The sequence below is a fragment of the Glycine soja genome, chromosome 10 (assembly GCF_004193775.1).
Source record: "Glycine soja cultivar W05 chromosome 10, ASM419377v2, whole genome shotgun sequence".
In the NCBI taxonomy this organism is placed as follows: domain Eukaryota; kingdom Viridiplantae; phylum Streptophyta; class Magnoliopsida; order Fabales; family Fabaceae; genus Glycine; species Glycine soja.
The window spans coordinates 39734968-39806559 of NC_041011.1; the positions used below are offsets into that span (position 1 = coordinate 39734968).

General features: G+C 31.7%; 6 protein-coding genes across 13 annotated transcripts in view; 5 read left to right on the forward strand and 1 right to left on the reverse strand.

Moving 5' to 3' along the window:
- Nucleotides 1-2774: 2774 nt before the first annotated feature.
- LOC114371008 (high mobility group B protein 9-like) lies at nucleotides 2775-5209 on the reverse strand. The gene is made up of 4 exons (XM_028328409.1): nucleotides 5141-5209; nucleotides 4603-4678; nucleotides 3498-4390; nucleotides 2775-3379 (listed from the first exon to the last, which is right to left on the reverse strand). The coding sequence occupies exons 1-3, from the start codon at nucleotides 5206-5208 to the stop codon at nucleotides 4214-4216; spliced, it is 321 nt and encodes a 106-aa protein (XP_028184210.1). The 5' UTR covers nucleotide 5209; the 3' UTR covers nucleotides 2775-3379; nucleotides 3498-4213.
- Nucleotides 5210-12547: 7338 nt separating this feature from the next.
- Nucleotides 12548-15000, forward strand: LOC114371746 (putative pectinesterase 52). Its single transcript, XM_028329093.1, has 6 exons — nucleotides 12548-12556; nucleotides 13348-13508; nucleotides 13647-13806; nucleotides 14048-14263; nucleotides 14369-14595; nucleotides 14835-15000. The coding sequence occupies exons 1-6, from the start codon at nucleotides 12548-12550 to the stop codon at nucleotides 14998-15000; spliced, it is 939 nt and encodes a 312-aa protein (XP_028184894.1).
- A 4988-nt stretch (nucleotides 15001-19988) lies between these two features.
- Nucleotides 19989-25622, forward strand: LOC114372434 (solute carrier family 40 member 3, chloroplastic). Its single transcript, XM_028329985.1, has 13 exons — nucleotides 19989-20448; nucleotides 20574-20787; nucleotides 20866-20929; nucleotides 21702-21916; nucleotides 22004-22180; nucleotides 22289-22363; nucleotides 22532-22633; nucleotides 22718-22835; nucleotides 22920-23066; nucleotides 23633-23739; nucleotides 23901-24014; nucleotides 24506-24806; nucleotides 25272-25622. Exons 1-12 carry the CDS (start codon nucleotides 20312-20314, stop codon nucleotides 24797-24799), a joined length of 1764 nt encoding a protein of 587 aa, XP_028185786.1. The 5' UTR covers nucleotides 19989-20311; the 3' UTR covers nucleotides 24800-24806; nucleotides 25272-25622.
- Nucleotides 25623-29714: 4092 nt separating this feature from the next.
- On the forward strand, nucleotides 29715-34881 carry LOC114370472 (acyl-CoA-binding domain-containing protein 4-like). Of its 2 annotated transcripts, none has more exons than XM_028327833.1 (9): nucleotides 29715-30372; nucleotides 31242-31769; nucleotides 31906-31971; nucleotides 32502-32668; nucleotides 32931-33090; nucleotides 33193-33289; nucleotides 33557-33912; nucleotides 34016-34120; nucleotides 34380-34881. In XM_028327833.1, the coding sequence occupies exons 1-9, from the start codon at nucleotides 30241-30243 to the stop codon at nucleotides 34665-34667; spliced, it is 1899 nt and encodes a 632-aa protein (XP_028183634.1). In that variant the 5' UTR covers nucleotides 29715-30240; the 3' UTR covers nucleotides 34668-34881. The 2 variants fall into 2 exon arrangements, with proteins under 2 accessions (XP_028183634.1, XP_028183635.1); XM_028327834.1 differs by having other exon boundaries at nucleotides 29716-30372; nucleotides 32934-33090.
- Nucleotides 34882-59154: 24273 nt separating this feature from the next.
- On the forward strand, nucleotides 59155-64314 carry LOC114369148 (RNA polymerase II-associated protein 3-like). Of its 4 annotated transcripts, none has more exons than XM_028326332.1 (12): nucleotides 59155-59304; nucleotides 59400-59477; nucleotides 60191-60379; nucleotides 60517-60641; nucleotides 60846-60967; nucleotides 61057-61139; nucleotides 62072-62227; nucleotides 62366-62509; nucleotides 62959-63141; nucleotides 63302-63396; nucleotides 63486-63583; nucleotides 63873-64314. In XM_028326332.1, exons 1-12 carry the CDS (start codon nucleotides 59302-59304, stop codon nucleotides 63974-63976), a joined length of 1380 nt encoding a protein of 459 aa, XP_028182133.1. In that variant the 5' UTR covers nucleotides 59155-59301; the 3' UTR covers nucleotides 63977-64314. The 4 variants fall into 4 exon arrangements, with proteins under 4 accessions (XP_028182133.1, XP_028182134.1, XP_028182135.1 ...); XM_028326333.1 differs by having other exon boundaries at nucleotides 60206-60379; XM_028326334.1 differs by having other exon boundaries at nucleotides 59194-59304; nucleotides 59400-59481.
- A 3309-nt stretch (nucleotides 64315-67623) lies between these two features.
- LOC114371222 overlaps nucleotides 67624-71592 on the forward strand; it is a 9415-nt gene continuing 5446 nt past the window's right edge. For 2 of the 4 annotated variants that reach the window (XM_028328668.1, XM_028328669.1), the window contains exons 1-8: nucleotides 67624-67646; nucleotides 68648-68785; nucleotides 69458-69532; nucleotides 69659-69774; nucleotides 69958-70072; nucleotides 70683-70811; nucleotides 70998-71045; nucleotides 71474-71592. The exon at nucleotides 71474-71592 is cut by the window's right edge and continues 84 nt beyond it. In XM_028328668.1, the coding sequence (XP_028184469.1) occupies nucleotides 67644-67646; nucleotides 68648-68785; nucleotides 69458-69532; nucleotides 69659-69774; nucleotides 69958-70072; nucleotides 70683-70811; nucleotides 70998-71045; nucleotides 71474-71592 (743 nt within the window). In that variant the 5' untranslated portion in view covers nucleotides 67624-67643. Of the gene's footprint in view, nucleotides 67647-67752; nucleotides 68139-68647; nucleotides 68786-69457; nucleotides 69533-69658; nucleotides 69775-69957; nucleotides 70073-70682; nucleotides 70812-70997; nucleotides 71046-71473 lie in introns of those variants that run through there. The other 2 variants (XM_028328671.1, XM_028328670.1) reach the window with 2 other exon arrangements.

Here is a 71592-nt window from a genome sequence, read left to right on the forward strand (position 1 = left end):
CTTTTGGTGAAAATATTTTTAAATATAAATCAATTTACTCAAAGCCTCACACACTTTTGACTAAAACCAACTGTAAAAAATCAAGTTACTTTAAAATTAATTCTCAAATTGTAAATCAAACACATACTTAGTTGATAAGTAATCCAAATTGATAACTATCTTCTTTTATAAGAGGAAAGGGTCATGTTAGATTGTATGGCTATAAAATTTTGAGTATTTGTATATCTTATATAAATGATCACGATGGCCCATAACATAATGAATCCTGTGTGTTTATTTCTTTGCGAAAAGATAATCATGCTTCGAGAGGATTGTGAAAGTACAACCAACCCTTATTACAAAATTAGTAAACTTAATTTGTAAATAAGGAAACAAACTGAAATGATCTTTACTAGAAGCGGATCGTTTGATACAGATCCCAGAGTTTGGATCACGTCACTTCTAGCGGGAAAAATAAGTCGGGGTAGACATCACAAGAATTATGTTGATAAGTCCAAGATTGGTTCAACAAGGAACCCAGAGAAAAATTCTCACAAAATATTCACAAAATGCAAAAAGTCCCTTCTATTGAAAACGAGTTCAATATCTAAGGTCCAGAAGACACCCATTTTATTTAATTTAAAATTAAAACAAAAATAGAAAAAAAAATAGCATGAGCCTTTAAATTAGTTTGGACCTTCAGTAACAATCAAGATTTTTGGTAGTGTCTTTAGGCCTTCATCATTCTCCCCTTGAGCCATGTTAAGTATGACTGATATCATTTATTGGAAAATATTCTCTAACTGTTTGGTCCTATTCTTGATCATGGATCCTTCTATTTGAATAATTTTAGAATTCTCATCATAAACTCATAGCTCATTTTTTCACATGATGGATACCCAACCCAACTAGCAGATCCACATTTATATACTTCTAGAAGCTAGATCACAAGATGGGTACAGAGCTATTAACTATGGAAAACAATAGACTAGAAGAAGTACCGCAATTGAATTCAACTAGTTGAACACTAGAACAGCATAATTAATGTTTATAAGAAATTTTTTTACGTTGACTTGGTTCTTATCAATTATCATCATATTGGTTAGCCACTTCCTAGGAGACGTGCTATGCCACGGCCTCGTGTCCCCTCCCTTTTCCACCATTTGCATTTTTTAATTTTATTATCAGTGCAAGCTTAAGAGCTCTCTTTTGACCTCAGCAGGCTTAGTCAATCTTATCCTACCCACTAACCTTCATTAACAGACTAACAGAGACATGTCTTCAACATAGTTTGATGTTGTATTTGCACTTATGTTATTTTTTAAGCTCAATGAATTAGGTGTACTTGTATTGAAATTGAACTAAGACTCCTCGTTTGTTTATGTGAAAGATGTCAGGCTGGCAGGAATTGTGCATGTGGAATCAATTAGGAAGACTCACGAAGCCTTTTATGGTTACTGCTCTAGTGCTCTATCACAATAAACAAGCAAGGAGCAGTTCTTAACAATATTAATTATCTTAAGGTGACATACTCAATACAAGTACACCTTGTCCAAGTGTACTGTGCTTGTGCTAATAAATAAATAACAAGCATGGCTACTTTTACTTGTTTGTATCAGTTTTCATCGTTTTGATCAGAGATTGATGATTAATTTACATTATGGTTTGAACGTCTAAGGATTACTAGAATTTTATTATTAAATGCCTAATGAGAAAAATTAAATATTTGCAAAAACTTCTCTGCTGTTTTTCTTTCCTACCTCTGCCTTCTTGATGGGAATAGGTCCATAGGCGGACCTATATTACTTTGAGGGTGTGCATTTGCATTTCCTCATTTTTTAAAATTTATCAAATTTGTAAATAAAATCTTATATTTTTATATTTTATTTTATTTATATTTATATAATTGAACCCATTGAATTTATTTTTTATAATTTACACCCACTGATATAGGGTTTTGAATCCGCCACTGAATAGGTCTATGGTCATATTATACTGTAGTTAGAAGAATGTATAGGGGACTTTTTGGACAACTTTGAATAAAAGAATTAAGTAACTTTCCAGGACTCTTATGCAAAAAATTTATCTAGTACTGTTTCCAAACAGATATGACGAAAGTACATGGTAAAAATACTTAATTAATTGTTGAACCAACTTATAACTGAAGCAAGAATTACTATTAGTATAAAAAAAGTACCATTTTTGTTTCTCATGTATACCATTGTCATATTCCTTATTATCATAATTTCGTTGGACATTTGCTATCTAATGGAAAACCTCTCCTGAAATGACTCGTATGCACAATTCTCTTTAGTTAATATTTCTACACTTGCACTAGTTTGTTCCACCAACTCAAAATTCCCTTCACACTAACCATGATTCATGATTAAGGAGGGATATCAATTCTGCAATCTCTTCCATCTGAAATCAATGAAAACCAGTCCTCGAACAGCATAAAAGACGACGAACCAGATTGTTTTCAGTTTTTGAAATTAAATTTGTATTAAAATATATCTTATTCGGCTTGGTAAATTGCTAATTCAGATATTGAGATTATATAAATTGTGGTTACTGCAGCTTAATCATAAAGAATAGTTTTTTTTTTTTTTTGCATGCATTGCCTTCAGCAATATTTTGCTTTTTAAGATGCCAAAAGGTTCATCTTGGAAGTTAGTACCAGCAATATTTATTGGCCACGAAATGTAAAAAGTATGAGTATTTCTGTAAGTTTTATTGCTGGAATTTCTGTCCATAACTATAACCATATCCCCATGTGTTAGTTATCCGGAATGGCCTGAAATAAATGAGTCCCATTAGTTGTCTTTGTATCCCAACAAAAAGTTAGTTTGCAATAGGAACTACACCAACATAACTACATAAGTTTGTGTTACCATACAAGCCTTTGAAGCATATATGTACATACTTTTCTAATGTCAAGAGAAGATGCTATGATCCAACTATTCCAAGCCCGTTTCAGCTGTTTCAAAACCATATATACATATATACATATATACATAGCAGCTTGGACTGAGTTACTAAAAGGAGAGAACTTATGGATGCATAGTCATGGCCTCTGAGCAAAAAATAACTTACCTATAACTAGACTAGTGGAGTTACTCGGATTCCCTAATTGGGAAAATCCAGTGAACAAAAAAGCATTCCAGTCCATTAGATATGAAGGATCTGTTGGTGCTTTTTCGGTCATTTTAAGAGCTAACCCAACAGTGGCTTTGTTGAAAAGGGAGTTATCTGTCTCAGGTTGTGAAGTTACAAGATAATCACCACTCAGACTATGCCACTTCTCCTCCCTGATGGTATCTTGGGTGATTTGCTGTTTATTGTGGTCATTCATTGCTTCCTTAATTTCTTCCTTTTTCTTCTTGCTTTCCTCCACATATGGCTGCATGAAAATAATTAGAAGTGGCAAACTGCAGGCAAACCCCATAGTGGCAAAAGAAAAAGAACAAGGATATATCTTTCAAGAATAGATCATTGATGTTATGTCAACTTCTATATACCTGTTTCTCAATTTCAGACATATTCCTCCATGTATCAATAGCCAAACGTAGGATTTTCTGGCCATCTAAGGCCTGACTACAAGTTTTCAATCTAGCACATTCATGCTTGAGGAATATCTGATATGCAGTCTTTCGTCCCGGCGGAGAACCTCAGCGTTTCTTCATTTCTTTGACATTTGAGGGTGGAGGTAAAAGCACAGGCTGTTCCACATACCCAGTCCCTGCTAGTGCTAAGTTAGAATCCAAAATATTGCAAAAGCACCTCTAAAGTCTCAAAAGACCACTACTAAATTACTGAAGAAAACTGATGAATATTGTCTCAGGACTTGGAAAGTTTTTTGCCAAGTAACAAACTTGTCATGTGGCAAGAGTAGTCCTTGGAGATCTCTGTGACCTTCATACCATCTTTAATATCCATTATATAAGGTAAACTAGCTGTTGAATTCCGCTTCTTCTGAAGTGGACCTTTAAAAACAGTGGACCTTTAAAAAAAACCCTTTTTAAGATTAAATAGAACATTTTCTAAGACCAAAATATAGCAAAAACATCATATAATGAAGCTGCTGAATTGTCTTGTGTTATGTCCAAGAAGTAAATGTAAACTATATAAGTAGAAACTGCCAAGAAACACTCCCATATATCGAACTTGTGTGCGTGAAGTGCCAGACTGAATCTATATCTGCTTAAAATAACCAAAAAATAATAGATCTCTTGGGCTATCCTTTGGTGCTGTTAGATCCAGCTTGCTTTGCAGGACGCCTGTAGAAGTACAATTTCTCAAACTGGTAGAGAATATGTGCATACAGCTTTTCAACTTGAGCACATAACTTCATACTATTCCCTTCCAATTTCAGGGCAAAGACTACTTCACCCCATTTCTTTTCTCGACCAACCTGAAAATTGGAAACATTAAATAGAAAATTCATAACACTATATTAAAATTCAATATCTGAGACAAATTCTTGCAATGATACATAAAACTATTTTAGCCTCTCTTGATTATAGAACCATAACTGATTTGGATGAATATTGAATAAAGTTGACAAGCACATTAAAGCTGCAATACATGCAAAAAAACAGCTAAAATCGTGTGAGGTCAATGTACCGGGTGATATCCTCCTCTTCTGGTCACCTCCAAGTAAAACAGGTACAAGTCCAGCAATGTTTCTCTGACATTGAAACTGCCAAGCAGAATTGGAAAATAGAGCATTATTCATAACTTTCATGTTCACAACATCACCTTTACTGGAAGTTATCTATTATATAATATAACACAAGAATTTTGGATTGAATTAACCAACGCAAACGACCCATGTACTTAAAAATAAGAGAAAGGACAACTGTAAGACAAAACATTTAATAACGTATTATGTATACTTTGTTTGAGACTAATTATAAAATAATGTGGTGATTGTTTGTTCGTGTGAACAATCATGAAAAGTCAGAAGTCAAAACTGGTCAAACAGGAAGCTCGAAGACAAAAAAGACTCGACTTTTCCTTGCATGCAAATTATGAGCAACCAAACAGAACAACTAGAAAGTAATTAGAGAGTATTTCAGCACCCCATCATCACGTTAAGGATAAAAAAAAACAAGAGCTAGCTAGCTAGCAAGCATGTTGTTGCGTGATAAAGAAAACTCACATGAGACTCAGTCCAGAAGACTCCAACAACTCGGCGAGTTTCAAGTAGAAACTCTCAGGAGTCATCATCACCGAGAGAACTGTTGATGTGTAAACAGAAGTTAGTGGTAGTATTTAATAAATAGAAGTTATGTGGAGTGGTTATGTGGAGTAGTTTTACATATATTGTAACTGCAGTAGTTTAATTTGAAGATTAAGAAAAAGAGCATTCTCTCTGAAAACTTGTATTCCATTGTTTTCTTTTAACAATTGGTATCAGAGCTCCATTGTAGAGGCTTGATATTGAGTGCATGTGAGGAAAACAGTAAGCGTGTGAGGAAAACAGTGAGTGTGAGTCAAGAAAAAAATTGCAGTTTTTTTTTCTTTCAAGTAGAAGTTAAGAAGAATGACACAAGGTGGGAGTAGCAGTTTTGTGCAGCCTGCAATTCCAAGGTTTGATGGTCAGTATGATCATTGGGCAATGTTGATGGAGAATTTTCTGTGCTCCAAAGAATATTGGGATCTCATTGAGAATGAGATATTGATGGTGGCACATGGAATAGAGCCTACGGAGGCACAATTCAAATTGATCAAGGAGCAAAAGTTGAAAGACTTAAAGGTAAAGAATTATCTTTTCTAGACAATAGATCGTGAAGTCCTTGAAACAATCCTCAAGAGGGACACGACAAAAAATATATGGGATTCAATGAAGCAAAAATTTCAAGGTTCAACCAGGGTCAAAAGGGCTCAACTACAAAGCTTTACGCAAAGATTTTGAGATTCTTCAAATGAAGGAAGGAGAGACAATGAATGCATATTTTTCTCGTACTCTAACCATAGCCAACAAAATGAAGGCTCATGGTGAAAGTATGAGTGAAACAATCATTACTGCAAAGATTTTGAGATCAATGGTCTCTAAATTTGATTATGTGGTATGCTTAATTCAAGAATCCAACAAGTTAGACATGATGAGTATTGATGAGTTGCAAAGTAGTCTTCTTGTTCATGAGCAGAGGATGAGAAGTCGTGGAGAAGAAGAGCAAGTTCTGAAGATCTCCCACGAAGACAAAGCAGGTAAAGGTAGAGCTAATGGTTCATCCAGAGAAGGTCGAGGCAGAAGAAGGGGAAGACAATCATTCAATAAAGCTGCTATTGAATGTTTCAAATGTCACAAGTTAGGACACTATCAATATGAATGTCCTGATTGGGAGAAAAATGCCAATTATGTTGAATTAGAAAAGGAAAAAAATGAAGAATTGTTATTAATGTCTTATGTTGAACTGGAGCAAGACAAAATGGAAGAAGTGTGGTTCCTTGACTCTGGTTACAGTAATCATATGACTGGAAACAAGGAGTGGTTCTCAGAACTGGATGAAAGCTTTAGCCAAACTGTAAAACTTGGCAATAACACCAGAATGGTTGTTGTGGGAAAATGTATCATTCGTATGCAAGTGAATGGATTTACTCAGGCAATTTCTGGTGTCTATTATGTTCCTGAACTTAAGAGTAATCTATTGAGCATAGGGCAACTTCAAGAAAAAGGCTTGACTATTTTGATTCAACATGGGAAGTGTAGGGTATATCATTCTGCGAAAGGATTAATTATGCAGACAGATATTAGTGGAAATAAAATGTTTTCTTTGTTGGCTACCATGATACCAAAAGCTTCTTCATGTTTCCAAATTGTATCAGAAAATGAATCTCATCTTTGGCATTGTCGGTTTGGTCACTTAGACTATAGCGGATTGAGGACACTTTTTGATAAGAAGATGGTAAATGGGTTGCCTTCGGTCAAGATTCCAAAAAAGATATGCATAGAATGTTTAACTGGAAAGCAACACAAAGACTTTATGCCTAAGAAGAGTTTATGGAGAGCATCAAACAAGCTATAACTTGTGCATGCAGACATATGCGGGCCTATTAAACCAAAATCAAACAGCAACAAGAGGTACATCCTAAGTTTTATTGATGATTTCACTCGTAAAACTTGGATTTATTTCTTACATGAAAAATCAAAAGTTTTTTCCATGTTTAGAAATTTTAAAGCTTGTGTTAAAAGGAGATTGGTGCATATATTGCTTCTTTGAGAATAGATAGAGGTGGTGAATTTACCTCAAATAAGTTTGTAGAATTTTGCACAAATCAAGGCATTAGTAGACAATTGATTGCCGCCTATACTCCTCAACAAAACAGAGTTGCAGAGAGGAAAAATAGAACAATAATGAACATGGTGCGTTCTATGTTAATTGAGAAGTTGGTTCCTAAAATGTTTTGGCCCGAAGCTGTAAAATGGAGTGTGCATATCCTCAATAGATGTCCTACTGTGGCTGTGTAGAACAAAACCCCAAAAGAAGCATGGAGCGATGTGAAGCCAATGGTTGATTACTTTCGAGTTTTTGGGTGTGTAGCTCATGCACATGTCCCAGACCAAAAAAGAAGCAAATTAGATTAAAAAAGCAAGAAGTGTGTTTTCTTGGGAGTAAGTGATGAATCAAAGGCATACAGATTATATGATCCAGTTTGCAAAAAAATCATCATTAGCAAGGATGTGATTTTTCAAGAAGATGAATGCTGGAATTGGAGCAAAAGCAATGAAGAATGCAAATCAGATGCTTTAAAGTGGAACGATGATGATGATGAGAATAACATGGAAGAGGGAATATAAAATAATAAAGAAGAAAGTAACATTGAAAGAGAAGGTAGTGATGTTGATACAAGAAACTCAAGTGAAATTGGTGTTTCTTCTAGTGAATCAACTGAAACTGATTCACCAATTCTGAATGAAGGGAGGGTAAGAGGACCACCATCTTGAGCAATAGATTATGTAACAGGTGAAGGTTTGCCAGATGAAGATGGTCTAAATGCTATGATAATGCTCACTGAAGATGACCCACTTACATTTGAACAAGTTGTCAAGAGTAAGAAGTGGAGGGATGCAATGATGGCAGAGATTGAGTCAATAGAAAAGAACAAGACTTGGGAGCTAACTATTCTACCAAAAGGGGTGAAGCCAATTGGAGTTAAGTGGGTTTTCAAGACCAAACTTAATGAGAAAGGAGAGGTAGACAAGTACAAAGCAAGGCTAGTGGCGAAGGGGTATGCACAACAGTATGGAGTTGTTATACTGAAGTTTTTGCTCCAGTTTCCAGACTTGACACCATTCGATTAATACTTGCTTTGGCAGCACAAAACAAATGGGATGTTTTTCAGCTAGATGTAAAGAGTGCATTTCTTCACGGTGAACTCAATGAAGAAATCTTTGTGCAACAACCATTGGGATATGAGAAGAAAGGTGAAGAAGGAAAAGTTTACAAGCTAAGAAAGGCATTATACGACTTGAAGCAAGCACCAAGGGCATGGTATAGCAAGATAGAGGCTTACTTTGTTCGAGAAGGCTTTGAAAGGTGTTTATGTGAACACACACTGTTCACAAAGTCGAAGGAAGTAGGTAAAATTTTAATAATAAGTCTTTATGTTGATGATTTAATATATACTGGAAATGATAAAAGTATGTATGATGATTTTAAGGATTCCATGATGTTGGAATTTGACATGACTGATTTGGGGAGGATGAGATACTTTCTCGGAACTGAAGTAGTATAAAGTTTAGATGGGATTTTTGTGTGTCAAAGAAAGTATGCTCATGAAATTTTAGGAAGGTTTGGAATGGATAAAAGCAATTCAGTGAAGAATCCTATTGTTCCAGGCACGAAATTGTCAAAGGATGAAGTTGGAACCAAAGTTGATGAAACTTTGTTCAAACAGGTAGTTGGCAATCTGATGTACTTGACTGCAACTCGACCTGATTTGATGTATGGAGTGAGTCTTATTAGTAGATTCATGTCTTGCCCAACTGAATCTCATTGGCTTGCAGCAAAAAGAATATTAAGGTATTTGAAAGGTACAACTGAGCTTGGAATTTTCTACAAAAAAGGTGGTTGCACAAATTTGGTGGCTTACACCAACAATGATTTTGTTGGTGATTTGGATGATCGCAGGAGCACTTCTGGCTTTGCATTCTTACTTGGTTCTGGAGCAGTTTCATAGTCTTCTAAAAAACAGCCTGTAGTGGCATTGTCTACTACTGAGGCTGAGTACATAGCTGCTGCGTTTTGTGCCTGTGAGTGTGTTTGGCTGAGAAGAGTTTTAGAGAAACTTGGTCATAAGGAGGAAAATAGTACTTTGATTCAATGTGGCAATAATTCTACTATACAACTATCAAAGAATTCTGTTTTTCATGGCAAAAGCAAACATATTGATATAAGGTTTGATTTTCTTAGAGATTTGACCAGAGACAAAATTGTGGAGTTGAGTTACTGTAATTCTCAAGAACATGTTGCAGACATGATGACAAAGCCTCTCAAGTTAGAACAATTCTTGAAATTACGGAATATGCTGGAAATGGTTGATGCGTCGGTGATAAACTAAATGTTTGTTTTTCTTTTTCATATAGTTCAAGGGAGGAAGTTAGTGGTAATTTCTTGTAAATAGAAGTTAGTGGTAATTTCTTGTAAATAGAAGTTAGTGGTAGTTTCTTGTAAATAGAAGTTATGTGGAGTAGTTATATGGAGTAGTTATGTAGAGTAGTTTTACATATATTGTAACTGCAGTAGTATACATATTGTAACTGTAGTATTTTAATGTGAAGATTAAGAAAAAGAACATTCTCTCTGAAAACTTGTATGTCATTGTTCTCTTTTAACTAGAACATTGTTCTACATGGGACTCGCCAGCACTTGCATTGGTGATGGAGACATTAACAAGGTTCATGAGTTGGGTCTCCGATGGCGATGGAAGTATCATCTTCCTCTCCTCTTTGGTCTCCATGTTTGAGGAAAGGACATAGAGACCTTATGCCTTTAATGTGCGAACATTTGCGATAGCTGCACAGTGCACACAAGTACGTGACGTTCCTTGTCTTGTTTGGTCGATAATTTTTTTAAAATAAAATTAGTGTCTCGTTTTAAGTAGGGGTGTGAAAAAGACTATTTAGAATAAAATCAGGTTTCTACGTCGGTTTTAATTTAATTGATTTTTTACTTGAATTAGTTTTAAAAAAGTATATTATTTAATAAAATTAATTTGGTTAACTAAGTTGTTTTTACAAAATGATGAACTTATTTTCAACGAGATAAAAATATATTTTTAAAATAATCTAAAAATCAGTTTAAAATTGGTTTCAATTCTTAGAATCTATTTAAAATTAGTTCAAAATCAATTTTCTAAAATTAGTCTGATTGTGAATCAATTTTCTAAACCAATTCGATAATTTAGATGTAAAACTGAAATCAGTTTAGTTTAGAAGGAATCAAATGGATGTAGTTAACGACACATACACGGAATATATGGAAGAATAAACTTAGATCTCGCATAATATACTCTTGGATAAAAACAATAAACTTTAAATGGAATCTATTAAACTTTAGACTAAGAATTAATCTCTTAACAAAATATGAAAGATGCCATTGAAGAGCAAAAACTCTAACTGAGAGTGATATTCCTCCAAATCCAATGAAAGATACTTGCAGTAGTCTGTAGTATAGACAAAAAGTTTAGAAACAAACTTGTTTAAAAAAAATAATATAGAACATATGAAAAACTAAACATTAAAACAGTACACAAGAAATCTACTTATATTTATAAACATTATTAATATTAATGTACTTATTATACGATGTAGAAGACTTTTTTATTTATATTTAAAATATAAAAGAATAATGTGATACTAAATGAAACTAATATTTAAAGTAAACTATTTTAAATCACAGCAAAACTACACATGTTAAAAATTATCTTAGTTTTAAATTTAGATAATAATATATAAATTTATTTCATTAAGGATTTATCTAGTAAATTATTTTCTTTAAGAATTTCTATTTTTAAATTAATTCAAAATATTTAAAATAATTACATGCATCTACAGATAACAAAAATATAAAAATTAATTATAAAAAAATAATTTATTGAAATTAAAAAAAAATCATTGAGAGTGAAACCAATCAAATAAAAAAAACATAGTAATTTTATAACATTTTAACGTAACATTTTCCTATGTATTGAATACATTTTTTTTTTACCAAAACAATTAAGTATATTACCCTGCAATGCAAAGGCTTAACATGATAAAAAAAAATCAAATTTTAAAATAAAATATTTTAAATTAAATTTATATATTTTAAAATACCTAAAAATATAGAACTATACTTCACTTGCATTTATAAACTTATTTCACATTTTCTCGTGTCTTTTTATAAATTTTATACAAAATACTAGAACTAATACAATTTGTCATCTAACTGTTTACTTAAAAAAGAATGATGTTAGTGTTTATTATGTACAATTTTTTGTTTAAAATTACATTTACTTTCATTGCTTTATTTTTTTAGTGAATTACATGCTATCTATATATAAAATAAATAAGTAAATATAATTTATAAGTATATTGGAATAGAAGTGTAAAGATAAAATCTCACATTTAAAAAAATAAACAAATTAAATAATATATAAATAAGAAAGATCCACAAATGTATTAAGCTTTTTTGGATTGAAGGTAATATCATATTCACTTTATATGATATACTTATAACCCATTATAAATATCTTTATGATGTTTTATCCGCTCAAATGCACAACAATAAGCTATATGGTGTAACTTTAAATAAATAGGTTACAATGGCTTCACCACCATTTACATTGTCTATTTTATCGCCTAAAATCTTGAATATGTATATCATCATAATGATAGTGATTAAGAAAAGTTTTTTAACTACTGCATTATGTTACTTCCTTTAGATCCTCGGCTACAATTTTGCTCTATTCCATTTATTCTAAATTTACAATTTTTCTATTTTAAATCTTTATGCTTCAAAGGACTCATTTTAGTCCTCTGCATTTAAAAAAAAAATTGATTATGATCTTGTTGTCAAATTTCCGTTAATATCGTCAGTGTTTTAATTTTTTAAATAATTAATTTAACATATTAACAACTACAAAAAAACGTCACTATGTGTAAATTAAATTTTATAATTATAATTAATTGTACAAGAAAGGGACTACATTGTGATTAGGGGTTGGAATAGGTTAGGTTAGACTTTAAAAGGTCTGAGTCTAGTCTACGATTAATTTTTGAGCCTGATTTATAGTCTATCAAAAACTTTTATTTTGACTTGGCCTAGCCTTTTTAACCGCGCTTGTCCTGATAGCCTATTTAAAAGCTTTTTTCATATTAAATCTTTAATATTCTTAATTGTTTTTACCAAAAAGAAATAAACAACACAACTTCTATAATAGGCTAAACATAAAATGTTAATTACTTCTATCAAACAACTTGAAGGGACTACATTGTGATGGAGCTTATGGCGGACATACACAATAGAAACAAAGCTTTTTTTTTTTTTTCGACCAATTTAGCCCGGCTGACCAACTGGGCATGGACCAGGTTGGCCCGGTGAATCATAAAAAAAAATCAAAGATATAGTTGTCGCAACTCTCACCCTCTCAGGTATCTTTTTCTTCACCTTCGTTAGTTATATATATAGTATGCAAAAAATACTACTTTGTCAGCATACTAGTAAGACTTTATACGAGGAAACCATGGAACCAATTCAATAGAAAACGTGTAGAAATTGATCTGGGCATTAAAATGTTTTTCTTTTAAAGCATTAAGATGTTTCTAGTCAATAGTTAATTAGAAAATTCTATTACAAAAGTTTGTAAATATAACACTACGTCTATAATAGTTTTTTGAAAGAATTTATAGTTAATATTGATTAATTATTTCATTATATGATCGATGCTAACTGTTTATTTCGATTATTATACCATTAATGATAAAAATGTATGTGGAATAAATATAATTTGTTTTGACACATGTCGACAATTGTCTATTCAAAATTTGCAGTTTCCCTATTTTATATTTCTCTCAATCATAAAAAAAAAATTGTTGGTGGATTTATTTCCTTTTTTATTATGGAAATTCAAGATTTTTTCATCTCAAGATAATCATGCCTAAGTTGAATAGATAGTATAAATTCATACCAAAACCATTAAGTTAAGATGTTTAGGTAATGAGCTCTAATACTTCCATTTGCCTATATAATTATAACACGCATTAATCGATTGAGCCTATCAATCTTTATTTCGGCCAACAATTAATCATCTTTGAACATGAAGCTACTTCCTCGAGAAATAATTTTCTCTCTTATTTTGTTCATTATCTGTTCTTCTAAGGTTTGTAAAGCAATGGATTGTGGTGGCACACAAGTTTCACGTACCATCGTAGTCGATCAATCTGGCAAATCAGATTTTCATACCATTCAAGCTGCCATTGATTCAATAAAGACAAGCAACAATAAATGGGTGAAAATTCACATAAAGGCTGGCACATATACGTATGTTATATACTCCATTTTATTAAATTTATACCCAAATAAATTATTGTCTCTTTCTTAGCTTTTTTTTTTTTTTTTTGCGTGGTTACATTATATATATTGAAATATCTAGAGTGAAACTAATCATATTGTGTGCAGAGAGCAGATTCAAATTCCATATAACATGCCGTGCATCTTTTTGGAAGGCCAAGGAAAAGAAGTCACCACTGTTACATACAATGACCACCAAAAAACAGATATTAGTGCCACGTTCTCTTCATTTCCAGACAATGTTGTTGCATCGGGCATTACTTTTAAGGTATAGCAAGATATACATATGTTAAAAAACAATCTCATTATTTTTTTCACTAAAAAATGGAAATACTATTTAGTATGAAACCGATCTCTTTATATCTTTTTATTTCAAGAAATATATTACTTCATGTTTCAAATTTGTGAATAGATTAAAACACAACAGAAAAAAAATACTAGAACAACGACTCTAACAATCTAATAGTCACATCCATGTTGTCTTTTTTTTTTTCTTTTTTTCTTTTTAGAACTCGTTTGATACTGCGGCAATATTAAGTTATGATGGGAAACGAATCCCAGCATTGGCTGCAAGGATATATGGAGACAAATCTGCATTTTACAATTGTAGTTTCATCGGTTTTCAAGATACATTGTGGGATGTGGAAGGTCGTCACTACTACAAAAATTGTCTCATTGAAGGTGCTGTCGACTTCATATGGGGCAGTGGACAATCTTATTTTGTGGTATTTAACATGTACTAATAAATTAACATGGCCATGTCAAATTGTTTTGTTCTTTCTCATCAAATTAACTAACTAATTTCGAGCATTTACTTTAATTTAATGTAGGATTGTGTGCTCAATGTGACTTCTTCGGGTTCCATAACAGCACAAGGACGCAGTTCAAATAGCGACCCAAGTGGTTTTGTGTTCCAACGAGGTTCTGTGGTTGGTAGCGGGAGCGCGATATTAGGGAGAGCCTATGATCGTTGTTCTAGAGTTATATTTTATGACACAAACTTGGGATCTGTGGTTGACCCTCAAGGATGGAATGCTTGGCATTATACAAAACATGAGTACGATTGATTCCTTTAGCATAACTAGCAATTTTATGTCTTCAACTTTAAAATATATCATGATAATTAATGCATTTTGTGGCAACACAGGAGAATGTTTATTAACTATAAGAACTTAAAAAGATAAATTTTAAAATTATAAGGACTCAATAGTTAATTAAATATTTTTTATGTAACCATTTCATTTCATGTTAGTTTGTAACATTCTCAAGATTAACTAGTAAAACAAATTTATGCAGGGATTGCATTTACTACGCTGAGGTTGGATGTACGGGTGTAGGTGCTAATACTTCCAAACGCGTTCCTTGGAGAAAGAAATTGACAATCTCAGAATTCAGACAACAATTTTCGACGTCAGTGTTCATCGACCACGAAGGCTGGCTCTCAAAAATACCATTGAACTGAAGACATCTTTTTATTACTGTTTAGCCAACTTGTTTTGTGGATAAATATAAATATCGTGAAAAAGCTAGGATGGTGTTAATTTCAACATTATTTCGACTAAGCATGTAAATAATGTTTTATGTTAAAGTGTTTGAAAATTAAAGATTTAGAGCATAAGACTGTACAAGTTATTAATGATGTAAATTGTAGATAAGTCGTGAAAATTATTATAAATTATTAAGAAGAGTTACTAGTAGTTAGGAATCTTTATAAATACTTGTTTATTCATAGAGTACCTTCATAGTTTTCTTTTAAATTTGTTGTCATTTTCTCTAAACTTTCATCATCTTCTTTGGATCTCAATATTTTTTTCTTTTCTCTTTCCCAAAATTAATTACTTTTTTTTTAATTTTCTGTACCTTTCTATTCTCTCACTTTATTTTCTTCTACATTCTCTATTCTTAATTTGCTCTAATGATCAATTTGCACATTACTTTCTATTATATTCTTTATCGACAAAATTTTAACATATTAACCCATGATAAAAGACTCATTGAGATGGATAAAAGATTTTCAAAAGAAATATATATGTTTTCTACCTCAAATATCTATCTATGAGATTATATTTGTTTACAAAAACAAATACAAAATTTTCGTTTGGAGAATTAAGTTTTAGCTATGTAATTCTGTGTGGGTCTTCAAGGGAAAACTTGTATTATTTTTCAATTCTTTTTATTTTACATTATTTATGGGATTTTGAATCGAAATTGTTGGTTCGCCATATGTACATGTCAATGAAATTAAGAAATCATTTTCTTTCAAATTTTTTGTTACTTTAATTTTCTCCTCATGCTAGTATTTAAACAAATGTAGTAGTAGTTTTGTCAATTAAAGAAAATTTATTTGGAATATAGGTCATGCAGAAGATATGGGAAAGTTGTTGTTTATTTATTTAAAGAAGACAAAATAGATAACTTCATTCCTCTAAATGAAAAAAAAAAACAAAAAAAAACTCAACTTAAACTTATTATACAAAAGAGAAAAATCCATAACTATCAAAGGTGCCTGCACCATCGTCATAATTAAATACTACTAAAAAATGGGTTAGTGAACGGATAAACAATACAAAGTTTCAAGATTGTCTTATGGATTCTGGTGAAAATTATGTGTCCAAGATCCGTTATGCATAATCGTAGTTATAATGGGTTCACAGGTTGACCCAAAAGCAAAATTGAAAAGGATAAAAAGAAATATAGCCAACTTTACACTTTATCTGCAAAGAATGATACAAAAACATAGTACTTATATAAGTCAACTAGCTAAAGTCACATACTCTCCTGTTATAAATAAAAAATAAAATACATAATTTGGAGAGTGAGTTTCTGACTATTCCTCCTCTCAATTACACATTTTCAATATTTTTTTTCTTATTCTTAATCAGATGTTTATTTTAATTTTTACACACTACTTCCAACACTACTAGCTAAAAAATGTGACTTTTTTACTATTTAGGGATATTTTTTTCAATTTTTTAAATTGGGAATCATTTTTAAATAATTACCCAAAAAGGGATAAGTCGTAAAAGATATCACAATTTATGGGTTAGAAATTGTGAAACATGTTACGATCTCGTATTTTTTTTCAACTAAGTTGTAAAATTATCTACAACTTTAGTTAATTTTTTTTGCTTTTACGATATCAAAGTTGTAAAATAAAATTTTCATTTTGTGACTTTAAAGTTGTAAAACCTTTTTTTAAATGTTAAAGTTATTTGTTTTTTTTAAATAATAGTTTTTTATATTTTTTTACGGTTTTTAAAAAAAATCAATTATGAAAAATTTATTTATTTAATTGTCAAATAAATAATTTTAATTTTACTTATTACTATTTTTATTTAATATGGTTTTATTTTATATGTTGTTAATCTATTTTAATGTTTTTTTATTTAAAATTTAGATAATCTATTAATAAAAAATAGATACTAAAATTAAAAATAACATAATACATTAATATAAAATTAACAACACAAATTAGAGAAAAACATAAAAAATAGAAATTATATTAGACATGTACTTGTTTATATGAACAATTAGTACGATTATGTTTTTCACTTATACACAATTAACATTTCATAAGTCTATTTGAAATTGGTTCGTCCATTTCATTATATATTGAAGTTCATACTAAAATTAAAAATAACATAATATATTAATTTTAGTATGTATTTTTATTGATAGATTATCTGAATTTTAAATAAACAAAATATTTAAATAAAACAATATTAAAAATATTTAATATATTTTAAATAATAAAGCATTAAAATAAATTAATAACATATAAAATAAAATCATAAAAAAATATACATCATATTAAATAAAAACTATTAATAAATAAAATTAAAATTATTTATTTGACAATTAAATAAATATTTTTTTTATAATTTGGAAAAATTAGAAAAAAAACCATAAAAGATAAAAACTATTATTTTTTAAAAACGAAAAATAACTTTAACATTAAAAAAAATATTTTACAGCTTCAAAGTTGTAAAACCAAAAACAAAATAAAAAAAAAGTTTTTACAACTTTGAAGTCATAAAAGTAAAAAAAAAATTACTTATAACTTTAAAATCGTAAAAAAGAATTAACTAAAATCATAAATAATTTGACGACTTAAGCTAAAAAAAATACAAAATTTTTTAGATAATTATTTTAAAACGGTCCCAATTAAAAAAAAAAATACCCGTAAACAGTAAAAAAGCCAAAAAAAATGTCCCGATCAACCATCTCAAACTATGATTCTTTTTATTTTTGTTTGAATATGTGATTTTCTTATTTGTCTATCCCTTTTAATTCTTCATCTTTTATCTCTATCTTTAAATTTAATTTCAATAATATTTAAAATAAATTATTAATAATTAAAAATAACTCTATATTACAATTTAGGTTAGCTGTTATAAATCTAAAATAAAATTTATATATTTAAAAATATTTATTTATTATAAATTTTAATTATAATATTTATACTATATACATATAAAAATGTCTCCCAAAAGAAATGTTTACAAGTGACATCTTCAAGAGTTCTAATCCATAATTTTTTTTGAATTTCTTAAAAGAAAATTCATTTGATATTAAAATGTCTAAATTTATATATATAATAATTGTAATGTAATTATAAATATTATAGTTATAATAATGAAAGTGATTAGCAATTATTTATAATAATTGTACATGTATTATAATTTTTTGTACTACGTATTATACTTATTGTTAATATTATTAATAAATCAATTATTCATTAACATATGGAATTAAAAAAAAACTCATTGCATACATAATAATTTATGCATTATTATTTGCATGTAAAATAATTTTACGACATGGAAAAGAAATATTTATATTCTGATTAAGCATAATTTTACAATCAATTTTATAGGTAATCATGAGAATTATTACATCCATTTTTAATTCAAATAAAGTTAGAAAATAAAAAGGCAACCAAGGAAAGATAAATGTTAAAAGTAAATAATTCTATTTTTTTTAATTGAAAAATACATAATTGTATGATAAAATATGCTATTATAAATTGTCATATGAACTGAAGGTAGCCATAATTAATTTATATTTATTTTTTCCTGGATAAAAAACTATGTGTATCTACCAACTCATTGTAATTCAATAAATTAAAAAATATTTTAAATATTCAACATGAAGTACTCAATTCTTCTTTTTTAAAACATTTAATTAGTTTAAAGTAATTAGGAGTAATATATATTTTAATTAGGATTAATTACTAACGTTAGTATATTTTTTATTCAAAATTACAATGTATTCAAATTAAGATAAAATATAAATATTTCATTGACTAAACATAAATTTAAGTCTTATTCGTTCAAAAATAAATTTAATTCTTAATTTTATTACGCAATAATAATTAATAACTCAAAAATCATTATGTTTATGATACATTATTGATATTTAGAACAAAAATATTAATTTTAGTTTATAATTCCTAATTCAAAATTTTAAAAATTCTCATATGTTAAAAGTTTAAAATATTTTATATCATTTTTCAGAAAAATTAACATATATATTGTGAACGACAGACTCGCTTGAATTAAAGTTTAAATTTAAAAATGTCACTTTAAAAATATATATTTTTTAATTTTTTATTATAGCTAACAACTTTCAGTTTAGATTGTCTGGAGTGTTTTTTTTTCCAATAATCATTTAATAGAGAAGTTAAACATATATATATATATATATATATATATATATATATATATATATATATATATATATATATTTATCTAAAATATATGATATAAAAATATTTAGAAACAAACTTTACCCGTGCATGACAGGGTCACCACACTCTAGTAATTTATATATATTAAAATTCTTTATTGTAAATTTTAATATATCCCAAAATACTAATAGAATAAAGCCTATCTACAGATTCAATTCACTCATAGTCAACAAGAAATATCAAGTCAATACGTCACTCATAGTCAACAAGAAATATCAAGGGGTACTAGAAGATTTAGATGAATTGATTGAATAAATTATATGAGTTATTATAAATCTGTACCTATTTTATTTTCTATTAGAGAGATAAAAAAAAATAAAAATCAAGGGCTTATCAAGGAGGGTCCAAATCACTTGAACCAAAAAACAGAGTTTGCTTCACTGTCACCACTTTTCCCAATTGGCCCGATTGAGGCCCATGAAAACGATGGGCTTCAAGGTCTATCCGTTGTTTGTCTGGGCTCATCCAAAACGTTAGAAAGTGACTGGGCCGCCTCGAAGCACCAGTGTTAGTTTGTGGAATCCTACATCGCTACATGGCACATTTAACAGCGGAAGTCAAATCATCATTGTCATGAATCAAAATCAAAGTCCAAACCAAACACGAAAAAGGACGTGCTACGCGATAAAACGACACTGCCACGTGGCTGCACAAAAATTCTCTTACGTAATGGTTTCACAAAACACAAGTAGTAGAGAAAAAAAATGGCCACACAAACAACACTAGTTGCGCACTCCGCCGAAGCACACACGACGAAATTTCAGGCTAAGGCTGCACGCTTCTTTCCACATTACAGATAAGGCGCTTGCGAAATATCCCCAACGAAATTTTAATCTCATCGCGATTCCGCAAAAGAAAAGAAAAGAGTGTGTGGTGTCGGGGATGAACATACATTGAGGCAAAAGTGTTTCTTTTCTTTTCTTTTCTTTTCTGCGCAGTTATTATTATTTTAGGACTGCAACTGCATGAGTTGGACAAAACCGAGCAAGATTGGTAGCTTGAAGTTCTACAAGCTTCAGCAACTATGGCTATTGCTACGGCCACCCTCTCTCTCCATTTCGCCAAAATTCCCATTCGTCAAACGCATTCATCTTCTCCAATACGCCATCGCATCCCTTCTGGTCGACGGTTGAATCTCTATTACCCTCGCACTTCCCACAGGTTAGTTTTTTTTTTTTTTTTTGTTCCTCGTTAAATGAAATTAAAATTTCGAACTTGGATTCTGGGTTAAACGTTAATTGTTAACGGTTTTTGTTTGTTATCTCTTTCTGCTTTTTTGGTTACAGATTTGCGTGTTTTGGTTCCAAGTGTTCACTGACAGACACTGATGTGCATTTGGTTCATGTTACCACGGATGAGGATGAGGCTCAGGGAAGAGGGGTGGTTGAGCCTCACTGCCCGGTGCCATTTGTTAAACTCAATACTGATATTCTCGAGACTGAGTCTTTGAACTTGCTCGCAGAAGCCACATTTGTAGATACTCTCTTGACTGCATTGCCTGTAGGTTTTTTATACCAAGTTTTGGGGGTTGTTAAGTATTGCTCACAGTTTCTCATCTTCCTATGGTGTGTTCTGCAGGTTTTGTCCGAGGAGGAGCAGCACGCCCTATCTGCTACTCCGGCTCACCCGGCTGGTTTACACGGTGGGATGTTTTCTAACATTTTTATTTGAGTTATGACAATGTTGTCCTAGTTCTATTATTACTAAGTCTTGTATTGACTTTAATTTCTTAGAATTTAGACTTAGGGTCTAACTCAATTCCACAAAACCAGCTTGTACAATGAGGATTGCCCAAGCTTTATAAGCTCTAGTTCGGTCTTATCTATAGTTGATGTGTGTTGCAACCCCTAAGAGCTGACATCCTGACGGCTGCACACTAAGACACTTTACTCAGCCTTTCAGCCCCTTTGTAGGTAGTCCTTTTCGATGCATTGGCAACCGACTATGCAATTAAAGTGGGCTAGGGGTAATGGTAATTAAGGTGGCTTTCCTACACTTAAGAGTTTTCTTTTATTAGGGTGGGTGGGAGTTAAAATGAATATGTAAAAGATTGAATACAGGCCTGAGTCAAAATTCCCTTGTTTACTATTGGAATGGAAAGCATTAAAAACTGTCTTTTGCATGGTTGGTATCAATTGATATTGATATGGCTTTTCTTTTATTTAATATGGCTTCATCGATCACTTTCTTTAACCTCAAAAGTGCTCTTACAAGCCTGGCATTGCAATCCAGTAAATACAGTTTATTATAGCTGTTATCTTCTTTGAGTTGATCAAAATCAAGCTTGTCTAAAAATTGTTTGATGCTTATCTTGTCCAATTATTTTATTCTGTGTCTTTTGCCATCTACATTATTGATGACTGTGATGTTGAATCATCTAAGCTTCTCTTAACTTGAAGATTATATATTTTCAGCTTTTTATGCTAGTTGCTTAACTGCAAATGTAGTGGAGCAGCTTTGGAATTTTGCTTGGCCTTCTGCCATTGCCTTGATTCATCCAAGCCTTTTGCCAGTTGCTGTAATGAGTTTCTTCACCAAAGTGGCTATAATTGTTGGCGGTCCCTTGGTTGGCAAACTTATGGACCATTTTCCAAGAGTGTCTGCATATAATTGCTTAACCATTGTTCAGGCAAGTTGTTTGATAATCTATACAAACTATAAATTCAAGCAAGATATAGCTCTTTTCCTAAAAGTGATCATTCTTTCTAATTTCCAGGCAGCAGCTCAGTTGCTATCTGCAGCGATGATTATTCGTGCCCATTCTGTCCAACCTACTTCATTTTCTACACTGCTTCTGCGTCCCTGGTTTGTCATATTGGTTTCAGCTGGGGCTATTGAGAGGCTTTGTGGAGTAGCTTTGGGGGTTGCAAATGAGCGTGATTGGGTTGTGCTGGTATTGTCATTCAGAGCTTCGTCTGTTCCCTTGACATGTGATTTGTAAATTGAAAAACTTGTGTTAAAATTAAATCTTGTTCTGATCCCTAGTGGCTTCTTTCCGCAGCTGGCAGGAGTGAATAGGCCTATTGCATTAGCACAGGCAAATGCTGTTCTAAATCGAATTGATCTCCTGTGTGAGGTAATTTTATTTTTTTAATATTTGCTATATGTTGATTAGCTAGCTTATACATTTTCATGTTTACTGAGCTTGCAACCATTCCAGTTGAGTGAAATATTCAGGAATTGTCTTATGAAATATCAATTATGTTAACTCTATCTTGGAAACTTATGAAATGTTTGTCTGCAGATAGCCGGGGCGATGCTGTTTGGATTCCTTCTTTCTAAATTTCATCCTGTAATCTGCTTAAAAGTTGCTTCTGGGTTAATGATGGGGCTTCTGCCTGTTACAGTAATTTCTCTGCCTTTCTTCTTGATCTATTACTTCCATAATTTGGAAGCTGAATTCATTTTTAATCTCCGTTGTTATTTGCAGATTGTTTTCAATTATTTAACCAACAAGCTTTCCACCGGTGTTCTTGACCGACCTAAACCTTCACAAACCTGTTGCAGAACATTTAATGAAGATTCTGCATTAGATGCCAGCAGTATAGGTATATTATTCTTTCTTTTGAGAATTATCTTTGTCTGGATATCTTAAGTATACTTACTTCCAGTTGCATCTACTGGCAAACCAGTGTTTAAAGGTCTGGAAGCCATCAAGCTCGGCTGGAAGGAGTATCTGGGTCAGCCTGTTCTCCCTGCTAGTCTTGCATGGGTGCTCCTCTGCTTTAACATTGTTCTCACGCCAGGCAGTTTGCTGACAGCATTTTTAACACAGCGTGGTATGTGAATATTTCCTCCGTAGTAGTGTAGTACCTTTTTATCTTGGGAAATTTCTTTCACTTATAACGCGTATTTTGTTGCATAAAGAATATAGTGAAGCACCTGATTTCAAGTTTTTGAAAAACTTCCATCAATCATAAACTCATAATTGGTAGGGTTATCTATTTTCTTAATCGACAACCCTTTCATACTTTATTAGCTTGGACTAACATGTTCTCTTTGGTTACTCTTTTCAGTTATTACATTTGGCATCTATCATAAATGTTTAATTGATGTCTTTTAATACTGTTAATGTTTAACTGAGTGCTGTAATAAATGGTCAGAATTCAGAAAGACAGAAAGGAAAATGTACTAATGCAGCAGGTTTTGATGTAGGTTCATCGTGGTAGTCTCCAAAACTGTTTTGCCCATTAATCATTCTATTCCATATTTAGACCAATAATCATTGACATTCTGTAATTTCTTTTATCTTTACTTTTCCTTGGTTTTTACGGGGTGGGGATTAATTTTTTTTGGTATTTGTGCTAGGTCAAAAATTTATTTATTTTTTTCAATTTTTCTGCAGGCTTACATCCGTCAATCATAGGAGGATTCAGTGGAATGTGTGCTTTAATGGGTGTTGCTGCAACATTTGTGTCTTCAACTCTGGTCAAGCAATTTGGCATTTTAAAGGTTTCTTCTCTATCCTTTAATGTTTTATAATAATAATAATTATTATTATTATTATTTTGATGAGCAAAAAAAAATGTTTTGTTATTTTTAAATTTTGCACACTGGAAACTTTGAGCCCTTATTTTTTATCAATTTGTTGAGAAGTTTTCTCTCTTTACCAGGCTGGGGCAGTTGGGTTGGTATTTCAAGCGTTACTTCTCAGCATGGCTGTTGCTGTATATTGGAGTGGAACAATTTCTCATCAGAGCCCTCTTCTTACTTTCCTATTTCTGATTGTAAGTCGCTAAAGTACTGTCACTTATAACATTGATGTTGAAGTTTATAAGTTAGAGTGGCCCAAAGCCCGTGTCCGAGTCCGTGCTTCATAGGGTTGATCCGACACTGATTCAAGTTCAGCTTACACTGAATTAGTGAGCTAAACTGTGACATGGAATGTTCAAGGTGGTTGGTTCTAAGGATGCTTTTTTAAACACTGATTATATCTTTTAAATTCTTATTTTCAGTACAATGTGCATTTCTTAGCAAACAAGACATAGCTTGAATTGTGTTGAAAAAAGTTGCAACAGGTCATTGAATATTTGTTGTTAAAATAGAAAAAGTTGGTACGAGTCCACAAGAGAGGAAAGGCTCTTAAGATGTCCCAAATTGCAACGTTTTATTCATTTTATGAAAATTTCAAACTTTGGATTTTTGACGTGAAACTAACTTTTGTCAAATTTGTTCACACTGAATTTTTGCACATAAACTGCTCTGCTTTTGTGTGCAGATTCTGTCACGGTTAGGACACATGTCATATGATGTTGTAGGGGCTCAGATTCTCCAGACAGGAATCCCATCATCCAAAGCAAATCTCATTGGGACGACAGAGATTGCTGTTGCTAGTTTGGCGGAGTCTATAATGCTGGGTGTTGCAATAATTGCAAACGATCCTTCTCATTTTGGATGTTTAGCACTGTTGTCTCTTCTATCAGTAGTTGGTGCTGCCTGGATGTTCTGTAGATGGCTGTTGAATCCAACAGATGAACAAAAAAACCTTTTTTCTTATGATCCTCAGTTTTGATATTTATGTAAGTATCCCTGGACATAAACTACTGGCACTTGTCTAATTGTTTTCTTATGTTATATAGAAGAAAAAGTTTGGTGGGGGGCGGGGTGATATTTTGCCCTTAGGGTGTATTCGTTTGCAGAGAATGAGTGAAAAGGGGAGAAATGAACAGAAAATAACGTGGGACTCATACTTTTACATTCTACTTGAATTCAAAACTTTCATCTTTATTTTTTTTTTTCAATTTCTTTTCACCCTAACGAATGGATCCTTAGTCCGAGATTTACTCATGTAAAAGTGGGATATAACTGATTCTGTCTGCTGTTAACCATTGTGGCTAAATTTGAGGTTTTGATAGTGTTCTTTAGGCGTATAACTAAGTCTTCAATAAATTGGTTGATGTAGACAGCAAGGGATCCAGTTTATGGAATCTCTTAGCAGTGGTTTGACAATATTTTTATCTAACCATTAACTTCTGTCAATGCAGTTGTTCATTAATTGCCTTAGTGCAAACTGCAAAGGCAGTTCGATGTAAACAAGAATCAAAATATAGCATGGTGGGTGATTATCCACTTAATACAGGAGCTTGGGGCGTTTTCTTCTCACCTGGCCAATGATATTCATTGTGTGGACAAAATAGATGGCTTTACCTGTAATTCTGTAAATGTGTAGCATGCCATCATATTTATATTATTAGTGTACATGACAAATAATTAGCTAGTTGCCTACGTCCAACACGTACAAACGTTTTGTAAAGCATTTTATTCATTGTTAAAATTCTTTCCCGGGATTTAAAATATCAGCAGATTTGTTCCGGTGATTGTGATAGGAGGATCAATGATTCTTAGTAAAATATTAATTTGAAATATTTTAATTGGAAGTCGTTAACTTCATATTTTGATCTCTTAAAAAATAGCATATTCTTTTTTTGTTAGAATTTATTTTGATTATATTTGAAAATAAAATTGCATTGTAAGGTAATTACAATTAGAGGAAACTAGACTGAGAAAAACTATCACTAAATTTATAAGAATGGTTTTTCTACGGTCATGATTTACAATAAAATATTGTGATGTTTAATTTATTAATTCACTTAATGAGAAAAGGATTGGTTGTGATTTAAATATTAAAATATTTTTTAATTTATTTTTTCTTTTTTTTTGTTTGAAATATTTCTTCAATTCATGTTTAAAAGACATTAATTTAGAAAATTTATGCATTCTGCATACATATATAGAAAATGTTATATATATTGATGGTGTAAACTATCTAATGATAAATTATCATATATGAAAATTTCTTAATTTTTATAATAATTATCTTAAAAATGATATCAATGATAATTTTGTATGAGTCGATATAAATTTTTTTACACAGACAAATAGTTATTAAATTTTATTTTAAAAGATAATAAATTTATCGTTACTTTAATTAAATTAAATGGTAATGTAAATGTTTTTTTTATATTTTTAATCCTTTTTATTATAGTTAATGTATGATTTTGGTATTTAATGGTTTGTTTGAGTGATATTTTCTTGGGTAGGTTCTTAAGTAAATTCAATCGCTCATTTTTTTATTAATAAAGTCTCATATGATACTACCCTCATGTATAAATTCAAATAGATGAAGGATATATGTAAACTATCATTAATAGAAAATAAATAGGAAAGAGATATATAACGTGTAGTCAAAATATTGCACTATCCTCATGTCTAAATATCAATAAAATAGATGAAGGGTATCATATAAAGTAATCCATTTCTCCTCTCTCTGTCCTCGTTTTCACTCACTTTTCCTTCTTAGCTAACAAACAAAATGTTAATTTGTTTAAAAACTTGAAAATTTGAAATTACATATTGTTAAAATTGAAAGGGAAAAATATAATAGTTAAAATAAAATGGAGCGTAAATAGACATACCCTTAGTGGAAGGTGAATAACCAAGTAATCCAACGTTGCAGACTTTGATATACTTTTCACCATCACCTACAGTCTGAATTTTTTTCCTTCCAAGCAAACCCATTAGTGTTTTCCTAATGGCCTAGATTCTCCAGGGAAGAAGATATCTGTTCATAAAGTGTGACCTGCATAGCAAGTCCATTTAGTTACATTTTCGCTTTTGCAATAGTTATCTCAATCAGATTTCTTTTACTATATTTTTCTGTGTCTTTCTTTTGCTTTTCTTGGAAAGTTGATAGTCCATGTTTACAATTATTGAGAACGAAAAAGGTGCATTCCAGTGTTCACTATTCACTTGTAGTATTAAATAAATAAAAACTATATAAATGAATGCAATATTTCAAACTCTTTTCCCTGGAAATGATTGACATACATACACGCGTCTGTGAACTATTCTAGGGTGCATAAAGACTAATGACTTGATGGGTGCATAATTATCAAAAATAAAATTAAGTAGTTCCTTTATAACAAATAAAAACTATTAAAAATAGCTGTTTTTTTTTGTATAAAATGATATATATATAAAAAAAATGTGAAGCTTAAATGGGCTTTGTACGTTAATGACCATATGGCCCAAAGTTGTGTAGGCATGAGAGGTTTTCAATTTGTTATTTTGAGATGAAAAGAAAAAGAAAGGAAATAGGGTTATGATGTGTTGTGCCGTGTTGACGCCGTTACGTATGTTGTATGTATGTGGTACGATTATTATTGATGATTGGTGAGTTGCCGTCAGAAACAAGAATATGGCATCAGTGAACGGCACGTATCCGTCACGCTGGGCCCCTTCTTCCAAGAATGGAATCATGTTCACGTACTACACCAATAGTACTACGGTCAACTCATGGCATTTTTTTTTTCGCTGGAAATCGTGCAAATTAAGTTTTATCTATAAAATATCACTACTAAGTAAGTAATGCTTTGTTCAGTGTTTTTTTTTTTTACAGGAATGCTTTGTTCATTTAGATTAAGTAACATTGTTTATACAAAATGTTCTATGTTTACTCCAATGAAAAATGTCTAAAATCCACTGGTTTTAAGTATTATATGCATTCTGAGTTAGAAAAATGTATTATATGCATTCAAACTCTCAAGTTACTATGAATATAATAAAATTTTCAAGTATTAATATGCATTCTGAGTAATTAAATAAATAAATAAGTGCATAAATAAATAAATACTAAAACAGTCTGGGAGTTTGCTGAGCTCAAGTTACTATGTGTATATGACATTGACTCCCGTGTGGAATGGCAAGCAAAGACAGGGCACTCGTAAATTTGAATCTTATTGGTAATGCTCTCGTGTTTGTAGCATCGCGTGTATTCTACGTTTTTTATTCTCTCACTGCTATTACTCTTTCTTTCTTTCTTTTTTTCTCTCAAAAATTGGTAGACATCTTAAACCTAGTTCATAAGAGAAAGAAATTGATCTTTCAAAAAAAGAGAGAGAAATAAAAAAAAATGTTAATGAGGTGATGAGAGTAGAAAAATATTCACAACAACACATTACACTTTATTAAATTACTTAAAAGTAGAAAATTCTTATTAAAAATATTATTAATATATTTCTTAATTAATATACTTTTAGATGACTTGTTGATAGAGGTCTTTTTTTTTTCCTTTTCATCAATCATGTCGAGTGAAATAATAACTAATTTGCTTATTTCCGGTTAATTATATGCATACATATAGTCTTTATTTTAATGAAACATATATATAGTATATTCATGCCTCCTAATTAATCAATTACCATATTTGATTACTTTAACCAAACCCTTTTGCCAACACACTACCATCTTATTTCAGTATGTTAATTGTATAGTTTCTTGTTGGTGATTGAACAACGATAAGGTAACATCAAAGAGATTAAAACACTGTATTTACACACACACACATATATATATAATATGGTTCTAAATTTTTTTATAACATTATTTGTTTTACTCTGCCTCTTTCAGTCTCATGTGTTTTTCTATCTTCTCTTTTTAGATGTATCTTTTTGTACAAAATTTATGTTCAAATAAAATTTCTCATAAGTTAGGGTTCCAATATAATAAAATGATCGATGACATGGAAGAACCAAATATTGATTTGAGTGAGAATTTTTTGTCTTATAAAATCAGATTAAAAAGTTAAAAACCCTGGACCTTTTAGTGGTAAACAACACCATTCCATTTCCCAAAACTAAAGAATTTCCACAAAACAAAGCACCTCACTTTCCCAAAGAACCTTGAAAATGGACATTTCTAGATCTACATCCCACATGGGACTTGGATGAACGAGAGAGATCATGAAACAGAAAAAAAATGCCCAAACCTTCCATCAATCCCTATATATCACATTATTTATGAAAAATAACGTGATGTTTGTTTAGGAAACCGAGTGAAGAGTGCTTTCCCAATTCCCTGTCTGTGTCTAACCTTGCTATATTATCATGTGTCAAAGGACCTCAAACCCAAAACAGCTTCCTCATCATTCCCAACAACTCAATAATGCCCCCACACTCCATCACTTTCAAGTTGATAAAGTATGAAAAGCAAGAAACCTACATTAAAAACAAAAAAATATTGAAGTTATTATATAGTACACTTAATTTAAATAAATAAGCTACCACTACTCCATTATAGTAGTAGTATTTATTTATCTGATCTCGATTCTAAGAAGAAGAAAAAAATATTTCATGTACTTATTAAAAAAATTAATTAATTTTATTAAACTGTGTTATTTTTAATTAAAAAATAAATATTTTTTAGATTATTTTTTATTAAAATTTGATATTAAACATAAAAAATATTAAGTTTTATTATATAAAAGATATTTTAAAAATAATTTCATTACATGATTTAATGAATAATTGAGATTTATTTATATTTAAAAAAAATATTATTTATGTTCGAGACCCAGAAAGAAGAAGTATTTGAAATAGTCTCTCTTTCCCTTCAACAGTCACATTCCATGATATTACACCACTAGTTAATAATAATGTTCATCAAGCTTATACAACCAATTAAGCACAGCGCATGTATGTTTCTAGTGTCTGAGTATATGTTTATATCATGCATGCTGGTTCCATTACGTCAATGTGAAACAATCAGCTTTCTTCATTTATTTATTTCACTGTTGTAGGTTACCAGACTACATGTATGCGAGTGATGTAACCCTTTACAAGTAGTAGTAGCAGTATTGTTTTAATGTGAAGAAGGGTGAGAGAAAGAAAAAAAAATAATGTTTCTTTTCACAACAACCATCTGTTGCTGTTGGTTGCCAGTGATTTGGACTTGAAAGCGCCCATCTTTTCATGTCCATTTGACATTGATAGTTGATACATCACTTGGCTAGTTGATGTCTTCTTCTTTTGACTCTCTCTTTCTCTCTGCTACCTCCTCCTCTCCCTCCTGTTTCTTCATCGTTGTCAAGCACTGTGTTTAAGTCTTACTTAAAAGTTTAAACTTATTACTCATTCACCACTCACACAGAAAGAGAGCAACTCATAGATACAAGAAATGGGGTCTCTGGTTGCTGAAACAGCCATGAAGAAACCAATGTGGTTGTATCCAAAGGTTTTGGGTTTTAATCCTTCTGAAAGATGGGGACACTCTGCTTGCTTCTCTGGGGGGCTTATGTATGTCTTTGGGGTAAGAATGATGAAATTAATTTCTTTTTTTTTATTGAAAATTAAAATGATATTTTTTTTCTTTTTTATATTGTAGTTCCTAGTAATAACTTTTGAGTAGTTTATGGTGCTTGTTAATGGGTTGGCCTCATTTATGGTGTCTGAATTTCTCATTAGTCTTTACTTTTTTGGTGCTCTGGCTTGTGTTGTAATGTCTTCTTCATTACTGGGAGTTTACATTTTTGTGATGTGCCCATTAATTTCACAAGCTCCTCCTTGTACTTCTTTCTTGCCTTCCCTGATTTATTATGGCTATCTTTGGTTAATAACAAAAACACTTTCTTCTCTGAATTTTAGTTTTTTCCTCATTTCTCTTGCTGCATATATTTCTTGGTGACAATTTGACTGAATTCATTTTTCTTTCTCTAATTAGTGAGACAATATATACCCGCTTGGGAGACGATCAACTTTCTGCTTTCTTGATATAGCTACATACACATTTCGTTTTTCCTCCTCCTTACGTTATGTTTCTCAATTTATAATATAAAACATGCACTAAAAAAAAGTGCTTCCATGTCTTTTTAATCTTAGAAGTGAGAACCTCTTAATTAATTAATGATATGATTAGACTTATCTTCACTCTCTTGTCTTTTAGATGAATAACTTAGTCATTTACAAAACTTACATTTTATCTTGTTAAGCACAATTAAACCTTGGAGATTATTAGTGATGGAGGTCTAGCGCAATTGATTGAGTAGGGTTTGTGAGTTATCGTAAATCTACTCATATTGTTTTCTATTTCTATGGATTAAAAAAAACTTGAAGATTATCATTTATCAATCTAGCTAGTTTGCTTTAAATTTGTTTTCAATTAACATAATGTTTCTTCAGGGCTGTTGTGGGGGGCTACATTTCGGAGATGTTCTGTGTTTGGACCTTGAAAAAATGGATTGGAGCAAGCTTGCCACCACAGGTGAAAAGCCAGGCCCTAGAGATAGCCACAGTGCTGTTCTTGTAGGGCACAAAATGATAGTTTTTGGTGGCACAAATGGGTTGAAGAAGGTGAATGACACTCATATATTGGACCTTGTTACCAAGGAGTGGTTTCGTCCAAAATGTGAAGGGACTCCTCCTTCTCCAAGGGAAAGTCACACTGCAACCCTAGTTGGGGATGAAAGACTAGTGATTTTTGGTGGCAGTGGAGAAGGTGAGGCAAACTATTTGAATGATTTGCATGTTCTAGACCTTCGAACCATGAGGTGGACTTCTCCTACGGTCAAAGGTGATTTTCCTGTGCCTAGGGACAGTCACAGCACTCTTGCAATTGGGAACAAGCTTATTATGTATGGTGGAGACTGTGGTGATCAGTATCAGGGTGATGTTAATGTTCTTGACATGGATACGATGAGTTGGTCAAGGGTATGGTTTTTTTTTCTCTTGTTGTTTCTATAGTTTGTTTGTTTGTATGCAACTGAAACACCAAGGATCATGTTTTCAAGTTTTCGCCTGCATGGGACTTAAACAATCAATGGCTTTCCTTGCAATTTGATGACAGTTGAGAATTCAAGGTTCTTCCCCAGGAGTCAGGGCAGGCCATGCGGCTGTGAATATTGGAACCAAGGCAAGTTCTTTTCAGATGCAACATTTTTTTTCTTTTTCTGTTATGACGATCTTCAATTTCTTTGCAACTTGGTTTTTACTTAATATATGGTACTATTTGAAACTTAACCTCGAATGCAAGTTCTTGGAGGTTCTAATTTCTAAGGTTTAAGAATTGGTTCTTACTTAGAGGAGTTTGACATGGCTTCTAATTGTAACAAGTTCTTATTAAAATAAAATAAAATTATGAAATAAATGTTTATTTTAATAAAATAAACATTAAAATAATTAATTTTTTATTTTTTTAATATGTTTGTCATTAAAAAAACAATTTTCTGTTTATTTTAAAAAATAAATCTATCTACTTATTTTTTTTAAAAAATTAAGATTAAACAAACTAATCCAATACATGAGACTAGTTTTAAGTTCTTAAATGATTGCAATATAGGAGTAGGAAATATTAAATTTTTTAAATAGTGACATAGTAAAGTCCAAAACCTGCACTATTTAAGATTCTCTAAGAAGATGAAAATTTTCATGATTAATTTACAGATCTACATCATTGGAGGGGTAGGAGATAAACGTTATTATAATGACATATGGGTCTTTGATATCTGCACTTGTTCGTGGACTCAGCTTGATATTCGTGGTCAACAACCACAGGGTCGGTTTTCTCACACAGCTGTTGTTGCAGACATGGATATTGCCATATATGGCGGGTTGGTTGGTTCCCATTTACTACAATTTATTAGTTAATAAATGTGACTATGACAATTCCTATTTTGTTTTCTACAGTATTTCCTTCTGCATATCAGATTTTCTTTTCGATATCTTTATTTATTTATTTATTGGTAATTTATTTATCAGTAAATGTTAATAGAAAAGATCGAACTCATGACTTTTGTTTCTTTTCTTCTTTTTTAAGTATCCAACCAACTTCATATCTCCTTTCTTTTTGATATCTTTGTTTTTGACTTGTAGCAGGTGTGGGGAAGATGAGCGTCCTTTGAACGAATTGTTAGTGTTGCAGCTTGGAGCAGAGCATCCAAATGGGCGTTACAACATTTCCATGTGCAAAGTTTTTGGAACTTGTTGGAACCATGAAAAGAGGACCATACCTGGAGGAGCAGATACCAACTCGGTACAAAAGCTCGTGTAGCAATGTTGTTATAAGTTCTTGTTGATGTGATAATTTATTTCTTTTTCAAAAGAAGAACTAATTAACAATGTTGTTTTAAAGCAGACAACTCCACGCAATGGGAATAATAATATGGAAGTCTTGGGTAAATGGGCTTATGAAGTTGTATCGGATAAAGTGAACCCTTGTCACTTTGATTCTGGTGGGTTAAGACTTTTTTAACCTCACTTCACTTCTAGGAGAAATTGTTATATAGTCATGGACCATCACGTATTCATGGTCTCAATCAATCTCTACTGACATGTAATGTTTTTCAACTTATGAGAAAGAATTAATAGCATTTCACTGTGTCATTGTGGAGAATGATTGAAATCATGATGGTCTCGGACCATGTAATAATCTCTTCACGTTTACGTGCAACCTGAGAGAATCATGGATTTATTGACCAAAAAATTGTGATTCTATGCAGGCACATCACAACAGAAGAGGAGGAGAATTGCTATTGCAAAGGTGTGGGATGTTGAATCAGAACAAGAAGAACATTCTCTTTCACTGTCCCAGCATTCATCTCCATCTCAATCTGATCAAGAACAGACCCCAGGTCAAAAATCAAATGTTTCTGTCATGGATGCTCAGAGTTATCATTGGTTCAAACAGATCAATAAAAGTCCAAGCTATTGCCAGCTTGACAATATCCCAAGTAATAACACAGCTTTGAAGAATATCACACAACGAAGTGTTCATCTCATAGAAAATCAACCAAAACAAGAACATTATCTTCATGTTGATGAGGATCGAAAAGGAGCTCGACATACTCAACACCTGGTGGATCCTTTGCTTTCAAATTTTGGAATTTCACTCTGCTGAAATATTTTTTCTCTTATTATTGTTAGTTAATCGTTTTTTCATTTTGGATTTTGCATCCTAGATTGGTGCTGAAGTTCGGGGGAAAGTTGATGGAGCCTTTGATTCAGGTTTACTCATGACTGCAGCTGTGAATGGAAGAGTTTTCAGAGGAGTATTATTTGCACCAGTAAGCTTTTGAACCGTAGTTCCCTAAAATACTTTGGACAAATTACTATAGGGTGCAAGACTACCATGATCCTAACCAATTTTTTTTAGGTGACACATAACTGAGTCTTATTAACTCTTTTAAATTGAAAATCTTAATTACATGTTACGTGAAAATTGGACGAGATCATGAACATTTGATAGTGTCAGACTATATAATAATTTCTCGACGATTTGATTATAGTGCGAGCGATGTAACAGAAAAATGTATGTATGATCAGGGAGCAGGAGTATTCTCCACAAGTGTTGAGCCAAAGTGTTCTGTATCATGTTCATTTCCCTCCACTCAACCATTTATGAACTCAAATCATCATGTGAGGGATTCTCAGCAAGTAGCAAATTGTTCGCGTGCAGAGCCCTGCCACGGCATAAGCCAACCTGTGCTAGCTCAGCCAACACCAATCATGAGAGGCACTACTGTGTCTTTAGCCAAAGAGCATAAAGTGAGGAGTGACCTTCAAGGGTTGGTTTTGACACTTGGAGGGCCTGCAAGTGGAAACCATGCTTGATCCTTAGGTGACTTGTTGGAAATTAAGGTTAATAAGGTTCATGTAAATTTTGGAAATAATCCTTTGTACTGCAATGGTTATGCATTTGAGGGATTAACCATGGGTTGTGTAATACTAGTATTTGGTAACTTAGATCTATATTTGATTATGTATTAGCGGGAAGAGTAATGTTATATTTTTCTATAAAATCTTCCTGATACTTTAACGTGTTTAATGTTTTTAAAATTTTAAACAGTATTTATTATTCACTTTATCTAAAAGTATATATGTATGAAGATTGAGGATTGATAAAAGATTTTATAAAATTCAGAGCTATTCTTTTTATATTCAAAATGGCCAAGAAACTATTAGGTAGTTTAGGATTATTATATTTTTTACTAATTTTTATGTTATATTTAATTGAATGTTATTATTTTTTCTTGCATGTTGAAAAAATTAAGTACATGTTACATTGAAGTCGGTTGAAAATTTGAAATCATAGACGATGATGATCAAGAATTACGTAATAATTTATACTTGAAAAGAGCTAATAACATATTTGGGTGATTATCATAAAAAAAAAATCACTTGAAATCAGAATGCTGACAAACTTTGAGTCAAACAATAATAAGGGAAAAAATAATTCTTTTCTCTAAACAGCTTTTTTTTTTTTAGAATTCTCTAAACTTAGCTACTAGTGAAATAATTCACTCTTTTATAATTATAAACATCCAGGGACGGATCCACTTATGGTTTAGTGGGGTAATGGTCCCCACTAAATTTATTTATTTTATTTATAGTAATAAAAAATTATTCCTATCTGAAAAAAATAGATATTATTCTTATAAGATAATTTTTTTAAAATATGTATCAAAAATATAAGAAATAACAAAGACAGAATAAATTGATATTAATTTTATTATTTTATCCTTTTAACTTTTAGATTTAATTATTATTTTATTCCTCTAATTTTTTTTTAGGTTCAGTTTGATCTCTTTAATTTTAAAATATTCAATTAGATCCTGTAGTTTTTAGAATGAATTCAATTTGATCTCCTTTTTCTTTCACCATGTCTGAATGTTTTCAAAAAAAGAGACCAAATTAAATTCAATTTAAAAAAAAAGAACCTAATTGGAAATTTTAAAAATAAAAGAATTAAAATGAATCTAATATATATAAATTAAGTGATCAAATTAAACCTAAAAAATAGAGGATCAAAATAATAACTTAGTTTAAAATGTTCCAACTCCTCTTATAGACCTCAACACAGCACAATAAATCATTTACTAATTTATGCTATATGTTTTCATTTGAGTGATTTTATCATAATTCTTAAATAAAGCAAGAAATGGATTAAAAAAGTTTGTCATTTAAGATATTTTTATGTAATTAATTTTGAGAAGAATAAAATGTATAATCCCATGAGAAAAAATAATAGTTGATTATTATTTAGTTACATACATAGATATATATTTATTTACAATATTTACAATGAAATAATCACATAGTATTTTCAATGAAAAATTAATAAAAGATTATTGTAATTTTAAGAAATTCAAATATTTTGAATTATTCTTTTTAATGACATCATATATTTTGTATAATCTTACAATATTTTTATTTTATAAAAATATTATAAATTATTTGTTGTTGTGAGTAAGAAAAATTTCTGGATGCATGAGTGTAAGCATCTCATGATAAGTTAAAATAGGTACGCATAATTCAAATATCAAGAATCAAGATCATTACTTTACCGAATTCTGATTAGTATGTTGGTGTCTCTGCAAGTATGTCTCCCCTCATCTCCAATGCACGAAAAAGACAACATTGACTAAACCCAAAGGAAGCATCTTGCAAACCCATTGAACCAATCCTTCATATCTTTATATGTATTTTTATTCTTACATAATTAAGTGTACATCTCACTGTGTCTCTTTTAATTTTAAAAATAAATAAAATTATTTATACTTTCTTGTCTTTAGAATTTCATGCAATGGATTGGGTAATTATTTTATAGTTACTGGGGGGAAATCACTATAAACGACAAAATAGTGAAATACCATGAGTCAATAGGCTAAAATTGACACAGGCACAGTTTGAATATTTGAGTATTCATTAATTAGCCATATACTATGGTACGAACTCGCCTTTATTTGCTGCAACATAAAACTCATGTTTACAAGGACATTTACAGTAACATTCACTCGCTTCTACACGTACAAACTCGACAGAGTTGGTATAAAAATTTTAAATTAATTTTTTCGACATAATTATTGTTAAAAAAAATATCATTTAGATTTATAAAAATTACTTTTTTCAATGAATTATTGATCTAAACATATCAATATTTTTCAGTATAAATTTAATCATTTGATTGTTGTTTATCTTTTATATAATCTTATTTGCATTGTTCAATCATGGACCTACGATCATGAATTGACAATTCTATAAAAAGCTTAATAAAATGATAAGATAAAGATATACGAATGATTGCTATATCATGTCTCTAGCAGGATTCTTTATGTAAAGGCTAGTTTGGAGTGTGGATAATGCATAGACATTCCTTGTGCTCGAATTCAACTTGTTTTGGTTGTGTATCTATCTCTTCATTTGTGAGAAGTGAAGTGAACCTCCTTTACATCCTGTCTCTAGGGGGCCTTGAGTTTGCTTTGGTATCCTTGGAAGTAGCTTTACTTCTTTGATCTTTGTTTCTCAAAGTTTGAGGCAAAAAAATATCATGGTACTACTAGCTTGAATCAAAATAAGTGCTCTCCTTCACTTCAACTATTTTTTCATGTGATCTTGCCTATCGGTGGGGCCGGCCCTAACCTAAAGCAAGTGATGATATTTTACAAAATAGTAAAGAAGTTATATTAATTAGTTAGTAATATTTAAAGTAATTATGTGGGGGGGGGGGGGGGGGGGAAGTTAGGTTATCTTTTGAATAAATTTGAAAAAAGAAAAACATGTGGGGGCTTAACAGTTGATAATTGGCACATGCTTCTACTTGCTTGGTAAAGAAAAATAAAGTGTGTCAACTTAAACAGTGAGCAGCACGTAGTGGTGCAAAGGAGGAAATTAGGTAAAAAAAACATACATGATACATGCACACCACATATAAACATATCACATTCACATATATATTGCACATGCTCTGGTTGATTGATTCTGTGTTCTAAATTTCATTTGTTACCGAAGATGAAGATAGTATAAAAAAATAGTGAGAGTATGAGACGTAAGAGAGGACAAAAAAAAACAGTAGTTACGAAATGATATTAGTGGTAAATGGTAACGCATTGATTTGATTCTGAGTTGTATGGAAACAGTGCAGACAGAGTCGTGGTACGAAGGGTGGGGATTAGTGGGCCTCGCAGTTACAGTTTCACACAACAGAAATTTCCCCCGTGCATTCCGCGCGATGCTGCCTTTGTGTCTTCTAACGAGGCTCCAAACCCAATCTAATATAAATTCAATTCTAATTTTGTTTCTTATAGTAAAATATGCTATTTTGATTATCTAATTTCATTTTTTTTCTCAGTGTTAAGGGAGCTAGAGAGTCTAATCTCCTAATACGAAAATTAATCCAACTTCTAACTATATGTTTAATAGTCATAATTATTTTTCAACCATATAATATATACCGTGTTAATTGATATCATTTTATATATCACTACAAAATAATGTATTTTGTTTTAAAAATATTATACTTCATTTTTTAAATACTATATAATATAAAGGTAACCATGCATATATTTTGATAATAAAATCTTATCAACAAAATCGATAGATATATGATGACCCAACAAATACTAAATGTCATCTAATTAAAAATATCACTCAAAATTATTATTTTTAATGTGATACACTTTCAAGTAAAATAATTATAATTATAATTAATTTAGACATACATATTAACTATCAATATATAAAAAAGATATTGAGATAATTAATGTATTTATATAAAATATAGTGTAGTTGCATCATAAATTTGTAATAATAATTGAAAATGTGTTGATAAAGGACGTGATTAAGAAGAAACTTAAAAAATAAGTACTTAAACTTAATAAAAAAAATACTAAAATATAACTTTTCATTGGTAAACAATGATCAAACCGAAATTCAAATTTACGATGTCATATGTACTCTTTCAATCTCATTATTAGGTCAATCCTATAGTATAGTGGACTAAAATACAACTGCACCTATGACTATTTGTAAACTTGCAATGTTAATCGAAATAATAACTGAAATAATACCTCAAAAAAAGAAATTGAAATAAATAAATGACTATTTTGATCAATAAATATGTAATTCAATGATGATTAATTTAGTCTATGAGAGAATAAAAATTAATAATAGTCCTATAAATTTAACGACATAAACTGTCAAACTTTTTATGCATTCATATACTAAATTATCAATTTATATATTCGTGGACTAAAATAATCCTTTCCTCCAATTGAAATAGAAACATATTACATGAATAATCATTTCCTCCAATTGAAATAGAAACGTATTACATGAGTCACGCTGGGTCGTCGTTGTTTCCAGTCAGATATGCTAGACTCGTTCTCGTGGAAAGATTTCTAAATATAGTGTAAAATAAAGTTTTACACGGCAGTTTTACGTAATTTAAAAATCAGTTTTCTAGAAATCGATTTCTAAAGTACGGTTTTGTTAGGAATTGATTTTTAAATTAGATTTTAAAAAATAAACAGTTTCAAAATTGAAACTGATTTTTTTAAAAAAAGATTAACCATTTTTTGTTTTAATTTTACTTATATATATATATATATATATATTAATTTATAAAAATATATAATTTATCTAGAATAGTATTTTTTTTTAAAAAAACCAATTAATTCTTAAATGAAGCTCAACCTAGCTAAAAAATATTGTATTTAAATTTAATTAAATATTTATCTTCTTATGAGTACTTAAATATAATTTATCTATTTAAAAAAAAAACTCCTTAAATGAAATTAAGTTTATCTAAATTGAAGAAGATCAAGAAAGAAGAAGAAGACTTAGATAAATAAAGTCCAGGTAAACATTATAATCCTTTGGAATTAACACGATTAAAATAGAAAATCTTAACAAAAAAAAGTAACAACAGAATCTCAATGATGAATTACAAGTTTATTCAAAAAAAAGTAACAACAAATAGTTTGTGCAATGATTACACAAATTTATCACATATCAAAACAATTATCTCATCAACTCTTCTTGGTTTCCTTAGTTTACGTAGCAGGACAAGGATTTCACATCAGAACGCCCAAAGGTTACATTCAACTCAATCAGACATTTGGCACTAAATAATTCTGAATAGATGAAAAATATTTTTCTCACATCATTGTCGCATTTGAGCTTCATATAGTTGTATTCAACAAAACCATCAACTATGTAGATTGGTTGACGGTAAAAAATATTTATTAAAATCCTGGAACCTCCATTACCATAAAAAATTATTTTCCTTAAGGCAGCAAGCAACATGTCATCACTTATTGTGATAACTTTAGGATCAGTGAGGCTTTCAAACACTATCCCTTCATCTGATAGAATAATGTCAACATCACAATACATAAGACCGAATACGCTCTCTGTGTTTTAAGTAATAAGGTGAATATCAGACAAAAGTATTGAGTTGCATCAAATCTCTATTGAATGATCTACTGTTCTTTCATGACTCATAGCAACGACTGAGACAGCACTAATAATATAAACAATTTAGATCAAGTCTTAATTAATTACGTTTGGTTTGCGTAATTAAAAAAAAAGTAGTGTTTAGTCAAATTGTTTAGTAGAAAGCATTGTCCAATCACATTGTCTCAAAACAAGCAATGTGAGGTCAAATCATATAGGTAAAAACAACATGGGATTAAATCATCTCGAAGAAATGAATGTCTATTCAATTCTTATAAAAAAAAAATTACACTGCTCAGTCAATTAATGCATATGATTGAGCATATGGTTGTAGTCCTTCCTCATGCATGCAAGCAATGACTGGTGGACTTTGTTGTGGAGGATATTGTTTAGTTTCCATGTCTGAAGCTAAACTAGATGTGGCGGCAACGTTTGGATAAGTTTTAAACCGTGTTAGGAAAATTTTTGGAAGAAATGACTCAAACCCTCTATAAGGCATCCAATGGAACTAAAAAATAACTTGTGTTAGTAATTTTAAAAATAATGTAATTGATCTTTGAATAAATAAAACAAAAAACAAATGGTTCAACCTCCTCGTTATGCATGTTGTCGAATCTTGACCTATAGCCTATCACATCACCGCATGGGGTTCCAGACAATCGTAGCCCTCTATCGCCCCATCTAGTGAAATGTAATATGTTAGTGTTAAATACATTACCAAAAATGGACTTTGTTTGAGTCAGAAATTTTCAAGATTTTGAATACAACCATAGCTTGGATCACAAAGAAGTGGGGACTCTTTTTGAAGGAATGTGTATTCTAACAAAACAAGAAGTACAACATGTTTTGCAACCATATCCTGTGAGCAAAGGAGCTAACTACAAGACACAACTATCGAATCCAACAAACCTATTTGTCATTTGTGATGATGATAGTCGTGCTTGGAGGTGCAGGACATCATACATCCTTGCAAGTATGCAATTAGAAATAAGAAAGTTCTGTAAACCTCATACATGTTCAAGTCCATCAATCTCACGATATCATGCAAAGTTGTTGTATTTTCCCATCAGTAAAAGCATCCACAACTAGATTGAAAATGATCCATCAACTTTAATGCCAGTTTGGATAGCACACATCAAAAGTACTAAAGGCTGCACCACCACGTACCACAAATTATGGTTGGCAAAGCAAAAGACCATTGTAAACATCCTACGACAACTGGAAAAAATTGTACTATGATTTACTGAGATTGTTGCAAGCTATGTAGCAATTTCTTCCTGGTATGGTAGTGGAGAAGGAAACACTGTCAATGTCACCACAAGAAGGTCAAACAATAAAGGGTTTCGTCTTTTTTGGAGTTTCAAACCGTGTATCGATGGGTTTCAATATTGCAAACCTATGGTTAAGGTCGATGGAACATCGTTGTACAATAAGTACAAGGGGACCCTCCTTGTGAAAGTTACACAAGATGACAACAATAAAATCCTTCGAATTGCCTTTGCTGTTGTCGATAGTGAAACAACGGGAGCATGACTCTTCTTCCTTCAAAATTTAAAAATACATGTCACCTAACAACATGGTCTATGTTTGATTTCAGATAGGCACGAGTCAATTAAAAGTGTCTACTCAAGACGTGATCGTGGGTGGACGACATGGAATTTTTTGCATGTGTTCTGCATTCGATACATTGCACAAAATTACATGAGGAGGTTCAACAACAATGTCATTAAAAAACTAATTATCAATATGGGTGCGTGTCAAACTTATTTCTCTTCATATTAAATATTACTTCATTTTGTATTGTTCATAATATTGAAATTGTATGTTTGTAATATTCAACATATGCAAGGACAGAACCTACATTCAATCACTACTACAACATTCTAAGGGATGAAGCAGATGGTCATTGGGCAATTAATTAGCTCAATGAGATTTCGCAAGAAAAATGGACTCTCACATGAGATGGCGGCTGATGATGGGGACACAATATCACCAATCTTACTGAGTCAATTAATTCGATACTCAAGAAATCAAAAAATATGTCAATATATGCATTAGTAAAATCAACATATCTAAGGTGTAATGCATTGTTCAACAAAAGAGGGAAAGAAGTCGCAACAATGCTTGCATCTAGCCAAGTTTATACGCAAGTACTAAACAAGGTCATTGAAGACGCACAGAAAAGGCAAGCACTCACTATTCTAGAGTTTAATCTATGCGACACATAGTTCTTGGTTCAGGAGACAATAAACTTGAGAGAGGTTCAACCCTCTCGAGATTTCATGGTCACACTGAATGAAAGGTGGTGTGACTGTGACAAATTCCAGAAATTGCATATGTCTTGTTTTCATGTTGTTTCTGCTTGTAAGCATGCTTACCGTGAGTACAGGAACTACATTCATTTTGTGTATACATTAGAAAATGTCTCCAACATATACAGAGGATTGTTTAGAGAATTGCACAACGAAGCGTATTGACCACCGTGTCACGAACCAATGATTTGTCCCGACCCAGACAAGAAAAAAAATTCCAAGGGTTGTCATGTCTCCTCTCGTATCCACACCAAAATGGACATCCGAGAATCAGGTCAACCAAAGCAATGTTCTGTGTGTCGTATCTCAGACCATTCAAAGAAAAATTGCCCCAACCATGTAGGCTGAAGCCAACAACATTAAATTGATGTCATATTCTTTGTATTTTAAAATTTTTGTTGTATTTTTCTCATTTAAATATTTTGTTCTATTTTTGGTAATTTTAAAATATTTTGTAATTTAAATATTTTAGTTCAATTCAACTTGTTGCTATATTTTTTTATCTTCCTTTGCTCACTTAGTTTTCTAACTAAAACAAAATAAAATTAATATTTCAAAATAAAATAAAATATATTTTATCATTGCTGGAGATTAAAATATTATACTAAACCTACAAAGAAAGTTAAAAAAGAGACAAAAATATAAATATGATAAGTGATATCATTTGATAGGAAAAATATGTAATGAGTATTTACAATGTTATTATTAGACATCTAGGGAGACAGAAAAAAAATTAAAAAAAAAATATAAGTTTGATAATATTTATGATATGATAAGAAAAGAAACATGTAAAAAAATTAAATATTTTAATAAGTATGTAAAAAATGTAAGAAGAATTGAGTTTGCTCTATTATTTGTTATAGATTTTATTTATAAGTTTGATTTAATCTATTTAAAAGTTGAATTTGGTCTATTAATCTATTTAAAGATCTATTTTATATTAAAGTTTTTATATAAGTCTAATTTTTCTTTATATTGGACAATCGACTCATAAATCATTGAGAAAAAAATCTATGTAAAATAAACTATAGTTTATAAAAATAAAATTATGTAGTAGAAGTATCATCTTAAAATTGTTTTTTTAACAACACTTTCTTTTAAATTAACTTTATTTGACTTTAGTAAAATATTTTAAAATAAATCTATTTAATAATTGAAATCTAAATAAATCTATATATAAGAATAGTCCATCGAAAAGTCTAAAATGGACATCCTATATTATTGACATGTCGCTTGAACAGGGGCAATTTGGACTTTTCACCAGCCTATTCCATTATCAAATTGAATGACACATGACTTTCTCTTTTCACTTTACTCACTCCTTCTCTTCCTCTCCTTTTCCTTTTTCTCTTATCTTTCTCTTTCTTCCTAAACCCTAAACTCCCTCGCCATGGCACACGTACCCCTATCCTGTGCCCCGTGCCTCCTCTACTCCCTATATGTTTTGTGTTGTGTGTTTTTTTTCCTTCTTAAAAAAATCTTCTTTTCGCTCTCAACAATCTTCTTCTTTCTCTTTTTCTTTTTTCTCTTATCTTTCTCTTTCTTCATGTGAGTATCCTCTGCTTTATGTTTTACGATTGGGTTGTTGTGGTGCAAGGCATTGTCGGAGGTAGAAGTGGAACAACGAACATTATTGGATTTCCAGCCACATTGTCGGAGTGACGATGAGCGGTTGGTTTCGTGGTATGGACACACATTCAATGAGACAAGACACTCTTTGTTTTTTAACTACCACAGTTGGAAACCAAAATGATTATGGTTTCTCACTTTCTTTCTTATTTCATTTTGCAACTTCTTAAGGATTTTATGTTTGGTAAAGCTTTTTTAGATTAACTCTTTTTTTTAATTATTCTAATCTTTTTTTGTAACTTTTGGTTGATTTTTTTTCTAACTTCTGATGGACTTGACGTTTAGTAGAGCTTATTTAGCTTAAGTAATTTTTTTGGTATTTTTTGTTGATGTTTTTCTTGGAATGTATCGTTGGATTTTTGTGAATGTATTGTTGAATTTTTGGTATCTTTGTCTTTGAAAGAGTTTCTGTTGGTGTTTGTCTGGAAGAAAGTATGTTTTTTTTTTGTTTTGAATGGTTATGTTTTTCTCTGAGAGAAAACTTAGTTTTTTCTCTAGATCTTTTACAACATGGTGTTTTTTTTAGGTTTTCCGTCTATGCAGCTAAACCACAAAGATTTGTCATTTCTTTCTTTCTTTCTTTCTTTCTTGGTTTTAACTTAAACACTGCTCAAGTTAAGAAGATGTATGAATTATGAAGAGTTATTTTTACATGAAAAGGGATACAATATATATTGAAGATTAATTATTTTTTTCTGTTGAGAAGCAAAGTATGAATTGAATATTCAACTGGGTTAGGAAAGGAAGAAACGAAATGGTACTACTGTCGCCTTCCTCAATCAATAAGTACCTATTTCTCTATCATGCCTCGAACTAAACTAAAGCTATTAAATGACTGAATTTAAACTACTAAGTTGAAACTATTGAAATTAAATTGTCCGAAATGCAAGAAATTAAAATGAAAAATAAATAAATGAAAACAAAACAAAATAAATAAAGACAATTAAAGAAAATTAAAGAAAAATCCTTATCAAAATGGGCCTTAATCCTGTGTGGGCCCTGGATCCCAAGCTTCCTAAACAATAGTGATGTCCGCAACGTAGTCATCATTAGCTCTAGTCTCTACAACATCATCATTACCAGTACCAAAGGTATCACCCCCCTACAGAAAGAAACTGGACTCCTGGCCAGACAACTTGCACAAGCATTTGGTTGCTTCTTATCACTCTACTCATGCAAGACATTCCTATAGTTTTCTTAGCCTCCTAGAGCTAAGGCAAGCACACATTATCTTTGAAATAAATTGAACATAACTATTCTAAGAAATAACAGAAAAACACACAATGTAATTAATTAAAAAAAAAGATAGAGTAAGAAATCTTGGGTTGCCTCCCAGTAAGCGCTTTTTTAACACCAATAGCTTGACGGGACAAATGCCTTCAAGGTGGCATGAAGATCACATAGAACACATCTTCCTTGCATTTTCGCCTCTTAGCTAGAGACTCCATGAAACTCATGTATCCTAGAAACGCCTTCCACATCATTGCAAGAGAAGTGTTGGTGATCAAGGAGAGAATGACACTTAAAGATTTATCACGTTCTCCATGTCTTTCTTCCTTGCCAATCAGTTGATGAGGAAGAGTATTGACTTCGAGAATACTTTCTTATTGAATTTCTACTTGTGAGCACTTCTCTCATTGTTGTTGTGTTCTCTCTTCACTTTTTTCATCATATTTTTCTCTTGAATCATGCTCTTCTACAAGACTTTCCTCATGAACTTCAACCTCTACAAAGTTTTCTTCCTTTGTGACCAAAAAAGGTAATTCAGCCACTTCTTTTGCTAGCTTACCAACTTGAATTTCCAGATTTTGAAATGCATGTTGATTAGCTTCAGATGTTTCCATGAATTGCATCAACACGTTCTCAAGATTAGAAATTCTTTCTTCTTCATATTGATTGTAAGGTTGTAACTCTTGCTCCCAACAACAATTTTCCATGGAGTAACTCTCGCCAACCTGAATCTCTAGATTTTGAATTGAGTTTTGATTGGCTTTGAAGCTAGCTTGGGATGTTTCCATGAATTGCATCAACATATTCTCCATATGAGAAAGTCTTTTTTCTTCATATTGATGTTGAAACTCAAAGTATGCGTAAGTCTCACAAGAAAACGTTTGTGGACTGGTACTTTTATTCAATGCAAAGAATGGCTTATATAAGCATTACAAAATCTCATAAACAAACTAACTGACACGACACACTAAGTGGCAATAAAATATGAGTAAATAAAGCAACTAATAAAAGACCCATTCAGCCCTATAATATAGAAGCATTATTGACACGTAAATAACTAGCATTCCCTCCCTTAAGCTTTAGCTTATTTCAGTAACTTTAACTACACCAAGCATGTGTCTGAACTTCTCAAATTGATCGAGCTTCACAACTTTAGTCATCACGTTAGCCACTTGTTAATTAGTATTGCAGTATTTCAGTTGAACTACTTGATTATTCACCAGATCTCTGAGAAAGTGAAATCTCATTGCAATATGCTTACTTCTTCCATGGAGAACAGGATTCTTGGATAGTTGAATTGTAGACTTGTTGTCACATAAAATTTCGGTGGCTCCTTTTTCTCCTAACCCAAGATGCTCTAGAATTCTTCTAAGCCAAATGCATTGACATGCACAAGATGCTGCAACAATGTATTCAGCCTCAGTAGTAGATAAACTAACTATAGGCTGCTTTTTCGAAGCCCATGATACAGCTGCAGTTCCCATCATAAATATTGATCCAGAGGTGCTTCTTCTATCATCTAAGTCTCCTGCATAGTTGCTATCACTGTAGGCTGAGAGACCTGTTTTCTTTCCTTTTTGATAGAAAAGATCATGCTCAATAGTGCCTTTTAAATACCTGGAAATTCGTTTTGTGGCAACCCAATGTGACTCCTTTGGATTAGTCATGTATATGCTGATTAGACTTACCCCAAACATCAAGTCTAGCCGTGTGACTGTCAAATACATGAGGCTACCAACAGCTTGTTTAAACTTTGTAGCATCTACTGAAGATCCTTCATCATCCTTGGGCAATGTAGTTCCTGGTACAATGGGATTTTGAACAGAGTTACACTCTATCATGTTGAACCGAGCTAGCACCTCACGTGCGTACTGTCTTTGACAGATGAAAATTCCTGCCTCATTCTGTATTACTTCTATTGCCAGAAAATGCCTCATTTTACCCAAATCGATCATGTCGAATTCCAGCTGCATTGAACTTTTGAACTCTTCACATATATCTTTGCAATTTCCAGTAAAAATCAGATCATCAACATAGAGACTAACAATCAAAACATTATCATGAACCTTTTTCGTGAACAAGGTGTGTTCACTAGAGCAACGTACAAACTTTTCTCTGGCAAAGTAGGCTTCTATCTTACTGTACCAGGTTTGTGGAGCCTGCATAAGTCCATAGAGAGCTTTCCTGAGTCTGTATACATGATTTTCTCTGCCTTTCTTGATGAATCCAACAGGTTGTTGAACGTACACCTCTTCTTGAAGTTCGCCATGTAAGAAGGCGCTTTTGACATCAAGTTGAAATACTTCGCATGAACGTTGAGTTGCCACAGCTAACAACACTCTTATTGTGTCAAGTCTAGCCACAAGAGCAAATACCTTTGTGTAGTTGATTCCATACTGTTGGGCATAGCCTTTGACCACTATCCTGGCTTTATACTTCTCTATCTGGCCATGTTCATTGAATTTGGTCTTGAAGATCCATTTTACGCCAATGGGTTTAACACCGTCTGGAATATTTACAAGTTCCCACGTCTTGTTCTTTTCAATTGCTTTCATCTCAGCATTCATTGCTTCTCTTTAGTGCTGACTTGTGTAAGCTTCTTCAAAGTATTGGGGGTCTCCAGAATCAGTTATCATCATTGCTCTCAAGTGCTGACTTGTGTAAGCTTCTTAAAAGGATTGGGGGTCTACAAAATCGGTTATCATCATTGCCAGTAAGCTCTCCTCTTCTACAGATAGGTTGGTCTCATAGTCAGACATCCATAATGGTTGTCTCCGGGTCCTGGTTGCCTTTCCTTCAATTGGAGAATCAGCGGGTGCTGAATTTAAAGTTGGCTCGAGTGTTACTGGTTGATCACGACTGACTGTTATTTGTTGGGATGCAGATTCTACAGTTTCAATTTCCTCAACATCTTTGTCTCCCCAATCAAGAGCAGGAGTTGTACCTCCATCTACATGCGCATCCCAATTCCAGCTTTTGTCTTCTTCAAACACCACATCTCTGCTTACAATGACTTTCTTTGTAATAGGATCATAGAGCTTGTAAGCTTTTGTCTCATCACTTACGCCCAAGAGAATACATTGTTGGCTCTTTGCATCTAGTTTGCTTCTCTTTTGATCTGGAATATGAACATGTGCGACACATCCAAATGTGCAGAAGTAATCAACACGCGGCTTCACTCCACTCCACACCCCTTCTGGAGTCCCTTGATCTATTGCAGAGGTTGGACTTTGATTTTGAACATGAACACACCATCGCACTACCTCAGGCCAGAAGGATTTTGAAACCTGCTTGTCATGAAGCACTGCTCTAACTGCGTTCATGATGGTGCGATTCTTACGCTCTGCAACTCCATTTTGTTGAGGAGTGTAGGCAGCTTTCAATTGCCAAGAGATACAGTGTTGATTACAGAAGTTTGAAAACTCCTTGGAATTGAATTCACCACCTCGGTCAGTTCTTAAGCACACAATGTGGGTGCCAGCTTCTTTTTCAACACATGCTTTGAAGCTCTTGAATGCATTGAACGTTTTGGATTTTGCATGCAAAAAGTAAATCCACATTTTACGAGAATGATCATCAACAAAACTCAGGATGTACCTTTTATTGCTGTGTGAAGCTAGCGAAATGGGACCACATATATCAGCATGAATTATTGGAGTTTCATTGATGCTCTCCATGAACTTTGCTTTGGTATGACATCTCTATGTTGTTTCCCCACGAGACAAATAGTACATATAGTATTGGGAGTTTGCAGAAAAGGTAGACCAATCACCATTTGCTTATTTGCGAGTGTGCTAAGTCCCTTAAAATTGAGATGTCCAAATCGTTTATGCCACAACAGAGTTGCCTTATCTAAATCATCTTCAGCTTGGAAGCACTGAGGATGTTAGGAAGTCATTGAGGTTGATACATAATACATCCTATTTCCTCTCATGTTAGTATGAATGATCAATCCTCTATCTGGATGAAATATCTTACATGTGTCATTTTGGATTAAGATAGCTAAACCTTTTTCTTGAAGTTGTCCCAAACTTAAGAGATTGGTCTTAAGCTCTGGAACGTAGTAAACATCAGATATAACATGAGTTACATCATTGATTTGAACCTGAATACTTCCTCTGGCTACAACATTCAGTGTTGTGTCATTTCCAAGTTTCACATTCTTATTGAGCCCTTCTTCATGTATTTCTGTGAACCACTGCTTATTACCAGTCATATGATGACTGCACCCAGAATCTAGAAACCAGTCTTCCCTTTGGACAGATTGTGTCATTTCTTCATATGCCACCAACAGAGTCTCATTTTCTGCCTCTGTTGCATCCTCAAATTTTGCATAATGAACCTGCTTCTCCACTCCAGGACATTCGTACTGAAAATGTACTAGTTTGTGAAATTGGAAACATTCAACAAGCGCCTTATCGAAAGGTTGTCTCCCACGTCCTCTTCCTCGTCCACGACTTCCTCTACCGCGACCATGACTTGCTCCCGAACGATCATCATGAGTGACTTTCAGCACTTGTTCATCAGGTTGAAAACTCTGCATTCTTTGCTCATGAACAAGCAAGCTGCCATGTAGTTCATCAAGGCTTAGGGTGCTCAAGTCGTTGGCTTCCTCAATGGAGTACACACCACATAGTTGAAATTTGGGGTTAAAGATATAAGTATCTTGCTGACCACTGTGCTCGAGTCTACTATTTCACCATTTGCTTTCATTTTGTTGACTACGCTGAGTGTACGTCCCAGGTAGGTATCAATCTTCTCACCATCTTTCATGGTCAGCAATTTGAACTCTCGTCGTAGTGCTTGAAGTTGAGCACATTTGACTCATGTTGAGCCTTGGTATTTCTGCTGCATGGACCTCCATATCGCTTGTGATGTGCTTTTGTCTAGAATTGTTTCAAGAATCTCTCTTTCAATAGCCTGAAACAAGTAGTTCTTTACTTTCATATCCTTTAGATTCGCCTCAGCAGCACTCCTCTTCTGTGCCTCAGTGGGCGTGGCTCCCAACGTTGGTATGCCATCTTCTACTAGTTGCCACATTTCCTTACTGTGCAGAAAATTTTCCATGGTCATGGACCAGAAATCATAGGGGCCATCATATCTTGGAATGACCGATTGAACAAACTTTTCTGATGTAGACATCCTTACTCTCACACTTCTCACTTAGGTTGCCCACACTCTATACCAGATTGCTCTTCACACTTGATCTGGATATTTTCTCTCCACACACGTATCTCATTCACTTACTGGATCAGGCCCCTTACGGAGCTCTAATACCAATTGTTGAAAGTCTCACAAAAAAACATTTGTGGACTGGTACTTTTATTCAATGCAAAGAATGGCTTATATAAGCCTTACAAACTCTCAGCAAACAAACTAACTGACACGACATGCTAAGTGGCACTAAAATAGGAGTAAATAAAGCAACTAATAAAAGACCCATTCAGCCCTATAATATAGGAGCATTATTGACACGTAAATAACTAACAATTGATTGTAAAGGTGTAACTCTTGTTCCCACCAAGAATTTTCCATGGAGTAGAGATGACAATTATTATTGAAATGCCCTCCTCCATAAAAATCACAATTTACTGATGGTGAGTGAATGACGCCTAATTGTATACTTTCAACATGCTCAAACCACCTCTTTAAAATATCTTTCATTGATCAAATTCTTCTGAGGTTCTACCTTGCAAGCATAGACTCACAAGAGAAAGATACTTCTTTTTTTTTATCATTTAAATTTGAAAAACTAAGTAAGAATACAATTAAAAATAGAATATCCAAAATACCAAGTACAAAGAACAAAGTTCTCGGTAACGACGCCAAAAAGTTGTTGATAAATTGGCAAGTGCATCAATTTGTCCCAAATAGTAAAATTAAAATGAAAGTTCGAGTATCGTATCCATAGAGACTTTGTTTGTACTTAGGTAGATGGATTTTTAATTAAGAAAAAGATTTGGAAAAGGTAGTAGAAAATAGTAAATTAAATTGCTGAAATTAAATCAAACAAGAAAAAGAATTGAACATGAATTAATTAAGGACAAAAAAGATGAGAAAATCCAATATTATTGTAGAAGGAAATTCAGAAAATGAGAATGTTAGAAACTTAACCTATTTGATGTAATGTTAATAATTTTTCTCTATTTATAATTATTCTAATTTACACCTACATCTATTAATATACTCTAACTTTGGTACCGCATGAAAGAGCCTAATTTATCTATTTTTTCTTTCAAATCCTTTTGCAAAGCTAAAATAGTAAATTGCATTTAGAATAGAGATGTATAACTGGATAAAAAAATATGAACATATCCATAGTGATGACTTTATTTAGATACAATTTCCTAATTCTATTAGAAAATAATGTTTTCCAACGCTACCTCTAAAACTTACCATGCAAATGGGTGATCAAACCACAAGCAATAATATTAAGCACAAGAAAGGATAATGCAAAAGTAATATTATTAAATACATAGGAAGAGAAATTACATCAAATGTAGTTGGCTGCCAAGTTCCCAACGAAGGGGGTTTAGTCTCTCATTGTTATGGAGACTTTACAATTGCAAGATGAAAATATTTAGTAAAGGGGAAAAGATAAGAAAGGGAATGGAGGGAATGATTGACTTCCCATGTTTGCTTCTCCTTCTTCTAGTCTTTTTTCTTCTATAAGGAATTATATTCTGTTGGAATTTCTGTGTGTCTTTTCCTTCTTCTCTTTTCTTCTTTTATAGGTGCAGAGAGGCTTCTTGCACTAAGCCCTCATTTACTTTCCTTAATTAGTCATGCTTTCCTTAATTAGCCTCGTTTTTCTCAATTAGTCTTCTTTTCTTAATTAACCCTGTTTTCCTGAATTAGTCTTCTTTCCTTAATTAACCCTGTTTTCCTCAATTAGCTTTCTTTCTTTAATTAACTCTGCTTTCCTTAATTAGCTTGCTTTCCTGGGCTTTATTTTATTCACTAAACATCATAAATTCATCACTTTTAGTATTCTCTGTACAAAAACTTAAATGATGTTAATTTAACAATTATTTCCTCAAAAAGGAAAAATTACAAATTCTTATATAATTTAACTTCAAAATATACTCAGAATTAGTAGTTATCATTTGTGCAACTATGAGACTAGAGAAATGCTAGCAAGTAGCAATGGATTCTTTAACATACTCTTTTAAACACACTCATTATTGGTTGGAATTTAGTAGAAATCGTAAATTTTGTGTGGCTCCCACTACTCCCGCTCATGATTTGTGTTTTCTAATAAATTTTAACTTTGTTAAAGAGAGTGAATTTCTAACACTCCTCATGAAACTATTCTATGTTTTATGAATTTAAGCAATGCTTAAATTCCTTGACTAATTAAAGTCATTGGAATAATGTCTCCATGTTCTCATTATTAAAAGGATATAGGTATTAATTCCATGTGTTGCTATAGTAGAAAACTATTTAATGAAAACTAGGTGGTAAAGTGATTTGTTCATGCATTTAAAGATTTTTGCTATTATGCCAATAAAATCTTCTTGGCTTGCCTCCTTTTTACCTAAGCAATGAAAAGCTTTTCCTGGTTTTGCTTTTCATTTGCTGAGGTAAGCATGTTATCCTTGATAATTTGATGTCTTGGTAGAAGAATGGTTCATTTGTCAACTTTATAACTCATTCAAGAACTGTTTTGCAGGGGCTATTAGCGTGGGCTTTGATTGTTTGGTGTTGTAGCTTATTTTTCAGTTCGGTTGACAAAATTGGCAGTGTTCTTATCCATCTTTTGCCTGGTATATTATACTTTATTTTTCAGTAGTCCTATTTCTTTTTTACAGAATAATAAAAATTTGGAAGATCTTGCTCTTTTATGGTCACTATAGACGCATGCTTTCCATTGTCAAATATTGGAAATATTTGCCCCACACACATATAGGGATTTTGCTTCTTAAATTTGATTGGAAAAATATGGATCTTTTTGGTTGCTAGAATATGATACAGTGTTCATTCTTATTTGTTAGATAGCTTATTTTAGAAATTTATTTTATAAAATAGGAATTGATGCTTAGCTTATGAACATTGTGCTCCAAAATTCATTTTCAACCTTTTTCTCTTTGTTTTTTTTTTTACATAATAATTATTCAAGGAATACTTCAACCCAACAATAATTGCCTTTTTTTTGTCTTTTTTCAAACTATGGTGCTCGAGGTATGGGGTTGCTTTGCTTCTTTAGAATCACTTTCTCTTTATAGACAATGTTAATGCAATAAAAAAAATACATCTAGGTACAAAGTTTTTAACCCAATTTTTCTTTTCCTTTTTCTTTTTGTTGACAAACAAAGGAATAACATAAATCTCAAGTTTTTTTTTTGAAAGATAGAAGAGATATGAAATTAATAAAAAAAAAATATTTCACTATGATTGGGATGATCCTCTTCGTTGAGATGCTATGGAATGAAAGATACTAGAGTTAATATGGGATTTTGGAGGAAGGAAGAAAAGAAGGTTTTGATAGATTAGAGCATAAAAGAGTAGAATTTGATAGGTAGGTGAAGAAGCCAAATATGGCAACACTAAAGATGTAGACAGGAAGCACCCCAAGGAAAAAATGACAAAACAATTGACAAGAAAAAAATAATGATACACTTCTGCAGAAGAACAAGGAAGTTGGTTGTGCTGAAAGATACTATTTTGGAAAACTGATGAAACTGAATTGCATTAGTTATTAGTCAAACAGAATCAAGATGGGGAAACACCCCTTTTCATTGTTGTTGAATATGGTTTACATTGATGTAGTTAGGTAGATGATTCAGTATTATGATAAAATTATACTATCGCTAATAACTCGGTTTAATAATTTGGTTACAACTAGGGGTGGAAATGAGCCAAGCCAAACTTTACTAGGCTTCAGCTCGGCTTGAGTTGAATATGCAAAGTTTGAACTTAGCTCATTACCTGTCATAGACTTTTTTTAAAGGCTCGGCTCGGCTTACATAAAAGTCTGGCTTGGTCTACGAGCCTATTTGAAAGTCTGCTTAAAGACGTCTTCAACCAATTAATTGTTTTAAAACCTAGTAAAATACTAACTAAAAAAAGAAACTTATAAAATTTCGTATAAGTAATGTACAAATCCAAAAATAATTGATAAACAAAATCATATTGAATTCAAATTATTTAAATACAAAGTATATCAAAAGAAGATGAAAAAAAAGAGCATAATATTAAAAAATATATGGATTATAGATGATTTGTACTAATATAACCAAATAAAAATATTTAAATTATCTGAAGATATCTTTACAAAACATTCTTTTCTTTGGAAATATTAATCTGGTTGCATTATCCTTTTAACTTGAGTCTTTTTCTTTTTGAAAATTTTTCACATGTAAGTGAACTCTCTAAGCACTTTATGTACTTCATCCTGTCATTCATAATATCATAAAAATAGTATAGACAATAGTTGTTATTATTATTATTATTATTATTATTACTTAAACAAGTCGGTTTATCAAGCTTAACAAGTTTTTTTTTTATAGTTTGACTTTGGTCTTTTTATCTAAAAAAGTTTTTTAAAAAGCTTGAACTTCGCCCCTTTATAGTAAATAATCGAATCTTAAATAGTCTGAGCCATAGGCCCTTGACAAGCGGCTCGGCTCATTTCCATCCCTAGTTACAACATTGAACTAATTCAATTACAATAATATTTTCTACATTGTTCTCTATATTTTTAGAGCTACACTCAGATAATAGGATTAATTCATTTAGTTTTAGAAAAAAGTAGACCATTTTCATATTCTTTCTCCCATGTTTTTTTTTCCACTTATTCATTTATTTATTTTTGCTTTTATGTGTTCCAACTATTTTTTAAAAATTTAAACAACCAAATAAGAAAAAAAAAACCTCACGACCCATGCGTATGCAGAGGTCCCAAAATAAAATATAAAATTAAATTAAATTCAAAAATAAATATATTTTAGAATAAAACTATTTAAAAAAATGCGTTATAAAATTGGTTTTTGATTTCATAAAGTTGATATGAAAAAAAAACAAACATTATAAAATCGATTCCGAGAAACTGATTTCGTAAGACATGTTATAAAAAAAATAAAAGCTTACGAATCGATTTCTAAACAAAGTCAAAAAAATATAATTGTTCACATTCTTTTAATATAAACAGTAAAATGTATCAATGTAAATAATTTTTCAGTTATATTTTTTCATAATAATTATTTTTTTTATTTTTTTACGTAAAAAAGTCGATGTATGGATCACTAAAAAGGTCAAAATTCTTGTTGAGCTGCTAGATGTCTGTCTCTTGTGATGTTTTTTTAAACTAAAAATTTAAGATAATGATTGAATTCTCCAAAAAAACATTTGTTTCAAAAAAAAAGTTACTAGAAATAAATCATGTTCAAAACATAAGAATTTGAGTATTTATAAGATTTTAGTCGTCGCTTGGCGCAGGAGTTGTATTTGATTTGATATACCTACCATACTTGACTTTGAAGAATCTCGATGATATTATTGAGAAACATCAATCATCATTAGAATATTTTTGTTTTTTGTTTTTTATTTTTTGGGCATATTTGGATATTCTTTAAAAAAAATTAACAGAAAAAATAACTTTTAAAACAACCACTACGTTCAATAAAACGGTCTTGCAAACACAACCTCACCTAAGTAATCGGTAATAATTTTCATGTAAATTGGTAAAGAATTTTGGAGGTATGGACAGATGAAAGACATTGTTCATTTTGATTAAGCATCTCAAACGTGAAGTAAATAATAACAAATTCAATATATTTAAAATCTAAAAAATGATGAATATTTTATCATTAGAACTTTATTATTAAGAAATAAAGAAGATTGATACTGGTAGTGGGCATTGAGTGAAGGAAAGGAGAGAGTGATGGGTGATTGATTGATTGAATGTGTGAGTGTTGGATTCATTTTAAGATTGAGTGGGTGAATGAAGAGCATAAAAAGGTGAAAGGGCTCTGAGAAGTGAGGTGTGAAAATTAAAAAGAGTGACATGAATAAACTCATGACTTGAATTGAAAGGAAAACACAGTGGTAATCATGTTGACAACACTAATATACGTGTTTTATACAGAGAGAGAGAGAGAGAGTCACAGGCTAAAGATCTAATCTTGCTCCCGTCATCCACGATGCCGTGAGGACTTCATCTCATTTTTCAGTCCCTTCTAATGTCACTGTGAATGAATCGTGGTAGGACTTGGGATTGTCATCAACGGTTGTTAAATTCAAGCTTATTCACGGGCCTAAACCCATATAACTCATGCTTTCAAGCCCAATCCCAACGCCTCAATTTCTTCTTCTATGTTTTTTTTCTTTTAAATAATCATTTTGTCTCGTAACGTATATTTTGCTGTATATTTTGCTGACAAATAATGTCTGAAAGATAAAAATACAAAATTTAGTTCTTGAAAGTATAAAAAATGCAACAAATATATTCGTCCGTTAACTTCCGTCGATCACCATTAATAAAAGAGCTTACATGACACGGAGAGACAAATTTATCATTGAAATGATGGCTAACGTAGCATATTTGTTATAATATTTTTTTGACTTTTTGTCTTTCTATTTCGCTGACAAATGCATCCCTGAAAAATGAAAATGTAAAATTTAGTCCCCGAAATTATAAAAAAAATGCGACAAATATATCTAGATGTTAATAATGAATTGTATAAGAGATAAGCTAGGGAAAAGGAGATTAAAAAAACAATAAAATACAACTTAAGATTTGAACTCTTATACTTTGATTATCTATCTATTTATCCATCTATCAAATTGTTAATTATTTTTGTAATTAATCAATATAACTACTTATTTTCCAAAATAAAATAAATTTCTTTAGTTTTATGATATAAAAAAATTGAGTTACCATTTAAAAATGAAAGTCTTTTATTTCTTGAAATTTTTTGTTTCTTCAATTAATTATTAATTTTTATTACGTACTCTGCAGTATGTCAAATGAAATGCAAGGTCGTTGTAGCTCCTAAATTAAGGAGAGATACAACTCTACGTCCTAAAGGCAAATAATAAACATCTATATTACTTTTTTTTTTGTTTTGTTTTGAAGTTAACCTTTATATTAGTTTGAACATTTTTGTATTTTTTATTTAAATTTACTTGAGTTCTTTATTTGTTATTAACTGTTTTCATTTCATTGATATTATGTATAATAAATGTTGTTTTGAGCGGAAGCACATAAGATTTATCCAAGGAATTCTTTCATATTTGAGGTATATATATACGTTTTATTGATTAAGGAAAAAAACTTATAATTCTACTTTAACTTTATCTAGTTTAAATTTTGTGAAAAATAGTTAATTAAATTCTTTTTTTAAAATAAATAAATAAATAAATTTGATCCCGCAGTCGATTGTGTTTTTTCTACTCAAAACTCTCGAGATATTATTTTTAATCTAAATATAAGGAAACTTAAGTTGGAATTGGGATATGGAATAATTTTAAAGATTAAAAGTGAGAATTTTGATAAAATTATAAGATATAAGATAAAGTTTTTTTTAACAGATTAAGGTTTGATATGGAAATCAAAATAATAAAAATATATATTAAAAGACAATTTAAAAATATATATTACATATGTACTAAACGAGTAGGAGCAATAAATTACAAACACATAATAATAATAATAATAATAATAATAATTAGTCACAATCTATTATTAACGTCTGAATATATTTTATTGCACTTTTTTATGCCCTCGGAAACTAAATTTTGTATTTTCATATTTTAGAAATGCATTTGTCAATGAAATGGGAAGATGAAAAGTAAAAAAAAAAACCATTATGACAAATATGCCGACAATCCATGTTCGCAATTATGTCAATAACAAATTTGTCTCTCCGTGCCACACGTAAGCTATTTTATTAATGGTGACAGATAGAAGTTAACAGTCGAATCTATTTGTTGCACATTTAGGGACTAAATTTTACATTTTATCTTTTAGGAATGCATTTGTCAGCAAATTACATATTGAGGGACAAAAATGACTCTTTATCCTTTTTTTTTAGATCAAAACTGAAATACATTAAGCTTTGACAATAAACCGACTTAGGATTTTAAGTATTATTTTGCTATTGGATAAAATTATTTTTTAATCACAAATTTTACTTTACAACATGTAGATTATGAAAATTAAAATTACAAATAATAGAAGTGAAAAATAAGTTTTAGTTCATATATTACAGAAGGCAAATTTAAAATATATCATTCATTTTTATAATTATAAACTTTATAATTATAAAAGATGTAAAAAATTATTCATAGTTAATAATTAAAGTAAATCCATGTCAAATGACACATATAAAGCGTAATAATTTTATTTATATTTAAAATTCAACAAAAAAATCATTCATAGAAGAATATTTAAATATAAATGAATATAATATTTAAAATTGTTTCAATCAAATTGGAAAACTTGACTGCTGAGCTATAGTGAGATTTTTTTTTTTCAATTATATTTTTTCTATCTATAAAATTTAAATCTAAGACCTTATTTAAGAGGATCGAGTTGAGTATCATTCGAACCGAATATGATAAATTATGAATATAATAAGTAACATAATTAAATTATATAGTATGGGATTCATTTATTATTTGGGTCTCACCAGTCACCAACACTTAGCCCACTACCGTTCGGCACTAAAAAGTTTGGGCTCATGGGCTGGCCCATACTTATCAATCGCAACTCGCGAAAGTTCCTTTCTTTTGTAAAGTCGCCCCTTCCCACTTCGTCTCCGTTGCAGAAGTAGTGTTTCACTGTTTCTTGCTGCTTGTGCTCTATGTGGGTCGCGTGAAGGGAACTTCATCAGCACAGGATGGTATAGTCGGTTTCCTCACGATGCCGTTTTAGCACTTTGCTTCTAATTTCAACTTTTTTTTAAACGACGTCTTTTCTTTTGTCGCATTTTAACAGGATTTCCAGGGATTCCTAAACGACTTGCAGGATTGGGAACTTTCTAGAAAGGATAAAACACGAGCACAAAAGGAAAATGTTGGTAATTTTATCTTAACCTTCAAAATTTCCAATCATCGTCCAACTGCGAACGTTTCAGTTTACTTCAACAGCCATTAAGATTAGCCTCTATATGTTTCACAGTTTATTATTATTATTATTATTATTATTATTATTATTATTATTATTATTATTATTTTGTTTTCGTGGGTGGAATATGGATGCAGCATTAACAAGTAACAACTAAGACTTTACCTTGTTTGACTAATTCGTCCACTTTTCAAATGGTTTTATTGTATTTAGTGATACTTTTTGGTCATTTGTGTGGATTTTCTTCTTTATATAAGGAGGTTAGTTAATGTGTTACAGCTTGTTTCTTACCTATTATAGTACAAAGGAGGAAATGTAAACTTTGTGAATATGCTGTTTGAAAACAATAGACATTTATGATGGGAAATGAGAAATTTTATAGTGCTAGAACGATAGGTTCATGTAACTAGGCTGAAATTTGCACTGTTCACTCATATGAAGCAAGAGGTTTATGGCATATTATTTGTTTGTGGAATTCTGGAAGCATGATTTCTTTGCAAGTTTCTTCTATTAATTTCCATGCATCCTTGTACTAAAATGGGGCAATGACGTGGGAAATGACTCCTTGATTTTGCATATCCTAAATATGTTTGTTCTTGTGTATGTATGTATGAATTAATTAATACATTTTTGATGTGATATTCTGACCACAATTCAAAAAGGCTTCATCTTCACAGCTTACTGGATCCGTGGGTGTGGAGAAGGCATCAAAAGGAGATACCATTTCTTTTGATCGTGCAAGAAATTCTCCAGGACAGTATGATTTGTCAAGAATTAATGATCCTTTCAATCGTGTGCATAGTAGTTTTGTTCCTGAAGATGTTCCTGATGCTGTTTCTGAGAAAGATCTGGTAGGTTTTTTCTCCCCCTCTGTTTTGGTCTCCGGGTGACAGAGTAGAGGGAGATTGATCTGTTAGGATATTATAATATATTGATTTTAGTGTTGTCCTGTATGATGTTGATACTGCAATCCATCTCTATATTCCAGGGTAATGAGTTTTTCAAGCAGAAAAAGTTTAAGGAAGCTAGAGACTGCTATTCAAGGAGCATTGCCTTATCACCAACAGCTGTCGCATATGCAAATAGGGCAATGGCCAATATCAAGCTCAGAAGGCAAGCTTATGTTTAGAATTCTGGCTAGCTCATCAAAATATTCACAAAATGTTGGATTTTATCATTAGTGGGATTTTAAATACAAGAAAGTATTTTTTTTCCATTTACTGTCAATTGTTATATGGTCTATCACCTGACTTTCTCTTAAAGTAATATTCTTTTCTGAAGGTGATATGTTTTTTTCTCACCTATTTTTGTCAGTAGATTCCAAGAGGCTGAGGATGACTGCACAGAGGCCTTAAATCTTGATGATCGTTACATAAAAGCATACTCACGAAGAGCAACGGCTAGAAAAGAACTTGGAAAAATTAAAGAATCGATGGACGGTGTGTTAAAATCCAAGCAATATACTTGTCCATTATCCTAATATTAAAACATCCTGATTTGTTGACTCTCTCATTTGCTTAAATCGCAGATGCTGCATTTGCCTTGAGGTTGGAACCAAACAATCAAGAAATCAAGAAACAGTATGCTGATGCTAAGTCTTTGTATGAGAAAGTAAGCACATGAATATTTCCAGTATTGTTTGTTACTATCACAAAGTATATTAAATAGCGAAGTAGACAAAATAGTATTGTTATATCTCCAGTATGACAAAAAGACATAATTTTAATAACTTACTATTTTTCATGAACAATACACTAAGGAATGCCTATATCGGGTTACAAGGAATTATTAGGGTTGAACTTATGGTACATAACCAATAACCAATTTCCACACTGGCACCTAAAGCAAAGTAGATTAAATAATAGTAGATGTAGCATAAAATCAAATGAATTGATTCCTTGAAGTTCTGGAATGTTAGGGCCTTTGATTTAGTAAAATCAGGACAGAGTAAAGAATTATGATGTTACTATGTTAGCAAGACTTTAGAGATGCGATGAAGGGATAATATACTTCACAGTAGTGATTTGGGAATATAGATTCAAAAACAGAAAATGATAAGAATGTAGAGGATGGAGTCTTATCGAAAAGAAAATACTGCTGCTTGAAAATCTAAGAGTATTGTTATAACTGTTTTCCTTGACTGACAAACCATTGATGGAAAATGGTATATTTTGAAGTCTGCTGTTTGTGAGGAAATGTTATTGCCGGTTAATGTGGTCAGTACCAGACATTTTTATTGATAGACCTGCAGATTAAAACACTTTTTGGATGGGTCCAATAAGTAGAAGACCTTACAAGTTTGTACCTGTAGACCTAAGACAACTAGAGCCTAATTGTAACTAGAATGGAAACATGAAGGTAGCAAGGGAAAGTTAGTTATATAGAGAGAGTATAGATGAGAGACAATGCCCTTTATTTCATGACCTAGCTTTGCAGCACTATGCCGTTGATAAACTATTATGGTTTTGTGTCTACTCCCCCCCTAGGTTCTCTGTTGCATAGATTAATGTTTTTCTTTCCTTTTTTAAATCTCTGTCGTCCAGGATATTCTTCAGAAAGCCTCAGGGGCTCTGAGAAGCACTGTTCAGGGAACTCAAAAATCTCAAAAGTCAGAGGAAAAAATTAATGGAGGCAGCATCCAACCCATTTCACATAGTACTCAAAAGTCTGGACTAGCTGAAGTTAATCATCATAAAAAGGTACAGAGAAGTAGAGTTTTCATTAATATCACATTTCTAGATATATTGTTATGCTTATGGTTGAGGGTGTTGAACACTACTTTGGTGTTTTTCATGTTAATGTAGTCCACCCTAAAGTTTGGCTATGCTTTTTGACAGGATAATGAACAGCAAATACTTGTTAAAGAATCACTCTTAACAGAGGATGTTGATAGCAGAGAAACAAAAGCCAGAAGCAGGCCTCAATCACAAGGAGGCGATGGCTCTAAAGAAGGTTTGAGTGCAAGCAACAGTTTGGAGCAGGTTAAATATCTTGAATTCCTTCCCTCTTTGTCAAGTAATCTGGTTCCAGTGCATATTTTAGTCCTGTTAGAAGCAATAATTTATTTCTTCTTATCTTTAAAAACGCAGAAATATTTTTTATGTTCTTCACAAGTTCTTATTTAAATATGAATTATCCACATTATATTCTTTTGGAGCTTTGTTAAAAACACCTCTCTGTAATTTTACTATATTTTTATTCTCAGTAAGTAGTAGAAATAATAAAATAAAATTTAGGCTTTTGGGTCTTTTAAATGCTATATTCAAGCATTGTATACTTTCAATTGATATTTTGGTTTTACCTCTACAAAATTTTTGCAGGTATATTTACTTTTTTTTTGTACTGCAATTTTGATGTTAGTAATTGTGCATAACTGCATATTCCTATTTGTATTCCCATTTTACATGTTTTTTTTTTTTTTTCTTAACAGAGAAATCACAGCATTACTAAGCTGGAAATGAAAGCATCTGTGCAACAGCTTGCTTCTCGTGCTGCTTCTAGAGTCGTGGCTGAAGCTGCCAAAAATGTAACCCCTCCAACTACAGCTTATCAGTTTGAGGTCTCCTGGAGAGCATTTTCAGGTGATCTTGCTCTGCAGGCTCGTCTATTAAAGGTGTTCAACTTTTTTTGGTTCATTTTTAATTTGACTATATTGTCAGTTTCTAGCATATTTGTCATTGATTCGAGCAAGAGATGCCATTTTATGCTTAAATTTCTGGCGTTGGGTGCTCTGCTTCATGTTATAATGAACATCTTTTCTTTTTGTATGTTAGGCTATATCTCCCCATGAATTACCGAAAATATTCAAAAATGCCTTATCTTCTGCCATACTAATTGAGATCATCAAGTGTCTTGCATCTTTTTTCACGTAAGTGGTCATCTCCAAAAGTAAATATTATTTTATTGTTTTCGCTTCTGTTTGAGCTTTAATCATGATAGTGAATTTGCTCTATGCAGGGAGGACATGGATCTGGTTGTCAGTTATTTGGAGCATTTGACCAAGGTACCAAGATTTGACGTGATTGTAATGTGCCTTTCATCAACAAATAAGGATGGTAAGTATTTTTAATAATAATCAAATTCTAAGTGTTTCTGTTCGCCATGCCTTTTGAAATCTCTTGAAAGTTTAAAGGTCTCAGGTCTCCGAAGATAAACACATAAAGGTAGAAGTAAGAGGAAAAAGATAAGTAGGTAGGAGGAATAGGGGTCTCCAATTTAGAGCATGAGATGCTTAATCAATTGAAATGAAAGGTTCCTTTACGGTGGTGCTTGCTATTTAAAGCTTATGGTTATCATTGCCAGGTTTGCCAATCTGATTGATTAAGTTGGTTACATTTTGTGCAGACATACGCAAGATCTGGGATGAAGTGTTCAGTAGTGAGGCAACACCAATTGAGTATGCAGAGATTCTGGACAACCTCCGATCAAAGTTCGGCCTTGGACAGTGAAATCTTCACCTGTATGTTTGAATGTTTTTTTTTCCTCTGTGGATCCTCGCCCTTCCGCAACTATCTTCACTTGTAAATTGTTATGCTATTGAATGTTTGAGCATTATTGACGCTCAAGTTGATCCATCTTTAAGCGATTAGCTAAAAGTGGAAGGAAAAAAAAACAAAAGGCTCATGTGTAATGCTTGAGGCTGAGGTTCCAGTACGTTTTAATGTTTTTTTCCCTTAAGGATTTGGGTCTTGTCAAATGAGGAAAAGTAAAGGAAATAATTTTAGTTGATAACGAGAAAATCAACCGATGAAATTTTATTACATTTGTAATTTACTATAATTTTGTATATGCACGTAATATTGACTACTAATTTTTCCATCAATGACTGCTATAAGTGCTATTGCTTATTTTACTCTCTTTTTTAAGGGTATATTTGGTTTAAAAGAGAGAAATAGAAAAGAGAAAAATAAGAGAAATTTTTTAATTTTGGCGTGTAAGAAGTGTGGATCCCACAAAATATAGTACAATATTTTTTGGTATATTATTTTCTTTCTTTAAAACAAACAAAGCCTAAAAGTGAGTTGCTTCAGAAGAGTCGAATCTTTCCTTCTTTTTGTGAATTCAACCTATTTCGTCTCTTCTGCTGGGGCCTATACATAGAGTATGCTCAAACTGTGGTTAATTAATTCACTTGAGAATTCGGATGACATGGATGCTTGTGTTGCACGGACTGTGCTGATGGATAGTAGAATTATAAAAAGAGCTCGTCCCACTCATGATCGAAGGACAGTTTTCAAATTGCTGTCTTACGAGTGGGACCATTTGGTAGATAGAACTTAGAAGGCCATGTTACAAGTGGCTGGCTCAATTTTCTTATTTTCATCAAAATTATTTAGTCTAGATTTCGTGTTTGTTTGGTTACTTTGGGGCCCAATGTCTAAAGTCATTCGAAGTCCACAACCATCAATCCATGAAATTGTGAGTGATGAAATCATCCCATATGGGTGTCAGCCTTTGGTGAGTAGATTCATGATTAAGTAATCCGAACTAGGATCTCGTTGGACCCCATGGTAGTTTGTTTAACCAGTTAGTCAGCAAAAGCTTTTGAGTTTGAGCCCCCTTGAGTCCTTGACCAATAAACTTTCTTCTTGGACATATGGGTTAAATGACTTGTTTTGTAAATTTTAAAACCTCATTTAAACATGCATGATTAAAACATTCTTTTCCCTTAAGCAACTCAACGCATGCTATGTGCAAGATTATTGTCGCGTGTTATATGGTACTAATATTATTTTCAACTTTAATCATCTTATTTGCTCTGTATATTTATAAGATCAGAATAATTATTCATCATGACGGTAATTATGTACTATGATTACTGATTAGTTCTGAATTTAATGAAGTGGCTGCTGTTAGAAAGTGTTGTGTTCATAAATTAATACTACTAGCAGAGAATATAAAAGAATACTTTTTCAATTAAAATATCTTTGTTGGATCAGCAATTATAGACATTAAATCAATTTAAGCATTAAATAGTGGGTTTTGTACTTATGGTCGTTTGATTGAAGACCATGGCGCATCTTTTTTAATATTACCAGTAGTATGGATAAATAAAGAGTACCGAGACAATATTCCAAAGTTAAAATTTTCAATTTCAATAACTAGTATTCATAAAAGCAAAGGGATCTAGCCCTGTTAGAATATGATACGTGGGTATTATAAATATTTTAATATTGTCTTTGATTTCAATAAATAAAAATATTATTATTCATAAATTTGCTTCATTAATAAATAGTCTTTAATCCTCAAATCAATATCAGTCAAATAAATACTATTTTTGTTCTTTTTATAAGCAACAACTGAAGTTTATTTTACGCTACACTTGTTGTTTATAAAGAGAGTATGAGATTGTAGATTAAAAAAGACATTTGATTGTAAATAAAATCATCATAACATTTAAACTGGTAATAACATATTTAAAAAGAAAAAAAACTATTAGAGAGAAAAATAAATAATACTTGAATATTTGTTTAAAAAAGGAAAAAGTACAATTATCTTTGTAAAGAAGACTATAAAAAGAGAAAGGCTTAATACTCAAATGTTTCGGTTGCTTCATCAATATTTTGTTAAATATTTAACAAATTTTTGTCGAGACCGCACTAAATAATATGGCATGGCAATGATACAAAGTGTTTCCTAACACACAGGTTGACGTGACTTGCGTTTTTTATTCTTATAGTATTACAATTGGGAAGTAACATATTAGTTTTTTTTTTTTTTTACATCATTATCTAATTTCATGTAAACATTTAATAGAAAATCAATGGAGAAACTAAAATTACACAAACAATATTAGAAGGATATAATTTGCTCAATTAGAACCTATGAGATCAAAATAAGGAAAAATATATTTAAGCTTCAGAGAAATAATATAATAAGGAAATAATGTCATTACTTCAAAATCATACTATAAAGAATTGTCCTAATATTTAAATATCACAGATAATAATTTTTTAAAATTAAAAAAAGTTAGAGGGACCGCGGTCCCTAACCCTAGGAGTAAGTCTGTTCCAGTCAATGACTTATAGTTTCGGTAACTTTTTTTTTTTTTACAAATCCACAAATTTAATGATTCAATCCATTAATGTAATATTTTAATTTTATTTATTATTCTTCATAATTTTTAGAGTATTTTAATATTTTTTAGATTAATCCATTCCATCATTAATGAAACTCCGTTGGATTCGGATTTGTTAGGAAGAATATTTTTCTTCTTCATAGATTTGATAGAAAGAATATACAAACTAATCCAACTAAAATCAAAATATTTTAATTCAATTAAATGACGGATTTAGCCAAATCTCATCCAATTTGGTCCGTGTACACTCCTAAAACTAACGAAATAAATGAATAGTCCATGTGCATCGTAGTGCGGTCTGTGGATGCCATCGCCATTTTCCAAAATAAGTCAAAAGAGTTTTGTGTTTGCCATCGTGGCTGGTTGTAATAAAAAAAAAAGACACATTGCATTTAGAGACCATTGGACGGAGAGGGAAAAAAATAAAATAAAATTGAATTCAGATAAAAATTTAAAATTAAAATAAAATATAAAATATATGAGTTTCATATTATTTCAGTGTTTATTTTTTTTCTAATTTTTATGCTTTTTTCACGCAAACAAACACACCCTTATACAATTACATCAGGGGTACGGTATTGCTCTCGTTTGGCCCTTTTCGGTTTCTATATTATTTATTTCCATGATCGTATTGAAATCAAAATTGCCCCTTGAAGTCCCCACATTTCAATTCATGTGGGCAGAACATTTTCCAAGCTCCAACATGTGCACTGATTTTTTATATATACCCATAGATCCGTTGTCTGGTATCACCATTACTCGGATTTATTTTCTAATCTTTATAACGAAATGATTAAAAGTAACACGATCTTTTTAATTACCTTCAATAAAATTGTTATTTTTTACTTAACGAATAAAAAATTTGTTAGCATTTGACCATTTGTGATAATTATTAATTACAGATATTTCATTGAGTCTTAATGTTAAATTTTAGTACTATAATTACACCGCATTGATTAGGATTTGTTTTCATAATTATAGATATTCAATAACTTTGCGCGTGTTGTCCACTTACCACGGCACTAACATTCCCAGAAATGGTGAGTTCAAAATAAAGTTTCATCATTCAAACTTTCATTATTCACAGGCAGTACTGATTTTTTTTTGTTTGTAACATCAGTTTCCACAAGCGTGAAGTTGGAGTTTTTTCAATTTTTTTCCAACAACGATCAAAATTTCAGTTTTGTAATGTTATGTGTCTTGCAAGTTCTGACACGGTTTGAAACCGCAGTGGCATAGGTACACTTTTTACAGCAAAAGAAAAGAAAAAAAGAAAAAAGGAAAATGAATTTGTGTTCCACCTGACACAATCACGTGATCTCCCACACCCAACATAGTCTCACCTTGTCTCGAGTTTTGACTCACGCGCCATCTTTGTTTTGTTTTTGTATTCTCTTTCCCTGTTCTGTTCTGTTCCTTTTTTTGCTGCTATTCGCTGTCGTTGATTGTTACTATTCACACACTTGCCCTCACTCACTCTGTGTAAGGCTCCGTTCACCTTTCCCTCCCAGATTTTCTTCCATAGGGGCTAGGTATTGTTCTTGTCTTTCTTCTCTTTCACTTTTTTTTTTTGTTTTCGGTATTCTCTAGAATTATTAGTGTTTGTTTGTCACCTTTGATTCTGGTTGTTAATTGTTATCACTAGGAAAAAATTTGGTGTGGTTGGTCTCTTTCTTTACAGTGTGTGGTTGATTCTGCTTTGTTTATTCCTTTCTTGGTGGTTTGGTTTTCTCTTGTTTGTGTTTTTCATTTTGAAATTTGAAAAGCTGGACATGTTTTTATTGTAGCTGTTTATTCTGTGAATGTTTTCGTTTTCGGTTTCAATGTGCTTCCATTTTGGCTTTCGGATGTTACTGAGTCTGTCCTTTGGATCCTGGCTTTGTTGTTGCATTCTTATTTGTCTTTGTTTGACTTTCTTTTTTGGTTGACTAATTAGGGCTTTTTGGTTTTTTGCTGGTTGATTTCGAGTTTCTTTGTTGGATATTTTGGCTTGGTTTGTTCTAAATTTGACTACATTTTGGTTTCGTTTTTGGAATTGCAGGAAATGGGTGTCATCTCTCGGAAGATCTTCCCAGCATGTGGGAACATGTGTGTTTGCTGTCCTGCTTTGAGGTCAAGATCACGCCAGCCGGTCAAACGATACAGAAAACTGCTTGCTGATATTTTCCCCAAGTCCCCTGTACGTGTCTTGTCTCCCTTTTTCATTGAAAATTGAAATAGTTTTTTTTTTATTTTTAAATCAGCATGAAAATGGAAATATTAACCTCATTCAACTCTTTTGTTTACCACCATTGCAGCTGTTTTAGCTAATGAATCTTTTTTTCTCCAGTATGACCTCTTAGAAAAAAAATTTGTTGTGGAAATCTAGCATTTGTAGTGCCATAATGCCATTATTTGGACATTGGAAGGAGAAAAATAATTTCCTTTTTCTGAAGAGAAAAAAGGGAAACTTCTTGTTACTTCTGTGCATTGCTATGGGTTTATTGTTTGGTCAAAACTTATATACAGTTCCTTAGGTTCTTTTGGTGCTTTTCTGCAATTAGAATTGAAGTTTCACCGCCATAATCTACGTAATAAACTTCTGCATTAAAGTCAACATAAATTACTCAGTTGAAACTCCAATTTTGATTGAAGAAAAGCAACTAAGGAACTGTATCTAAGTTTCATCCTTATTGTTTTCAGTTATCCCTTGTTCTCAATGGAAAGAAAAATTCTGATTCTCGTAAACCGAGCAAGCTTGTTGGTGAATCAATATACTTGATTATATGGCTATATCTTTTCACTTTACACTCATTTGTACATGAAGTAGAACCCCATGCCCAGTTTTCATGTTTTAATTTATTCTTCTCAGGACGAGCCTCCAAGTGAAAGAAAGATTATCAAATTATGTGAATATGCTGCAAAAAACCCTTTCCGGATTCCAAAGGTATTTTATTATTTTATTTTGTTTCTGTATTGTTAGTTTCTTTTTTAGACAAAGAAGAGGAAATCAGATATGCTTGAATTAGTTGGATCCGTTGTTGAAGTTCACTATTTCCGCCCTTTCTGATAGATAGCAAAATATCTTGAAGAAAGGTGCTACAAAGAACTCAGATCTGAGCACATCAAACTGGTCAATATTATAGCGGAATCCTTCAACAAGTTGCTTTCCATTTGTAAGGTGCAGATGTAAGTTTCTCTTGATTAATTAGCATATGTTTCCATGTTCTGTTGGTGGTGCACTGATATCAAACAATTGATATGTTTTGGATTCTTTCCATTATTTCATTATGATTATGATATTGATCTCCACTGGCTAGTTTTTATGTGATTTATCTTCTAAGTTTTTTATCTACCTCTTACATATTCCAGAGCGTATTTTGCTGTTGATGTGCTTAATGTAATTTTGGAGCTCTTGAGCTATTCTAAGGATGAGACCATTCAGACACTTGGTTGCCAGTGCTTATCAAGGTTCATCTACTGTCAGGTGAATTATACAATCCAGAAACCCTAAGATATCTAGTGGCTGCTTGCATTTGTGGCTTATGCATGATTGTAATTGAGTTAAATCAATGTTCTCTTGGATTTTTGTACTTGGGAACAGAAAAAAACTGCACACAATGTCTGTATACAACCAAAATTGAGTGTATATAATAGTATTCTAGTAATTTTCAAAACAGAGTTATTTGATAATTGTTAAGATGTCCCACATAAGTTAGTAATATGGTTGGAATACTCCTAATAAGACTTAGTCAGTCCTGTTCCCTTGAGCTAATTTTTAGGATTTAGTTGAGCTCAACCCCCATTTCTAATATGGTATCTAAACCTATTCAGTCTTAATGTTGGGTGCTCTAGATGTCCAATCTTGGGTGGGGGGGGGGGGGGTGTATTAAGATGTCACTTGAGCTAGCTTTTGCAAGTGAGTTAGGCCTGGTCTGTTTTTAATGATAACTATAGGTCCTTCCTTGGGTATTACATTCAGTCTTTCAAAAATGATTAATTGATTGGTTTTTCTCCTACTACTTTCTTTGAACTTATAAATCAGCTGATGTCAATTTGCCATGCATATTCATTCTATTGACACAATGAAAAAACAGGTGGATGCTACTTATACTCATAGCATTGAAAAGTTGGTGCGGAAAGTATGCATGCTATCACAGGAACATGGTGAAGCACGTGAAAAGCGCTGCTTGAGGGCATCAAGCTTGCAATGCCTTTCAGCAATGGTAATCGGTGCCTCATTTTGATGTCCTTTTTGCTTATGATGTTTTACATTTAAGTTCATAGAGTTCTGATTGCTTTCCAATGTTTATTTTCACGTAAAATTTCATGGTTGCAGTGAGTTTTACTGTCGTTTCAGAGTCTTTTAGGAGTTAGGGCATTGCTTATTTGACTTCTTTTTTTCTTGGCAGGTTTGGTTTATGGCTGAATTTTCACACATTTTTGTAGATTTTGATGAGGTATGTTATAAAATTAAAGATGCTCCCCATTGAAATCATTGTAGCCTTTAATTCAAGCTTCCTTACATCTACAATTGTAAATGGTTCCCCGACTTTGAATCATTATTGTTGGACTTGACATATCTCTGATAATACTGAGGTGAAAATATGATGGAATAATATTTTAGATGGAAAATATATCTGGGACTTTAAATCATCCAAGGTTTTGTGATGCTTTCAGTTTCATGTCTAATAAGTAATAACCTATTTGTCATGAAAGTTTGGTGTTTGCACTAATGGGAAAGTAGGAATTAAACCCAACAAGCCTGTAGCTACAATTATACTGTATTTTCTTTGATCAATAAATGCTTTAAAAATTTGCATAGTGAATTTGGTTGCCCTATTCTGTCTGATATCATCACTAATTTGTTAATTCATTCAAAATGTAGATTGTACATTCCGCTTTAGATAACTTTGATTGGAGTAGACAAAATGAAGAAGCTGATGCCAGGGAAGAGGCACATCATAATTGGGTGGATGAGGTTATCCGGTGTGAAGGTCGGGGTGG

Bases quoted from the DNA above. Each gene is read 5' to 3' on its own strand.
- LOC114372434 (XM_028329985.1), top strand. From the start codon at position 20,312: ATGGCTATTGCTACGGCCACCCTCTCTCTCCATTTCGCCAAAATTCCC. The intron at 20,449-20,573 runs GTTAGTTTTTTT...TTTTGGTTACAG, and splicing joins TACCCTCGCACTTCCCACAG to ATTTGCGTGTTTTGGTTCCA. The intron at 24,015-24,505 runs GTAAGTCGCTAA...TTTTGTGTGCAG, and splicing joins TTACTTTCCTATTTCTGATT to ATTCTGTCACGGTTAGGACA.
- LOC114370472 (XM_028327833.1), top strand. From the start codon at position 30,241: ATGGGGTCTCTGGTTGCTGAAACAGCCATGAAGAAACCAATGTGGTTG. The intron at 32,669-32,930 runs GTTGGTTGGTTC...TTTGACTTGTAG, and splicing joins GATATTGCCATATATGGCGG to CAGGTGTGGGGAAGATGAGC. The intron at 33,290-33,556 runs GTGGGTTAAGAC...GATTCTATGCAG, and splicing joins CCCTTGTCACTTTGATTCTG to GCACATCACAACAGAAGAGG.
- LOC114369148 (XM_028326332.1), top strand. The intron at 60,642-60,845 runs GCAAGCTTATGT...TTTTGTCAGTAG, and splicing joins GCCAATATCAAGCTCAGAAG to ATTCCAAGAGGCTGAGGATG. The intron at 60,968-61,056 runs GTGTGTTAAAAT...CTTAAATCGCAG, and splicing joins AATTAAAGAATCGATGGACG to ATGCTGCATTTGCCTTGAGG.
- LOC114371746 (XM_028329093.1), top strand. The intron at 14,264-14,368 runs GTATTTAACATG...AATTTAATGTAG, and splicing joins GTGGACAATCTTATTTTGTG to GATTGTGTGCTCAATGTGAC. The intron at 14,596-14,834 runs GTACGATTGATT...AAATTTATGCAG, and splicing joins TGGCATTATACAAAACATGA to GGATTGCATTTACTACGCTG.
- LOC114371008 (XM_028328409.1), bottom strand. From the start codon at position 5,208: ATGATGACTCCTGAGAGTTTCTACTTGAAACTCGCCGAGTTGTTGGAG. The intron at 4,679-5,140 runs GTGAGTTTTCTT...TCTGCTTGGCAG, and splicing joins TCTTCTGGACTGAGTCTCAT to TTTCAATGTCAGAGAAACAT. The intron at 4,391-4,602 runs GTACATTGACCT...TCCAATTTTCAG, and splicing joins GAAGAGGAGGATATCACCCG to GTTGGTCGAGAAAAGAAATG.